The sequence below is a fragment of the Nicotiana sylvestris genome, chromosome 9 (genome assembly GCF_000393655.2).
Source record: "Nicotiana sylvestris chromosome 9, ASM39365v2, whole genome shotgun sequence".
NCBI classification, from domain to species: domain Eukaryota; kingdom Viridiplantae; phylum Streptophyta; class Magnoliopsida; order Solanales; family Solanaceae; genus Nicotiana; species Nicotiana sylvestris.
In genome coordinates this window covers 160,465,802-160,533,557 of record NC_091065.1, presented here as the reverse complement: position 1 = coordinate 160,533,557, position 67,756 = coordinate 160,465,802, and the positions used below count along the sequence as shown (strand labels likewise).

Sequence of the window (67,756 nt, the reverse complement as noted above, 5' to 3'; positions counted from 1 at the left end):
AAGCAAGGAAATGCTAGATAACCTATCTACTTACGTTCCATGTTCCACCTCTTAGGGAACGACATCCTTTCCATCGGGATCAAGTCCGAAGTCCTAACTCTGACAAAGCGACTCATCCACCCTTTGTTCCCAACTTCTTCGATACAAGCGAAAAGGGCCTTCGAAGCTAGGCAGTGGAGCTTAATCAGACCCCCACGGAAGATACGAGGGCTATACATCCTGATCAGGTGATCAAGGGCGAAGGGCATCCCCTCAATCATGTTCACATAGTACCTGATCATGTAGACAATGCGCCAGAACGAAGGGTGAATTTGGCTGAGGGTCACTTGATACTGTTGGCAGAAGTCGAGAATCACGGGATCAATCAGAGGCAAGGATGGCCCCACCGGCCCAAGGGTAAATGGGTAAGTATACACACTGAGAAAATTGGCTTTGTATGTCGTTATGTCCTCCTCCCAAGTAGGGATCTCCACAAACACCCGTCCCCCTAGCGGCAATCAGTCCTCACCTATTTGATGTCTGTTACTGAGCTAATATACTAAGACACAGGCTCACAATGCCCCGACTTCGAAGAAGGTCTCTCGACCTTGAAATCAGAAGTCGTTGCAAAAAATCTCGGAATGCATTCCTCAGCATAAGGAGGCATTGCCACTTTGCCCTTAAATGGAAGCGAAGAGGAGGAGGTCACGTTCTCCTGAAAAGCAGAGGCAAAAGTTTTCACCATTCTTAAAAGATTTCAGAAGGGGAAGAGAAGTTGCGTTTCGAAGAAAGAACAAAAGTAAAGGTAGAAGGAACTTTTTTGGGGGCTTGGTGGTGCAGTGAGTTGTAAAGAACTAGAAGAGAAGTATTTATAGAGGCCCACACGAACGTTGAAGGATGCCAAAGGATAGCCAACCGCCGTAATTAATGCGAAGGCTTTCAAGGGTTGTGTGTACGCCGTCTCTTGGCACCTTATGACTGTCGTCATTACGAAAGTACCAGAAGGGTAGGAATTGAAGGTCGTTTCTTATCACTTTCGCTCTAAGAAATGCGGGGACTATCTGTATACGGTAAAATCGGAGGGTCCAATTTTTCGTCGTTGTGGTGCCTCATAATCATATTTCGCAGGTTCGAGACTAAGGTCGAGGTTCACCCTCGAGAGCTATCGACGTTTGACCTTGGGGAGATGCAGACCAATGGCTATGACAGAAAAGTGGGGAGTTCCCAAGGTGCAAAACTAGAGCTGACAAAGTCTAGTGAGCTAAATTCAAACCCGAATCATGACATCAACTAGCTGTCCCATCTCCATATCTTTGTAATAAATGTATTTGAACTATGTTGTGATTTTCCCTCATATATAAAGGGGATCCTTGTCATTTTGCAGTAACCTGTTGCTCAATACTAAATACACAAGAACATTCTCTCTGCTTTCTAACATATTCTCGTGATCTCATTACTTCACTTATTGCTCGTATTTATTGTGTTCTACTTATTGTTCATCATTTGTTGCTTATTATTGGCCATAAAGAGTCGTCATTGATTTTATTATAATTTTTAGTCGTCCATCGACTACCTTCAGCAAGCACCAGACTCGATCCCGAGGCCTCGAATAAGCAAGCTCGAGGCCCCGATCAACAGCCATCCAGCTCAGTTAACATCTCGTTTTTAAGCTCTTTTCTTGATTGCAAGTACTTTACTTAGAATCTATTGACCTAATAAATAGCATAAAAACAGATCGCATATTTTTAGCACCACAAAATTAAATTTAATTGTTGTTACCATTTTCACGGTAAACAACCCTATTTTCTAAATCCCTGTTCCCCTCACCCAAGACCTTACCGGCGCGGTAGTACTAAACCAGGCATCAGTAGTCTTGCGCTGCTCTAGAACAACCCAAGCCCTCACCGGCACAAAGGGCAGGTCAGTGCACTAAGCTCTCGCTATGCGGGGGTTCCGTAAAAGGGCTAGACCACAAGGGTTTATCATATGTAGCTTTACCCTGCATTTTTGCAAGAGGTTGTTTCCATGGCTTGAACCCATGAACTGTTGCTGTTGTAACTCGTGAACTCACCGGCACAATAGTATCAAGAAAGCATCTACAAATGCGATAGTTATTAACACGAGGAATACCAGCTCACTTAGCTTCCGTTTGGCCATAAAATTTAGGAATTTTTTTAAACTTTATTTTCAAATATTTGTTTGTTTATAGATTTTAACCATATTTCAGCAGATTTTGAAACAAAATTTTCAAATCCCAAAAATAGCCCTAGAATAGTTTTTAAAATTTTACTCACAAAATTTCGAATTCTTTTCAAGTAAAATGCATGTACAACCACAATTTTAACTTTCAAAAATCATTTATCTGATCTTCTAAAACTTATTTTTTTTAAGTTCCAACCAAATCTATATCTCCACAGAAATATTTCTGTGATGACCCGATAGGTCATCTTATATTTGAGAACCTAATTCTGTATTTTGAAGCCTCAAATATCTCATTTTAGCCTTTCTCGATTTGTGTGCGCAGTCCATGTGTATTTCCGGAAAGTTTTTATGTTAAAAATTGACAAAATATAAAAATTTTGCCTTAAAATATATTTGAGTTGTCTTCGGTCAACATTTTGAGCAAATTGACCCGGACCTGTATTTTGATGGTCCCGGTGGGTCCGTATCGTAATTTGGGACTTGGGCGCGGAATCGAATTCGGAAGTCTCTAGTTTGAGTTATCGCATTTTGTTGAAAGTTGGAAGTTTAAAGGCTTAATGAATCTAAAGATTTGACCAATAGTTGACTTTATTGATATCAGATTTGGCTCCGAAATTCGGTATAGGTCCATTACTATATTTATGACTTGTCTGTCAAATTTGGTGAGAAACGAAGTTAGTTTGACGTGATTCGGACGCCCGGTTGTTAAAATAGAAGTTCATGAGTTTTCTTGAATTTTTTGTTTGGTTTGGTGTTCAATTAATAATTCTAGGTGTTATTTTGGCAATTTGATCGCGCGAGCAAGTTCGTATGATGTTGTTGGACTTGTGTGCATGTTTGGTTTGGAGTCCCGAGGGCTTAGGTGAGTTTCAGATAGGCTACAGAGTTAAACTAGACTTAGAAAAAATAGTTGGTGCAGCTGTTTCTGGTGGATGCCTCAGATCTCGCAATTGCGAGGTTTGGGTTCGCATTTGCGAAGTATTGCCAAGCCTACTGGGTTCGCATTTGCGAAGTGCACCTGGGGACTGTTTCTTCACATTTGCGATCATTTTGGTCGCATTTGCTGAGAGTTCACTGTTCGTAATTGCGATGAAAACAGAGATGGGAAGACTTCGCAATTGCAATTGATTCTTCGCATTTGCGGGGTTCGCAAGTTCATAAATGCGACATCTGCGACTAAACTAATAGCTGAAAAATGGGTGATTTTCTCTCATTCTTCAAATTTTCAAAACAACAAAACCCTAGAGGCGATTTTTCTAAGAACTCTTCTTCCCCAATCCATTGGTAAGTGATTCTAACATATTTTCTTTCAATCTTTCATTACATTTCATAAGATTTCAACCTAAAATCTGGTGTTTTCATGGTGGAAATTGGGGGTTTGGGTAAAATTAGGGATTTTTGTAAAATTGAGATTTACACCTCAAATTGAGGTCGGATTTCAAAATAAATTACATAACCGAGCTCGGAGGTAAATGGGTAATCAGGTTTTTGTTCGAATTTCGGATTGGGACCAAGCGGGACCGAGAGTTGACTTTTGTTGACTTTTTAAATAATGACCTAAATTGAATCTTTTGCAATCGTGGGTGGTTCCTAAGGCTTATTTTGAATCGTTTGGTTGGTAAATTGCTAGATTTTGTTAGTTCGGAGGCTTGTTTGAAAGGAAAAGTTGTGATTGAGCTTTGAGTTGATCTTTGGAGCGAGGTAACTGTTGAATCTAACCTTGACTTCAGGGAATTAAGAACTCTCAGACTATGTGCTATGCGAATCTCATGTATTGCGGCGTATATGCAAGGTGACGAGTGCTTATACGCCGCCAAGTTACTTGTTTTCCCTGATTTTCCACTTTTCCTTAATTTTCTCTTTCCATGTCTTAATTGTTACACACTCTAAATGTCTTGCATGCTTAATTGCTACCTGTTAATCCATTTTCCTTCTGTTAATAATGATAGATCCCTTCATATTTTCATGATTCGCTTCTACTTGCCTTAACTGACTTTCTTGCACTTTCTAATTGTCATTTACTGGACTTGATTTACTGTGTAGTATTACATATATGAATTCTCGTGTTGTACAAGGTTTCCTTTTTGGTTCAGTTTGGTATTTATTGATCGAAAAGGTTCTCGTGATTTGAATTATTGATTTGACTGTGCACATTGAGTATTTGGTACTGATGTGGTGGGATCGGGTTGCACGCCGCAACAGGTGAAATAAGAGTGGATTGATATGGTGAAATAAGGGTGAATTTGTACTGATACGGTGGGATCGGATTGCACGCCACAACAGGTGAAATAAGTATGGATTGATACGGTGAAATAAGGGTGAATTATGATACTGATATTGATATATGGTGGGATCGGATTGCACACCATAATATATATATATATATATATATATATATATATATATATATATATATATATAATTTATTGTTGTTGATATTGTTATGGTGAAATAAGGGAGGATTCTGTGTTGTACGGTGAGATCGGGTTGCGCGCTGTAACAACCTATCTGTTTCTATTTTCTTGAACTGTGTTGGTTTTCGGTATTTTCATTTGAAACTCTAAGGATTGGTAATTCTGAACAATGTTGGCTTATTTCTTGAGGTTGTAGTTATTATCTTCAGTAGACTGTTTTATTTTGTTCCGTATTTCCTTTTGTCTCTATTGTATTATGCGTACAGGTTGTAGTGTAGGTGACCTGCCTTAGTCTCGTCACTACTTCGTCGAGGTTAGGCTCGACACTTACAAAGTAAATGAGTCGGTTGTACTCATACTACACTCTGCACTTCTTGTGCAGATTTTGGAGTCGGTCCCAGTGACGGCTATTAGCGTGCTTGGATTGATCAGCTTTGCAGAGACTTGAGATTCAACTGCTCAGCACCTGCAACTCCTGGAGTCCCCATCCCTTTTATCTAGTTGTGTAATTTTCCTTCAGACAACTTTAAATTTATTTCAGACCCTTGTATGTACTATTCTAGTAGCTCGTGCACTTATGGCATTGGGTCCATGGATTTTAGCAGACGTTTGGCTATTTTAGCTTCCGTATTTTATTTTAGATTTCTGCAGTTATTTCAGTTCTTCTCTTTATTTAATGTAAACTGTTAAAAATAGATAAATTGTTCTAACGTTGACTTGGCTAGCAAGTGAAATGTTAGGCGTCATCACAGTCCCGACGATGGAAATTTCGGATCGTGACAATTTCATAAGCCGAAAAAGGTTTTAGTGAAATTAAGGAGGAGCATGGTGGAGGGTAGTATGAAGAAGACTCCTTAACAAATCCAAATTTAATTTATATACAAGTTAAATATAACTATAACACCATAAAGTTAAAATAATATATTTCCGTACAACTTTCATACAATGTTAATACAAAAATAATACAATAATCATCATTCAATATTGATACAAAAATATAATTACAACAGCATACAACTTACATATAATTACTTTCATATAAAAATGTTATAACTACAATAATACTACAACTTAAATATACATATGCCGTCATGAACCACTATATCTCATGTGTTCTTCTTCCTCTTCGAATTCCAATAGTAAAATTCAATTAAGACAACTTTAATCTTCACCAAACACTATCAACATCATTATCCATAGCTGCAGTGGACCAATATAATTGATAAATTATACATTAAATTATAATAAAGTTAAAACTTCTTTAGCAAAAGTAAATAAGCTTCTAATTAGTATAGCTTAAATAAATTGTTGTAATATCCGTAACAGACTATTGCATTAAATGGTATGGTAACGATTATTAACCGTTGCATTAAAGTATATGGTAACGATTGTTAACCATTGCGATTAAACCAGAATGCTCGTAGCAGTGGAGAGAGGGAAAACTGTTGCAATAGCCGACTCTATAGCAACGATTCCGAAAACAACAAAAATCTTTGCTCTAGCTCTATTGGCACCCCGGCTGCTGGAACGGTCGCTAAACCGTAGCTATATCTCTATGGCAACGGTTTACCTATCTGTTGCAATGTCTTTCCTTGGGTTGCCATTGGACCATTTTCCAGTAGTGAAATTCCTTTTAATTTTCTTGTGTAGACGTCAGGCTCTATATTGGCCCTTCATTCTGGCTTGCAAGTTGGACCTCTATTATGCTCCCTCTATACTAGTACATGGGTTAGAAATTCTTTTGGGCGAATTAGTTACTTGAAAATATGGTTTGGAAATAAATGTTGCAAAAGAAAATTTGTCCGGATACTTGCAACTCCTTAAAAATTTATATATATTTATTGTTTTATACCACTTGTCGTGACGTTGTTACTGTGGACTCGCATTTAAATCAACCGTACGCTCGGGGCGCACGGGAGGCCAGTATCCGTAGCGTACCACGACACCACCACGCCCATAAGTTATAAGAATTGTGTAATTGGAAGAAGATAAACATATTCTCCTAGAAACATTTACCGCCAATAAAAACACCATTTTGTGTTACTATATATGCAAGTTGATTTGCTTGTGTATTCAAAAACCAAGTCCATGGTTGGAAAATGGAAGTAGAGCTTTTGAGTGGCCGGTAGGGAGTAGCTAGGGAAGTTTTTCTAAAAATGTTTACTCTATTCTTCAACAAGTTGTAGGAATAAATTAAAAGGGAAGGAGATATGGGTAACCAAGTCTATGTTTTGTGCTTTCTTCCCCTTCCTTTTCCCCTTTCCAACCTTTGACGTAAAGCTTCTTTACTTGAGAATTGCTTGAGCATAAGAAAAAGCTAAAGTTCACAATCACCATCATCTTCTGTCAATCTTCCACATAAAATTTGGTACTCACTAATTCGACTAGCTTAAATTCATGTCGTCTAAAGAAGTGGAGCGCTTTTACCAAAAGAAAATTCATTTCAAAACTTAAAACTGAGAACTCATTCATCTCGCCTCATACCCAAAATAGATACATGCATCGAACTTAAGAATCACGTGTGCCATTAGGAAAACCAACGTGGCCACCTTCTATTCCAATCATCATTAATTCACGGGAGGAGTGGCAAAGGAGCGGGTCGGATCAGATGTGGTTCAGGTTGAAAATGAGTAACGAAAAAACGAATAAATTATCCGACTCGATCCATATTTAATACGAATAAAAAACGGGTTAACCGGCGGATAATATGAGTAATCATATTATCCATGACTTCTTGCGTATGATTACTTTTGGGAGAATCCTTAGTTTCCTAACTTGAGAAACCTCCAATTTGAGGTTGTACAAATATAAAAGTTAGACATATTAGTTATTCATTTTCTAAATGAATAATATAGTAGTAATTCTTATTCATATTTGATCCGTTTTTAAAAGGTTTATTATCCAACCCATTTTAAGCAGATAACACCTATGATTAACTAATATCTTCTCAGCCACCCCTAATTCACAGCAAGTCTTCTATTCCATGAGTTGTCTCTTTCCTTTTGTCTGTCCTTGCTGTCTCAATATTCTGAAGTCATGTCCGACATAATTAAAAGCATTTGTGCGGCGCAAAAAATCCTATTATAACCATTCTCATAATTAGAAAGAGATTCTTTAGTTGCCACCCGTGAGGCGAAATCTTTATCATTGGCATTCAACAGTAAGTTTGATACTTATTTGCTCATTACGGCCACAAAAAAGAACAAATTATATATACAAAACGTACCTTATTACCGTTGAGTGTCACGATTGGATGGATAAAATTCTTTCTATCTTAATTAGAAATTTCGGATACAAGTCTAAGAATAAAAAAATTCCTAAAAATGAGTATTTTCTCTTTAACGGATTTCATGCGGCGCAAATATAAATTAATCAGAGTTTAAATGTGAATACAAAATACCGAATGAGAAATCAGGGAAAAAAAGTCAAACATCTTATTACCGGAGATGGTTTTAGTTACCGAGCATGATAACTCTAATCTATATAATTAAAATATTATACTAATACTTTATATATTCCAATTTATACGGCGTTGTTTAATAGTTGATGCGTTAATTAAATAAATTTTCTTTTACCACAACTTTTTACATATATTTAATTATAAAAGTTGTCATTTCTAACACTTTGTATATAGTTTTTAATAACATGTTGACTATGGTTAAACAAGCTGAGTATATTAGGGTTAAGCTAAAGGAGTAGAGTTAGTTGTTAAAGAAGCTATTTAGGTGGTTAAATGTTAGTTAGGAAGGTTGTTTGTACTGTAGCTGTGTATATATACTCTGCATTCTCTTTGGAGTTAATACAAGATTTCATTTCCTCAGTTTCACAGAGTTGGTGGCTTCATTCTCTTCTCTCCTCTCTTTTTCACAATCATAACTACACAGTTGTGACTGAGCTATAACCGCCATTGCCATGGTGGTTAACATGGTATCAGAGCCTATGCTCTCGATCTAGATCGCTCGTCAGTTCACTAGCATTCGATTAGTCACTGCGCTTCTCTCTCGCAGTATTAAAGTGCCTGAAAGTGATTCAAAATAGAATCTAAGGTTTGAGATTTGAGCGAAGTTTAAAAATTGCTACTATTCTGTTATTGCAATGGCGATTAAGGATAATTCTTCACTATCTGAAGCTCACACACTCGTGCTACTGGTACGAGTACCTTCATTGTTGGAACCACGAGTTTTCCTATCATTGACCATAACCATCCACTAAACCTTCAACTAACCGATACTTCAGGTAGCTCCTTGATTTCTCTCCAATTGAATGGATCAGATAAATATGCATTGTGGAGTCTTGCTATGAGAGTTGGTTTACTAGGAAAAAGCAAATTAGGTTTTGTCGATGGTCGCTTTCCTATGTTTAGGTTTGAACCTGCTCTTCATGATCTCTGGAAGAAAGTGAATGTTGTGGTATTATCATGGATTATGAACTCTGTTAGGCCTGGTCTTCTGAGCAGTGTTCTATATGCATCTGATGCACACAAAGTGTGGGAAGACTTGAAGGAGAGGTTTGACAAGGTGAATAGATCCAGAGAGTATTTTACTTACATAGAGAAATTCACACCCTCACATAGGGTACCATGACTGTGACTGATTACTTCACTAAGCTGAAAGATTTGTAAAATGAATTTGATGCACTTATGTCATGCCCTGGCTGCCCCTGCTCAGAGTCTAAGAAGTATGCACAACACTTTGAATATCATAGACTTCTGCAGTTTTATGGGCCTGAATGACTCATACTCACAGGCTAGAAGTCAGATCATGATGATGACTCCTATTCCCAGCATCAATAAGGCATACTCAATGCTTGTTGATCATGTGAGTCAAAAGAATCTAGCCAATTTCACTCAGGCAGTGCAAGTTACTGAGAGTTTAGATAACATTGTACTCTACAGCAACAAAGTGACTAACAACACAGGGAGCCAATTTAAACTAGCTGGTAATTATTGGCAAAAGAAAAATCAAGTTTAATGTGAATATTGTCACTTCAAGGGACATACAAAGGAAAACTGCTACAAGTTGATTGGGTATCCATCGGATTTCAAGTCTAAAAGAAAAGGTGCTTGTTCTAGCATCTATTCAAATCATGTTAGTGGTACAACTTATCCAACAGTAGAAGGCTATACTGCAGTAAGCTGCTGTCAACAACAAGGTACTAATCAACAATGCAGAGGTGAGGTTGGTTTGTCTCAGCCCTTACAGACTAGAGGAGGTTACTCAGATTTCACTCAGCCTCAACCAACACCAGGCAAGATACATGTTCCTTCTTTACTCAGGAGCAATACCAACAGATTGTGCACTTGCTTAATAAAGGAACTGAGGATGGAGCCTTTAGCAAAGCTTCATCTGCAAGTATTCTGATATCCCTACTATCTGAGTATGTTAATCACAACTGGATAGTAGACACAGGTGCATCAATTCATATGACATCAAATCTATAGATGTTAAATAGCTATCAACAGATTCCTACACATAAAGAAGCAAATTTCACTTACCTACAGGAACCACTGTACTAGTGTCTCAAAAAGGGAATTCTACTGTACTTAAGGATCAGGATATTAGTAATGTGCTTTACATACATAACTTTAAGTATAATCTCATGTCTGTCTCTCAGCTCACCAAGGAATTGTAGTGATTAGTAGCTTTCTTTCATGATTTCTGTGTCTTTCAAGACCTCTATGGCTAGGTAATGGGGATTGGTAAGGAAGATCATGGACTCTATCTGCTGAAAAGGGAGGCTTCCTATGAAGGCTAATTCAAGCTCTATAGCTAATAATAAATGTGCACATATAGCTACTAGAACTAGTATCAGTACTACAACTCCTCATTTGTGGCATGAGTTTAGGTCATGCTCCTATTGATATAATAAAGAAACACAAGCCTCTTAGTTTCTTGAAGAATGTAACTCATTGTACTGTGTGTCCATTAGCAAAGAAATCAAAATTACTCTTTCAAGTGAGTAATACTAATTCTAAGTATGTTTTTGATCTATTGCATTATGATATATGGGGACCCTATAGATTTCCCACATATGATGGAAAGAAATACTTTGTGACTGTTGTAGATGACTACACTATGTACACATGGATGTTCCTCATTCATTCCAAGTCTGACACTATTGTGGTTTTGAGAGACTTCTTAACTAAAACACAAAATATGTTTTCCACTACCGTTAAGGTACTCATAATATATAATGGTAGTGAGTTCTACAGTAATGAATTTCAACAACTATTGCCGGGTCTTGGCATTGTCTATCAGACTTCCTGTGTCTATATCCCTCAACAGAATAAAGTAGTTGAAAGGAAGTACATAACCATTCTGGAGATGGCCAGGTCTATTAGATTTCAAGCTGTTGTTCTCCTGAACTTCTGGGGTGAATGCATAAGTATTGCTGTATACCTCATCAGTAGACCACCTTATAGAGTCATTTACAACAAGTCTCTTTCCTTGTCACATCTTAAGGTCTTTGGCTCTCTCTCTCTCTCTCTCTCTCTCTCTCTCTCTATGCAACCAGTCCTAAGAAGAATGACAAGTTTGCTACTAGAGCCATACCAACTGTAATGATGGGGGTATTCTTCCACTCAGAAGAGGTACAAACTATACTCACTACATACTAAGTCCTTCTTTGTTAGCAGGAATGTCATATTCCAGGAACAAATATTTCCCTTCAAACATATGAGGGATATATGCACTACTCTCTTTCTAGTTCTTGACTTGATGTCTTCTAGTGACAGTGTTCCCTATGATGTGATATCATATGGTTCTCCCTCTAGTTCACCACCTGAGGAGTCTTCCCAGTACCATATGTGGCACCACCTGAGGAGGCCAGTAGTCCTCATGAGGAGTCCTATATCACTAAGCCAATACCAACAAATGCAGGCGATGGGAGCACAACTGAGCACACATCTGAACCAACTAATGATCATCCTTTCAGAAGATCTGGCAGAATAAGAAGACCACCTCTTTAGTTACAAGATTATGTAACTAGTTCAAAAAATGCATCTTACCACAATCCCTTATCTTCTTATGTCATATACACCAACATGGCAACTTCACACTACAATGCTCTCACAATGTACTCTTCTACCACTGAACCTAAGCCATTTGCAAAAGCAGGCAAGGACCCAAAGTGGATAGAACAAAGTGCAAGTGGATTTTCAAGATCAAGTACAAGGCTTCAGGGGAGATAGAGAAATATAAAGCTAGACTGGTAGCTAAAGGCTACAGTCAGCAGGAAGGTCTTGACACACTTTCTCACCTGTAACTAAGATAGTCACAGTAAGATCCATTGTTGCTCGTGTTGCCTCTATGAGTTAGATAATCTATCAGATGTATGTCCATAATGCTTTTATGAATGGTGATCCATTAGAATAAGTCTACATGTATATTTCTCAAGTGTTTGATAGGGGGAGACTGTTAGTTTGTATGAGTCCACCAAACAGTAGAGTACATGGTCCTCTATGAGGTTCTGCTGAGAATGCTAGTAAAACTGTAAGTAAATGAGACACTGGATTTTTATGTGGAAATATCCCAACTCAAGGGGACAATAACCACGACCTACACCTGTAGGCTTTCAACTTCACTAACTTGTAAACACCTATTACAAGCCACTTTGTAATAACTCTATTACAAAGGATTCAACTCAGCTAACTTGTGGTACTCTCACCACAAGCCGCTTTGTCACTCTCTAGTTACAAAGACTTTAACTAACTTGTGATAATCTCACCACAAACCACTTTGTCACTCTCTAGTTATAAAGACTTTAACTTATGACTAAACCTAGTCACAACATAAACTCAGAGAGTTTACGGATTTTACAAGAGGGTTCCTAATCAATGCTTCTGGCTAAGCAGTTTAGAAGATATAATAAGAACAATTACAAAGTTAAAACTCAACTAAGGACAACAAAATACTAACTTAAGGAACTGGTCTGTAGTAGCGTTTAACTTTGTTCTTCAAGCTCGTGAGAATTAATTTCTCTATTTTGCAAAAAGGTTGAATGAGAAACAGAAATGTTCAAGTGATGTTTTGATATAAACTCATTGTTGATACACCTTGATGACATCACTTGAAATGATTTAAGCCATTTAGTTCGTCAAGGAATAAGTGGGCACTAGAAATAGTGCAGTGCAGGCAGAAACAGTGCTTCCAGCTGTGTCCAATTGACTTTGTACTGCTATAAGGGAAACACAAGGGTATTAGGTCCTTGTTTGGTTTCCTATCTCCTGAAGCTATAGTAGTTCACATTTAGCTGGAATCCGTTAATCTTGTAGTATAGTCCAAGTGTGTCAGGTTTCCTATCTGGTCCTTGACAGTAAGTTTGTTAGATCATCAAAACATAAGGCAAAGACATTTAAAACCTATCAATTTCCCCCTTTTTGATGATGATAAATTAACATTGATAATGTGGATTTAGAGCAAGGAGAACTAGATTAAGTAACAGGAGAACACAAGTTCCTCCTGACTTTATGCCTTCCTTATTTCTCATTATATCTACTACACCTATTTATTCCCCCTTTTGGCATCATTAAGAAGACACACACAGATAAACAACATAAAGAAGTCTAGTCGAGCTAACTCATGCCACATATGTGCACAAAACATGATAGAGAAGAGAAACATAGAATTTAAGCAATGAGATAATAAAAGAGGATAGATTTGATATAGATAGAAAATTTTATATGCCTTTGCTTAAAAAGCAAAGGCAACATTTGACTGTTAAGACGGGAGCAGTACTGTTTCATCCCAACCACATAAAAAAAAGAAAACAAAACGTCTGCCAAACAAAACAAAAAAAACTTAAAAGAACATTTTCAGAAACTGGTCACTGAAGGGGTACTTAGGGGGCACTAGGAGTAGAGGGCTTGGAAGCTGCAACAAGTGTTTGGAGAACGAGGTCTATTCGGGCATTGGCCGGCCTTTGCTCATTGAGCAGTTCTGCTTTCAGGTTCTCTACTTGCGCCCTGAGATCAGCATTCTCTTTTGTCAAACGAGCTACTTCATCATTTGACGCCAGAACCCCTTGGGCTTGCTAACCCTCCAGGATAGAATTTCTAGCCTTCAACCGACGAATCTGCTCAGTTGCACTATTCTGAGCATTAATGAGCTGTGAGACCGTTGATGTACTTCCTCCCCCCTTTTCTATGCACTCGCATTTTATCAATGTTGTCTGTGAGAAAGTCTGCTTCTTAGTCCCCACCTTGCCTTTCCCCAGTGGCACCTCAAAGAACTTAAACACTCGCGTAAGCAAAAACCCGTAGGGAAGGCCATGATTACCATCTTTGAAGGTGGCTACCTTTTGCATGTGTTCAATCATAATAGCAGGCAGGCTTACAAGAGTAAAGCTATCCAGTTGCTCCATCAAGAACATATCAGACTTAGAAGACACTGACCTCGTCTCAGCTCGAGGCAATAGAACTTTGTTTACCAATTCAAAAAGCAGCTGATAGACAGGGAGTAACGCCTTCTTATGGATCTGGTCCCCCTTTTGGTTTGCATTGTCTTTTACTACGGCATTTCTGAAGTTAAATTGACACACATCCTTTACACTGGGCACACCAACTGTAGGAACTTTAAGAATTTCTCCAAGCAACTTTACATCGAACACGATATCTACTCCATTCACCAAAGCACAGATGTGGTCGGTCTCAACGGGAAAGAGGCTAGCAAAGAAGTTTTGTACCTTATCCTCATATGCCTTAGGTGCATCTATTTGGAATAGATGCCTCCATCATTGAAACTCAACCATTTCAAGAATTTGTCGCATACCAGCCATCTCATAGATTGCTGGGTCAAACGTACGACCCAGCAGAACCTTTTGGTGCCTCAAGCGTTCTGAACCAAGGCTGACTTCACTTCTCATCCTCTTCACAGAACCAGGTTCCTGAACAATTTCAGACTTTCATTTGCCAGACTTCCCACCACTTGATTTCTCTTTTCCCTTGGTTTTGGCTAACACATTCTCATCAGACATCGAGAACTCACTGACAACATCCTTCAACTTGGAACTAGGGGTTGAAACTCTTTCTACTGAAGCAGGATGCATCTTATTCTGGGACCGTCTCACCAATGAACCAGGTTCCTCTAGTGTTTCGTCTTCCACTTCTACCACAAGGACTGCTTTAACACATACAGGCACATTATCTTTCACCAACCTCCTCCTATGTTTCTTACTACTTTTTCTGCTCTTTTGAAGGGCAGAGTCATAGGCCACCTTAGCTTGCAACCTGGTAGTGGGTCGCTTGGTGGAAGACTCAGGAGTGGACACCACCCTTCGCTTGACTATGAACGGATCAGGAGCTAGGTTGTCTAAATCCTCCTCATCACTGGACCTCATCTCAGGTGCCTGTATGTCCAAAGGCACAACAGCGAATAGAAGATCAGAACTATCCTGGGAATGAGAACCCTAACCTGGGTCCTTCGAAAAGGGGTCAGGTTCCTCATGTGAGGGCCCAGTAGTTTCTGATAGTGCAATGCCTTCAACAGTTACAATGGCCCCTTCATCCCCCATACCCTGTACCTCATTTTCTAAGAGATGCTCTCATGCAGTACACTATCAGTAGACACCACAAAGATGGTTACAATATTATTTTCCTCAATCGGCACTACTGCCACCACGGAATCTATAGCAATAATGGCGGAACCCTCAGTGACCTCAGGATTTTGACCTTGTTCTCCACTTGTTCTTTGATTAGTGGGAACCTCAGATGATGGAGAGGACGGATCAACAATTTTAGGGGTTTCTGAAATGGAGAGAGATGGAGAATCTGGGTGAGGTGTGATTTTAGCGGGAAGGGTAAAAGTGGTTAAAGAAGGCTCAGTAGGGGCGGAGGACTCCATAGGTTTTTCAGTAACAGGTATGATTGAGTCAGGGAGGTCGGAGTTTGTATCAGCCATTAGAAAGATGGAGTGATGGTTCTTTGGGAAGTTATAATGGAGGACTTATGGTTTGTGGGGAATAGAGGGGGGTTTTATTAAGAATGGATAATCATGAATAGAGAAATAGGGACCGGTTCTGAAATGGCGGTTGGGCGTAGAGAAGTGCAACGTTTCAGAGAGAGATGGAACGATTTGAAGTGAAGAGACGTGACAGTAGAGTCTGAAAAGTTGGACATGGCGGTTGTGTTTTGTACCTTTTTAAGACGTGTATTAAAGAATACACAGAACTACTAACCTTTGGTACAAGAACCAGGTTCTTGACCTGTTATTCAAAAGTATCAATCCTCTTTTATCATCCATGCACTGTATCTACCGCTTCTATACTCATCATGCGTGTTTACCTACAACGGTATTAAAGTGAGTTAGACATGGCCAGAAAACACTTTAACCAGTTTTTCTTGAAGGTGATTATCATAGCCAAATAATGAGGAATCAGGTTCTCAATTGGGCTTTAAAAGCCCTAACTTCGCTCTGTTTCTTTCAAAATGTTCCCTACTTAATGCCTTGGTGAAGATGTCTGCAATTTGGTCTTCTATGCTACAGAACTTCATACATATCAGCCCTTTCTCCACATTGTCCCTCATAAAGTGATGCCTCACATCAATATGCTTGGTCCTTTTGTGTTGAACTAGATTCTTGGCCATGTTGAATGCACTGGTGTTATCACATAGAAGGGGCACACTCTCAGTGAGTACCCCAAAGTCCTCCAATTGCTACTTGATCCATAAAAGTTATGCACAACAGGATTTTGCGGCTACATATTCTACTTCAGCTGTTGAAAGAGCCACTGAGTTTTCCTTCCTTATGCCCCAAGGGATGAGACATGAACCTAGGAAATGAGCCATTACAAAAGTGCTTTTCCTATCCAAAAGATAATCTGCATAGTCTTTGATGCTTCCATGTCAAACCTCTTCAAGAGCTCCATGATGTATTTTTGCTGACAAATGAATGTACCCTTGGGGGACTATTTTACTTGATGACCCAAGAAGAAGTTCAGTTCCCCCATCATACTCATTTCAAACTCACTTCCCATGAGTTTTGCTAATTCTTCATATAGAGAATCAGTTGTTGCCCCAAAAATGATATCATCAACATAGACCTGAACAATGAGCAGGTTCCTTCCCCGTTTCTTTAAGAACAGGATGTTGTCAATTTTCCCTCTTTTAAAGCCATTTTCCAAGAGGAACTTTGATAGCCTTTCATACTAAGCTCGAAGTGCCTGCTTCATCCCATACAATACTTTATCCAGTTTAAACACATATCAGGATGTTCATGACTTTCAAACCCTGGAGGTTGTTTCACATAGACTTCTTCCTTAAGAAATCCATTCAGAAATGCACTTTTGACATCCATTTGGAACAAGGTGAATTCCATATGAGATGCAAAAGCGATTAGAATTCTAATTGCTTCCATGCGAGCGACCGGAACAAATTTTTCATCATAGTCAATCCCTTCCTCCTGATTGTAGCCTTGAACCACTAGCCTGGCCTTGTTCCTTGTGGTATTCCCGTGTTCATCAAGTTTGTTCCTGAATACCCACCAGGTTCCTATAATGGTTCGATCTGAGGGTCTGGGTGCTAGGTGCCAGACATTGTTCCTTTCAAACTGATGTAACTCGTCTTGCATGGCTATAATCTCAGGAGGATGAGAGATTTTGTGTCTCCAATTAGACATCTGAGGTTCATTTAGAGAGAATATGGGTACATTTGACTGGTTTTCATGTGTTCTTCTCTCGGGTTCTAGTGGAGTACCCTGAACTGCATCAATCACTCTTTCTTCAGCTTTAGTGGTTGTAACTAAAGTACCTGGTTCCATTGAAGATGAGTCAGTATTGTCTTCATTCAGCTTTTTTACTTGGCTAATCATATCTGCCTTTCCATTTGTCATGTCAATGACTTCACCAGGGATTAGTAAGGGTTCTCCATCTCTATCTTTATTAGCACTCTTCTCACAAGATGGATAAGACTCATCAAAAATAATATGAACACTTTCCTCAACACATTAAGTCTGGTTATTATATATCTTGTATGTCTTTCTTTGAGAAGAGTAGCCCAGAAATATTCCTTCATCACTCTTGGCATCGAATTTACCAAGCTGATTCTTTCCATTATTGAGAACATATCATTTGCGCCCAAATGTTCTTACCAAGCTAATCCTTCTGAATTAGTTTGTTCAGAAGAGAAAAGCTTGCATGCCTCAGTCTTCTGTGCCACAGTTCAATATCATCATCAACAACTTTCAGACAACTCAGATCACCACTTTGTAAGGACTCGAAATCAGCAACATAGATGTTCTTGTAACTCTTGGCCACAAGTACCACTTCACCAGTTACCAGATCAGTAACTGTACATATCTTGGACAAGAATTCCACCTTGTTTCCTTTATCATAGATCTGAGTGACACTCAATAGACTGTACTTAAAGCCATTGACATAGTACATATTTTCAATAGAATGAGTGAGTGACTTCCCAACTTTTCCAACTCCAAGAATGTAACCCTTTTTCCCATTGCCAATGGATACACTCCCTTCTTGTAGGGCTTTTATTGAAAGAAAGTCCATGGTGTTCCCAGTCATGTGCTTTGAATACCCATCATCCATGAACCATTATTGACCGCTTCCTTTCATTGTTCTCTGCACAAGAAGATCAATAGTTAGTTTTAGGAACCCAAGAAAGTTTGGGTCCCTTGTAGTAGGTAAGAGGATGAATAAGAGCTCTCTTAGTCCATGCAGATAATGTGCGCTTATTGTGAGTGGAACCTGGTCCCTCTTTTGTAGTCACTTTTTCAGCAAACACTTTATTTTTCTGAACAGATTGAACCCTGGCCTGGCAATTTTATTTGAAGTGCTTATTGATCCCACAGTGGGTACAAATCCAGTTATCAGAAATAATGACGTACTTGCTGTGAGGTTTGTAAGGAGTTTTCTCCCTTTGGAACCTTATTCCCTACTGTTTCCACCATTATTAGTGTACATGGCAGTGATAGCTTCTGAGGACCAGGTCTACTTTAGGAACTTTTCAAGATCATTTTTACTCTTTCCAGATCAGTTTGGAGGTTCTTGTTTTTCTCAGTTTCAACACACATCCTAGTTCTCACAGCTTTCTACTCATTTTCAAGCCTAATGTGTTCCTCATTGGCTATCTCTTTTTCTTTTCCAGAATTTCCAGGTTTTGACTTAGTCCCTGGTCTCTTTATTGTTTCCCTTAGGTCTGCAATTACTGCCAAGAGATCATTTCTTTCTTCTTTGAAGTTTTCAATAGTTTCCTTATGGTCAATAACAACAGCCACTAAGTCATTTCTAGTTTGTTCAACTTCTCCTAGTTCTAAGGTCAAGGAATCCCTATCCTCCATAAGACTATGATAGGCATCAATCAATACACTAGCTAAAGACATGAGTTTCTTAGGAGAGTAGTATTTCAGATTTCTCTGAACATCCCTGAAATTTATCTCCTTGTTGTCATCATCTTCATCATCATCTAATTGGGCCATCGAAGCAAAAGATGAGTCATATTCATTTTCGTCGCCTTCAACTGCCGTCATGGAACTATCACCAGCATCAGTTTCATCTTCAGACTCACCAGAGGAATCTCCCCATACTGCAAGAGCCTGTTTCACCACATTGTCAGCAGATCTCTTTCTTTTGAAGTACTTGAAAGGAACCGGGTTCCTCTTAGCTGCTTTTTCAGGGTTGCTCTTGGTGGATTCTTGCTTCAAGAGAGGACAGTCTTTGATAAAGTGTCCAGGCTTTCCACACTTATGATAGAGATCATAGTTTTTTGGTTTGCTAGAGCTGCCCCTTTTTAGCATTTCTCCATTTCTTCTGACCATCTTCTGAAATCTTTTGGTTAAGTAAGCCATGCCACTTTCTTCCTCACTTGAGTCATTGCTATCAGCTTTGAGTACCAGGTTCTTTTTTTCTTTGGTTCTCTTCTTTCACTGTCTATCTTCCTCTTCATCTTGTAGGTCTTCAGATTTCCAACCAACTCTTCTATGGTCAGCTCCTGCAAGTCCTTTGATTCAGTAATAGCATTCACCTTACTTTCCAAAGGTCTAGGCAAAATACTGAGGATTTTCCTCACTAGCTTGTTTCTAGGAATAGTTTCACCAAGTCAGTGTAACTCATTTATGATGGAAGTGAATCTTGTGTGCATATCTTCAATAGATTTATCGTCCTTCATCCTGAAGAGTTCATACTCAGTAGTGAGCATATCGATCTTAGACTATTTTACTTGGGTGGTTCCCTCATGAGCTATTTGCAAAGCTTCCCATATCTCCTTAGCAATGTTGCAAGTGAAGATTCTATTATATTCTTCAGGTCCTATTCCACATACCAGAATCTTCTTGGCACGAAAATTCTTCTCCACAGCTTTCTTGTCTGCGTCGGTGTATTCTTTACTGGTTTTTGACATTGAAAATGGAAGTCCTTCCAGTACCTTTGTTGGAACATAAGCCCACCACATATGACATCCCATAACTCAAAATCCTCAGCCATGATAAAATCATGCATTCTTCTTTTCCACCACCTATAGTATTGTCCATTGAACCTGGGTGGTCAGTATGTAGATTGACCTTCTTCAAAATTTGGTGGAGCGGCCATAAGGATCCTTCCTAGGTGTTAGCCTAATAGGAGGAACCCGCTATGATACCAATTGTTAGTTTATATGAGTCCACCAAATAGTAGAGTACCTAGTCCTCTACGAGGTTATTCTGAGAATGCTAGTAAAACTATAAGTAAATAAGACACCGGATTTTTACGTGGAAAAATCCCAACTCAAGGGGATAAAAACCACGACCTACATCTGTAGACTTTCAACTTCACTAACTTGTAAACACCTATTTCAAGCCACTTTATTATAACTCTATTACAAAGGATTCAACTCAACTAACTTGTGGTATTCTCACCACAAGCCACTTTGTCACTCTCTAGTTACAAAGACTTTAACTTATGACTAAACCTAGTCACAACATAAACTCAGAGAGTTTACGAATTTTACAAGAGGGTTCCTAATAAATACATCTGGCTAAGAAGTTTAGGAGAATAATAAGAACAATCACAAAGTTACAACTCAACTAAGGACAATAAAATACTAACTTTAGGAACTGGTCCGTACTAGTGTTTAACTTTGTTCTTCAAGCTCGTGAGAATTAATTTCTCTGTTTTGCAAAAGGCTTGAATGAGAAATAGAAATGTTCAAGTGATGTTTTGATATAAACTCATTGTTGATACACCTTGATGACATCACTTAAAATGATGTAAACACTTTAGTTGGTCAAGGAATAAGTGGGCACAGGAAACAGTGCAGTGCAGGCAGAAACAGTGCAGGTAGTCATGTTGCTTCTAGTTGTGTCCAATTGACTTTGTACTGCTATGAGGGAACCACAAGGGTAGCTGGTGTCACACCTCCTTTTTACGTACCCGCGAGGGTGCAATGGGGTTTTTTCCAATTAAAGGACAATCGAAACGGGATTGGTTTATTTATTTCAGAGTCGCCACTTGGGAGTTTTAGGGTGTCCCAAGTCACCAATTTTAATCCCGAATCGAGGAAAAGAATGACTCTATATTACAGTCTGCGTACCAGAAATCCGGATAAGGAATTCTGTTAACCCGGGAGAAGGTGTTAGGCATTCCCGAGTTCCGTGGTTCTAGCACGGTCGCTCAACTGTTATATTTGGCTTATTTATCTGATTTTAAATACAATATGAACTTATGTGCAAATTTTATCTTTCAACCGCTTTTATCATTTACTGTTATTTTTATCAAGAATTGCAACGTTATAAAAATGTATCTCGAACCACGTTACAATCAATGTACCCGTGGTCGTCGACACACTTTGACTCCGTTGAGATTTGGATTTGGGTCACATCAATGTGCACCCGAGTTTAAGGAAATTAAATTATTAAAGGCGCGCCTAAAGCGACTAACGTATTTATTTTGGGTAGGACCGTGGAATTTTACTAAACGGTCCATCCCGAAGTCTAAACAATTTTTAAGGCAAATATTTACCGAGGGCCCCGCAAATTTGTATTTTATTGGGCGAGGCTCATCTCATTCTTATTTTTTTAAAATGAATTTGCAACGTCATGGACACGCATCTCGAACCACGTCACAATCAATGTACCCGTGATTAGAAACACATTTCGACTCCGTTGAGAATTGGATTTGGGTCACATAAATGTGCACCCGAGTTTAGGAAGGTAAGATTTATTAAGGCGCGTCTTAAAGAGTCTAACGTATTGTTATTTTAGGAGGAGGCCGTGAAGGTTCATTAAACGGCCAAATCCAAAGTCTAGTCAATGGTTATGTATTTTATTGAGGGCCCCGGCGGTTTGTGATTTATTTGGCGAGGCTCGTCTCATTTTTATTTTAAAAAGGATAAACCTATAGCGACTACATTTTTCTATTAAGTTTGTCTCTAAAATAAAAGAAAAATCTCCTAATTATTTACATGCTGAAAAACGCAACTTATTAGTTATTAAGTTACGGCTAATGTGAACGGAAAATTGCGATCGCGTTTGTACAAGGAAAAACTGCTTTCATTCCACATTTTATTATTTGCTAGAACATGAGATAAATACACAATAATATCAAAACAGATTAACTATTCTTCGATTAATGTAAACTAACATTATTAGATGAAGAAGTTATACATATGCGACATCATTGCTCATTTAATCAATCAACTACATTTTTACACCAAGAGAGGGAAATTAATATTCAAACACAAATCCAAACAAAAGAATTCAACAGGAACAGGAGCCTGATTAATATTTCATTTTTTGCTTCGAACCAAGAGTGTACAAATGTGTACCTGGAAACAGCAATACAAGAACAAAAGAAGTAGGAGTCAGCAGCAGTAATAACACAGCAACAACAGGTTCAGCAACACCGCGAAACCAGTAACAACCAGTAGAATGACCCAATAACAGATTGAAAACTCAGCAGTGCAAAAGTACAATCGTAGTCAAAGCAGAAGAGAGAAAAGATACGAGATGCAGCAGCTTCGGATTTTTGAATAACACTCGAAGAAAAGCAAATAGAATTGTTCGAGTGAAAGTTCAAATTGTCTTTCTCTTTTACTATCACAGACTCTCTCCAGTATAAAAGTATGTCAACTCTCAAGTGTAAAAGTCTCTCAACAATAATCTCACAATAATGTTCAACCTTTTTTCTTCTCTCTAAAAATCCTCTCAATGTTCAAGTTCCCCCTTTAATGTGTCAAATGACCATATATATATAGCAAGACCTTGTCTTGAATTCCCAACCCCCAAAATTATTCCCCCAATGGCATGTTTTGTCCCACTAATTAATGTTTTCTTTATTTTAAACTTTGTCCGTCATGCCTACATTAAATAACTAACACATTCCCAACCCATTACAATTTGTCCCCCATGCCTATATTAAAAAAGTACAAGATTCCTCCCCATTATAATTTGTCCCCCATGCCTATATATTAAAAAAAGTACAAGATTCCTTCCCATTATGTTTTGTCTTGTCCCCCATTACATTAAACAAGTACATCAAAAACCCCACCCCATTATATTTGTCTCCCATGCTTAACATAAAGAATCAAAATAATGTTCAATTACCAAACTACCCCTCCGACCTTATTGCAATTACAAATCTACCCCCGAATGCAATGCAATTTACCAAATCACCCCTCTGCTCTAAACAATCAATTAATCATAACTCAACCAAAATATAGTCAAGATGACCAATTTCTCAACAATCTTCAACAACAAATCATATGAACATGATGAACAACACAAACTCCAAATTAATGGAAATAAATCAACCATATCGGGAACCAATCCTGGTTAATTTAGATCATCAATGGATGAACAAAGATACAACAATACCAACAACAATATGCATGATTCAATTAAATCAACAAATCACAAACAAACATAAACTCACATTAAATCACTGGATTTAAACATGAACTTCAAACAAAGATGAACATGAATTAAATCTGTTTTTTAAGCAACAAACATGACGGATTCTAACGATTCAAACAACATTAACATTTTCTGGAAAATTCATAACAACATGAAACAAATTGAAGAAAACAATTAATTAACCTTTCATTTTGAATCTGAAAAATTAATTTAACAAACAACACATGAACATGAACTAAAAATTAATTCAAACGATAAACAAAACAAACATTTGCCGATTTTAGATTCGAAAATATCAAAACAAAATACGGACAAAATAAAATTCAAAATCTACCAACCGGATTGAAATGACGAACAACGAACAATTAACGACGAACTCGAACAATGATCGACGAACTCGTCCAAAACCCATCCATGTGTGCGAGGCGGAAGTGAAGAAGACGAAGTGAGGCAGCAGCTGAGCAATCAGTAGCCTTCTCCTTCATTGAAACGAAGCATCAGCATCAACTCCTGCTGGGTCCATGGCGGGACTGAGTTGCAGCGGCGAAACGGAGGAGCTGGAGACTGGTCGACGAGGGCAGCGACAGCATGATGGGTCTTGTTTGGTTCGAACTGGACGACGTGTAGCTGTTCGTTGAGGAGGACGACGAAGCTGCTGTAACGGCGGCAGCAGTGACGCGTCGGGGCAGTGGTCGACGAGCTGTCCGTCGACATGGCGGAGCTAGGTATTTCAAGGACTATGGTCATTTGGAGATGGAGCTGAAAGCAGAAGAAGCGAGGTGGAGGAGGGCAGTGTTGACGACGAGGGTGAGGGCATCCATGGACGTCGAGCTCGGACTCGAGCTTGACGTCGAACGACGAAGATGAAGTCGCGATGGATGGGGAAGGTGATGGATGGTGGACACAGGTGGTTTCCCGGGGGCTATGGTGTTTGGACGTGGGGGGTGACGACGAAGACGTAGAAAAATCCATGGGAGGAAGCCATGAACGGGGTTAAAGGTTTTTTGAGAGGAGAAAGAGCAAAATGGGTCTGGGGGGGCGGATGTTTTCTTTCTTAGTTTTAGGGTTTTATTTTTTTTTGTTTTTCCTTTTTTTGTTTTGTGTTATGACAAAAATGAAGAGTGGGTCTTGGGTTAATGGGTTAATGGGGCAGACCGGGTCGACCCGTGTGAAGTGGACTGGGTCGTGGACAATTGTTTGGGCCTGGGATTGAAAATTGAAGAAGTGGCCCAATCCGATTTTTATTTGTATTTTTGTTATTCTTTCTTCTTTTACTTTCTAAAACTAAATTATAAAAATAATTAAATTATTATTAAGAACTAAATTAAGTTATAAAAGCGCAAATTAACTACTAATAACAATTAACGCACAATTAAGTAATAATTAAGCATAAAATTGTTCATTTGGACATTAAATGCTAAAAATGCAAAAGATGCATATTTTTTGTAATTTTTGATTTTTTGTAAAACTAATTTAATTACTAACAATTATAGAATTAAATCCTACATGCAAATGCGACATATTTTTGTATTTTTTATTAATTTAGCAAATAAACAAACACAGACAAATACAAATAATAATCCAAAAATGTCACAAAACTACTCAAAATTGCACACCAAGGAAAATCATTTTATTTTGAATTTTCTGGGAGTAATTCTCATATAGGGCAAAAATCACGTGCTTACAGCTGCCCTCTTTGCCCGAAGACACGAAGGGTTTTTGCACAAAGATAAAGCGAGCGATTTTTGCCCGTCCGAGTACTCCGTGTGAAGCATTTTTTGAAAAAAGATTTTAACCGAACCTTTGCTTCAAAGGTTTCCTACATATCCCTGGCTAAAAGGGGAATCAGGTTAATGTATTCGGGAAGTTTTGGTAGCTGGGACTACCGTGGGACTGCAATGTTACTACTGTTGCATGCTGTTATCACTGCTTACCGATCTCCTTATTACACCGTGCTCAAAATAAAACAAGAAGCTAGGCTAGACTGAAATTTGTTCTTGTTGCCTTGCTTTCTTATCGACTTTTGTTTTCTCCGGTGCTTTTCTTCCTTGAACTTGGAATGATACTGGCCATTTGCTTTTCTGAATACCAGTTTTCATCATTTTGCTCGGTCCGCTGGGGACATGGCTTTCTTCATCAGACTTGTTATGTTGGGCATGATTTAATGTTCACCAGCTGCTTCTTTCAAGACGTCTCTTTTCTTCCTTTTGACTCATGCGCCTGAATTTGTGCTGGGATCTCTTGTAACCTTCTGTTTCCCGGTGCTGGGGATTTTATTGTTTCCTGTAGGGGATTCCTGCTGTAACCCTCTATTTTATTGTCCTCTGACTTGATCTTGAAACGTATGCCTCTGTTGTATGGGCGGGCTCCCAACTTCAACACTTGAAAATTAAAGACTGAAATGTATGCCTCTGTTATCTGGGCGGGCTCCCAACTTCAACGCTTGAAATATAAAGACTGAATGTATGCCTATGTTATTAAGGGCGGGCTCCCAACTTCAATGCTTGAAAATAAAGACTGGAATGTATGCCTCTGTTATCTGGGCGGGCTCCCAACTTCAACACTTGAAAGTAAAGACTGAAATGTATGCCTCTGTTATCTGGGCGGGCTCCCAACTTCAACACTTGAAAGTAAAAACTGAATGTATTCCTCTGTTATTATGGGCGGGCTCCCAACTTCAACACATGAAAATAAAGACTGAATGTATGCCTCTGTTATCTGGGCGGGCTCCCAACTTCAACTCTGGAAATGTAAAGACTGAAATGTATGCCTCTGTTATCTGGGCGGGCTCCCAACTTCAACTTTTAAAATAAACGCCATTCCTCTCTTCAGGCGGGCTCCTGATTTCAACAACAACTTAGGACTGGTAAAACTAAACTTAGGAGGAAATGTGTCTCCTATAGGTAAAATTAAACTTAGGAGGAAATGCGTCTCCTATGGGTAAAATTAAACTTAGGAGGAAATGCGTCTCATATGGGTAAAACTTAGGAAGTGCGTCTCCTATTGGCAAAACTAGACCTAGGAAGTGTATCTCCTATTGGTAAAGGCATGGAATGTATTCCCTTGTTATATAGGTGGGCGCCTGATGGTAAAGACATGAGATGTATTCCCTTGTTATACAGGTGGGTGCCTGAAATGAACAGACAGAAAAGTATTCCTTTCGTTATTCAGGTGGGCGCCTGTTTTTTTTTTAGAAAATTTTCGCGATGAGAAAATTTTCTGCCCCGGTTTGATGATCTTCTTTATGGCATGTTCTTCCGCCATCTGTAACATTTCTTTTCCCTGCTTCAAATCAAAGAAAGATTTTGTTAGTTTTAAAAGAAAAAAAACATGGTTGCTTTCCCTTTTTTTTTCTCTTTTTTTTTTTTTTTCTTTTTTTTTCGGCGTTCCATTACACTATCAGAACTTGCTGGGGATGATACTATTTATTGGGGATGATATTACTGTTGGGGATCATGTCCCTGCTGGTGAACACATTCCCGTTGGGGGTGGTTTTTCCTCTTCTTTCCTTGCTCCACATTGTCCGACCTTTTTTGGAATTTGGTCGATGATCGGCCAAGGATGCTCTTGCATCTCGACCCCTTTTTCACTATACCCCCTTGACATTTAGGCCAACTCATCATTCGGTCTTGCAACAAATGTCTTTTCCGTTTCATTGTATTATCTTTGGCATGTCCTGTTCGCCTTTTGCTTCGCAGCATTTTGGCAATTAGTAGTAAGCTCTGAAAAACAAAATCCTTCTAAAAACCAAACTACTGGAGAAAAACACTATAAACCCAAAATAAAAAGTGATGACTTTAAAAAGATGAAAGAAAAAGTCTTTCTGAACAAATGTTGGAGAAAGAAAAAATAAAGAACTTATCCGAATGGTACAATCAATCCCAATGATCATGTCATGCATTTCTGGATTAACCAACTCAGTCTATTCATATCGATCAATTTTTCTGACGGCCTTACTTTGCTGGGGATGTGCAGAAGCCCAACTTTCGCCGGATGCGGATCTTATCTTGCTAGCCCCCTTTATATCCTTGTCGCCTCATAGTGCCCTTCGAGGGGTTTTCACTGATGAGGCTCTCTCATTTCTCTCAATTCTCGTCGCCTTATGGTGCCTGTGAAGGTTTTCACCGATAAGACTCTTCTCATTTTATTTTCTAAGCTGGAGATTGGAGTGTTACCGACATGACTCTTTGCTGGGGATGTGCAGAAGCCCAACTTTCGCCGGATGCGGCCCATTTTTTGCCAATCTTATCTTGCTAGCCCCCTTTATATCCTTGTCGCCTCATAGTGCCCTTCGAGGGGTTTTCACTGATGAGACTCTCTCATTTCTCTCAATTCTCGTCGCCTTATGGTGCCAATATGACTCTTTGCTGGGGATTCTTTAGGTTATCAATTCGTTGCCGACTTTCTCTGCTTTTATTTGCTTAAACTTGGCTTTCCTCGGATTCTGATCGGGAGGTCTTTTTTGGACATCAACATGGGTTTTTTTTGTTTATGGCTAAAAGAAAAAGAGGGCATCAAAAAGGGTTCAAAATAATTCTGATGGGTAAAAACCATTACAACTCTTGGAATCGAACTTCTTTCCCAACATTACAAACATAACTTCTGCCCCAGTTTCTTGCTTGGGGATTCTTATTTTTTGGTTACACTATGACCGAGCCGTGAGGCGCCTACGTATCCTTCTTTGAGGAATCAGGTCAAACATAGTTCACAACTCCCTTTTTTTTTCCTTTTTTTTTCTTTTTTTTGTGACTTTTCTTTTGTTTTTATTATCATTATATTTTCTTCTCTTTTTTTCTTATTTTCATTACTGATTCCAAAAGAGGGGTATGAAATAATAAATAAGGCTCAAAAGGGGAAGCAAAGGTTAAAATGTTTGGATAGAATAAAAAATTGCCTCCGTCATTTCATTCTACGATAAATGCCAAGTATAAACAAACAAACAACAATTAATAGACATGTCGATGCATCTTCCCTCGACATCTGTCTGACATGAAGTGCAACTGGATAACATCTTGGTCACAATAGACGGTCACTGCCAATTCGGGACAAATTTGCCATTTTGTTTTGGCCTGATGTGGGAGGATCCGTTTCAACACTTGCTGTCCCTCTTTAAATTTCCTGATATCGTCTGCATCCCCTAAATTGATGTCTTATGCGTCATTTAAGTTGGGCTTGGATTTCTCTTCTAACTAGCTTAACTCTCTGTTTGTCTCTTTGAAGGCTTTATTATCATCGTATCCCGATTCGTCATCGTGATTGACCTTTTGTATAATCAGTTCAGAATCAGATTGATTTTTAGACTAAGTTGAAGATCCGTTATGCATGCCACGTCATTGGAATCAGTATAAAGAGCTTTGTTTAGAAAGAGAAAAGTAAGAAAACAGACTTAAAACAAAATAAGAAGAGAAAAGCTTTCGCTTTATAGAAATACGGGATAACAGAGTTTCACACTAAAACAAAACTGGATTACAACTCTGCAATAATCCAAACAAGAAAGAAAAATCAGAGCCCACTACCAAGACTCCCTTCGGATAGGACGAGGAGTAGCCATCCAATTGTTGACCGTCCAATTTTTCATTTATTTTCACCGGCATGGATCGTCATTAATGTTTGGCGGCTATGGAACCTGAACCTCGATCCTATTTGTGTTGATGAGTTCTTACACGACATTCTTCAACTTCCAACATATCTCGGTATCGTGTCCGGGAGCCCCCGAACAATATTCACAACTTGCTAAAGGGTCAAGATTTTCAGGAAGGGGATTTGGTAAATTGGGCTCAATAGGATTCAATAGGCCTAACTGCCTCAATTTGTGGAACACGGTAGTATAGGATTCTCCCAGCGGAGTATATTTCTGCTTCCTCTCATTCTTAAAAGCTTGATTCCCCCGGAAACCTGACCCTGGAGGATTTCTATAGGCCCTTGGAAGTGGATATATGTTTGGTGGAGGTGGGTATGTATTTTGGGGAGCCGGTGCACGCCATTGTGCGTGTGCTGGAGAGTGGGTATAGGTTTGTGCATGATGAACGGAAAAATGGGGATCTGGCAGTGAGTAATAATGTCGTGGAGGGCTATATAGAGTGCGGGGGTAATTTTGGTGGTAGGGTCGTGGTTGGCTATAGTAGGGTGACGGGCCTCTAGATCCGAACCAGGCTCCAGACTCAACGGTCGTGACATCTTCTTTCTTCTCCTTCCCCAGTACACCCTCAGTGCCGCTCTGGATGGCCTGAGTGGTTGCTTTGATTGCCGAATAGCTCAGGATTTTGTTGGACCTGAGTCCCTCTTCGATCATACCGCCCATTTTAACTACTTCATTGAAAGATTTACCAACTGTCGTCACTAGATGACCAAAGTAAGTTGGCTCCAAGGTTTGTAAGAAGTAGTCCACCATCTCTCCCTCTCTCATGGGAGGATCGACTCTGGCTGCTTGCTCTCTCCAGCGGAACCCGAACTCGCGAAAACTTTCCCCGGGCTTCTTCCCGGTCCTCAACAACGTGAGACGGTCAGGGACTATCTCGAGATTGTATTGGAAATGACCTGCAAAAGCCTGCGCCAGATCATCCCAAGTGTACCATCTGCTGGAATCCTGTTTGGTATACCATTCGAGTGCCGATCCGCTCAGACTTTGGCCAAAATAGGCTATCAGCAGTTCATCTTTACCGCCTGCCCCTCTCATTTTACTACAGAATCCCCGCAAATGTGCCATGGGATCACCGTGCCCTTCATATAAATCAAACTTAGGCATCTTGAACCCAGCCAGGAGTTGGACATCCGGGAAAGGGCATAGATCTTTGTAGGCCACGCTGACCTGGTTGCCCAATCCATGCAGGTTCCTGAAGGACTGCTCCAGGCTTTTGAATTTACTCAATACCTCATCTTGTTCTGGGGCTTTAACCGGCTTTTCAATTTCTGCCGGTGCCTCCAAATGTGGATTGTAGGCATGTGGTTCGGGGGCATGGAATGTAGGCTCAGGGGGATAGTATTGCGTATCGGGAGCCTAAAGCAATGGCTCGCTGTTTGATCTTTGCAGGGTGGCTGATGTGGGTCCCATATAAGTCGGAACATTTGGTATTGGGAGAGGTTGATGGGGCGGTGGAGCTTGGGAATCATGAGGGCTTCTTTCTTGATGATAACGGGGATTCGGATGGCTTGTTGAAGGGCCGGAGTGAGGGTATTCCGGCATGTGCCCCAGTGTCTCAGGGCTCTTTTGTGTTTTGGCTAGGGCTAGCTGCATTGCATTCATCTCTAGTCCCATCCTTTCAATCTTTTCCATCGCTTCTTTTAACAACTGGCTCATCGGCCTTTCTTCCTCATTACTATTCTCTGAAGTAGTCATGCTTGTTGCTACCGGTCCTTTGGATCTGGTTTGATAGGAGTGTGTTGCCAGAGTTCTTTAACAACTAACTTGTCTGGTTTCAGACAACAACAAGCTTTGTTAGCGTTAGAGTTTAACAGATTTGATCACAACACATAGAGGATGTAATGCTCCTAGGCAGTTAACCGTTTCTACATGCTTTGCTTCAAACAACATGCGTCATCCCGGCTTGCTCATTTGTCCCCTTTTAAAGCACTTTGGGAAACCCTGTATTTTATTTTATTTTGTATTTTCTTTTTCTCTTTTTTCTTTCTTTCTTTCTTTATTAAAAGCGGTCGAATCTTATGGAGATTGCCTACGTATCATGACCCCGCATGAATCAGACCTTGCGTAGTTCGGACCAATAAAAGCTAAACAATAATACACATTTTTCAATTTTAAAACAAACTAGGTTTCAAAGGTTTGAAGATGACCTGCAAACTTGAAAATCAAACAACCCACATATTCTAATCAAAAGATTTACAAACTCAAAAACAAAAGGCTGACCCCCTTTCTCTGTTTGACAAATGCAACCGAACGGTTATTTTTGCAAACGTGTGGCCCCTTCCAAATTCCACATGAATTCGAGGCCGAAGAGGATTATTTTATGACACTTTTACAAACTTGTCCGTTCTTTTACGAAAATAACCTTTCGACAACTGAAAGATACTCTAAGGCTATTTTGGCAAGAACGGTTTAAGACGCGGCCGAAGCTAGGTCGGCTTATTTTGACCAAAAATCCGAACGGTATTCACCTAACTGCTGACTCTTTGTTTTTTTTTCAAATTACAATGAAAACGTGGAGTTGCAAACACGGCCCTTCAGCGCCTCGAGGACGAAGATTTTTAAGGCTGTGCGGGTCAATTGGACCAAACTCCTAAACATGACCCAAAAGGTGGCTGTTTATGCAAAGTCAGCCTTCTGGCGTCCCTTTCGGGAACATTAGGCTATTTATGACAAAACAACATCACCTGACTTATTTATGACTCTTTTTATCGATTTTCAAATTAGAAAACTCAATACTGCAAACACGGCCTTTCAACGTCTCGGGGACGAAGATTTTTAAGGCTGTGTGGGTCAACTGGACCAAATCTTAAATATGACCCAAAAGTGGCTGTTTATGCAAAGTCAGCCTTCCGGCGTCCCTTTCGGGAACATTCGGCTATTTCTGACAAAACAGCATCACCCGACTTATTTATGACTCTTTTTATCGTTTTTCGAATTAGAAAAGTCAATATTGAAAACACGGCCTTTCAACGCCTCGGGGACGAAGATTTTTAAGGCTGTGTGGGTCAACTGGACCAAATCTTAAAAATGACCCAAAGGTGGCTGTTTATGCAAAGTCAGCCTTCCGGCGTCCCTTTCGGGAACATTCGGCTATGTCTTGATAAAACAACGTCACCCGACTTCTTTATGACAAAATTAAAATTTGACATATTATTATTTTATTATTATTTTTTTTGTTTTTGGCTATTTTAGCAAAAGGTGGGGTTGGACCCGATGAGGGTTGCCTACGTATCTCACATCCGGTGAGAATCAAACCCGCGTAGTTCGGGCTGATCATGAATAAGTAAATGAACTAACATTTTTTTTAATTGAAATTTGTGAAAGAACTGCTTCAAAAGAAGAAAGGAAGTATTTTTTTTGATTGATTTTCTTTTGAAAGAAAGACTTGTAAAAATTCCTTTTCTTTTGATTTGAACTTTGAGAATTTCAAAAGTAAAAGGAAGATATTTGTTTTTCTGAATTTTCATTTGTTTTTATTCTAAAGAAAAAAGAAAATATTTTTGGAATTTTACTTTTAATAAAAGAAATGCTTCTAAAAAGTATTTTTTGAATTTTGAATTTTCTTTTCAATTTGAAAGAAGAATCAAAATATTTTCGGATTTTTTTATTTTTTTTTATTTTTTAAAAAAAAGAAAGCATTTTTATTATTTGTGTTTTATCAACAATGGAAAATAAAGATATTTATATTATTTTTGCAAGACATATCTTTTTGGAATTTTACTTTGAATTTTCTTGGCAAGACAAATACCCTTTGCAGCAAATAAAGATATATATATCTTTCGGAAATAAAAAAACTTTTCGGATATATATATATATATATATATATATATATATTTGCGACAAATAATGAAAGACTCTTTTTCATTTTCATTTTCATGGCAAGACAAATTATTTTCCTTTTCTATTTTTTTGAAAAACAAGACAGAACAACGACTCTTTTTTTCTATTTTTCCTTTGCTTTTAATAAAACAAACTAATAAGACATTCTTATTTTCTCAAAATTTCGGCAGAGTTTTGACAGTATTGGGGTATTGGTTTTTTTCAAAAATAAACAATCAATTCCCTAACCGCTATTTTTCGATTTCACAATATTCATAATATTCAAACACCGGTCAGCGAGACAAAATAAATGCACGGAAAACAAATAGGATGCATCAGGATGGTCTTTTCATATCAGGTTGCTAGTCCTAGACGGACCCAACCCCTGTGTTGAGTCCCCTAAGTCAAATGCAACGTGATGCAAATAAGCGTTCCTACTAGGGATCCGGCATGAAGTCACGTTATTCTATGTTCAAAACCTGGGTCGGTGTTCTAGACAGTGTACCCGAGCGGACAACTCGAGTTGAGGAAGGAGCTCCTTTCCGGGAACCAAAAGGCCAGCCGGCTTAGAAACTTTCCGAGCCTCTTTTATTTAGGGTATGACACTAACAGAATAGGGAGTCTCAACCAGTGAGCACATCCCCGGAGGTAAGAAGAGAAAGGTTTCGGCACAATTTATATACAGTTCAGATAATATCAAAGCGGTAAAAGCAGCATTTAGCACATTAGGCTCAAAACATGTAAAAATCAGATAAAGCCAAATATAACAATTTATCTAAGCTCGAATTCTTAACCCTGAACCAGTGGTTCTGGGTTTTATCCCCAGCAGAGTCGCCAGAGCTGTCACACCTCCTTTTTCCGCACCCGCGAGGGTGCAAGGGAGTTTTTCCAATTAAAGGACAATCGAAACGGGATTGGTTTATTTATTTCAGAGTCGCCACTTGGGAGATTTAGGGTGTCCCAAGTCACCAATTTTAATCCCGAATCGAGGAAAAGAATGACTCTATATTACAGTCTGCGTACCAGAAATCCGGATAAGGAATTCTGTTAACCCGGGAGAAGGTGTTAGGCATTCCCGAGTTCCGTGGTTCTAGCACGGTCGCTCAACTGTTATATTTGGCTTATTTATCTGATTTTAAATACAATATGAACTTATGTGCAAATTTTATCTTTCAACCGCTTTTATCATTTACTGTTATTTTTATCAAGAATTGCAACGTTATAAAAATGTATCTCGAACCACGTTACAATCAATGTACCCGTGGTCGTCGACACACTTTGACTCCGTTGAGATTTGGATTTGGGTCACATCAATGTGCACCCGAGTTTAAGGAAATTAAATTATTAAAGGCGCGCCTAAAGCGACTAACGTATTTATTTTGGGTAGGACCGTGGAATTTTACTAAACGGTCCATCCCGAAGTCTAAACAATTTTTAAAGCAAATATTTACTGAGGGCCCCGCAATTTGTATTTTATTTGGCGAGGCTCATCTCATTCTTATTTTTTAAAATGAATTTGCAACGTCATGGACACGCATCTCGAACCACGTCACAATCAATGTACCCGTGATTAGAAACACATTTCGACTCCGTTGAGAATTGGATTTGGGTCACATAAATGTGCACCCGAGTTTAGGAAGGTAAGATTTATTAAGGCGCGTCTTAAAGAGTCTAACGTATTGTTATTTTAGGAGGAGGCCGTGAAGGTTCATTAAACGGCCAAATCCAAAGTCTAGTCAATGGTTATGTATTTTATTGAGGGCCCCGGCGGTTTGTGATTTATTTGGCGAGGCTCGTCTCATTTTTATTTTAAAAAGGATAAACCTATAGCGACTACATTTTTCTATTAAGTTTGTCTCTAAAATAAAAGAAAAATCTCCTAATTATTTACATGCTGAAAAACGCAACTTATTAGTTATTAAGTTACGGCTAATGTGAACGGAAAATTGCGATCGCGTTTGTACAAGGAAAAACTGCTTTCATTCCACATTTTATTATTTGCTAGAACATGAGATAAATACACAATAATATCAAAACAGATTAACTATTCTTCGATTAATGTAAACTAACATTATTAGATGAAGAAGTTATACATATGCGACATCATTGCTCATTTAATCAATCAACTACATTTTTACACCAAGAGAGGGAAATTACTATTCAAACACAAATCCAGACAAAAGAATTCAACAGGAACAGGATCCTGATTAATATTTCATTTTTTGCTTCGAACCAAGAGTGTACAAATGTGTACCTGGAAACAGCAATACAAGAACAAAAGAAGTAGGAGTCAGCAGCAGTAATAACACAGCAACAACAGGTTCAGCAACACCGCGAAACCAGTAACAACCAGTAGAATGACCCAGTAACAGATTGAAAACTCAGCAGTGCAAAAGTACAATCGCAGTCAAAGCAGAAGAGAGAAAAGATACGAGATGCAGCAGCTTCGGATTTTTGAATAACACTCGAAGAAAAGCAAACAGAATTGTTCGAGTGAAAGTTCAAATTGTCTTTCTCTTTTACTATCACAGACTCTCTCCAGTATAAAAGTATGTCAACTCTCAAGTGTAAAAGTCTCTCAACAATAATCTCTCAATAATGTTCAACCTTTTTTCTTCTCTCTAAAAATCCTCTCAATGTTCAAGTTCCCCCTTTAATGTGTCAAATGACCACATATATATAGCAAGACCTTGTCTTGAATTCCCAACCCCCAAAATTATTCCCCCAATGGCATGTTTTGTCTCACTAATTAATGTTTTCTTTATTTTAAACTTTGTCCCTCATGCCTACATTAAATAACTAACACATTCCCAACCCATTACAATTTGTCCCCTATGCCTATATTAAAAAAGTACAAGATTCCTCCCCATTATAATTTGTCCCCCATGCCTATATATTAAAAAAAGTACAAGATTCCTCCCCATTATGTTTTGTCTTGTCCCCCATTACATTAAACAAGTACATCAAAAACCCCACCCCATTATATTTGTCTCCCATGCTTAACATAAAGAATCAAAATAATGTTCAATTACCAAACTACCCCTCCGACCTTATTGCAATTACAAATCTACCCCCCGAATGCAATGCAATTTACCAAATTACCCCTCTGCTCTAAACAATCAATTAATCATAACTCAACCAAAATATAGTCAAGATGACCAATTTCTCAACAATCTTCAACAACAAATCATATGAACATGATGAACAACACAAACTCCAAATTAATGGAAATAAATCAACCATATCGGGAACCAATCCTGGTTAATTTAGATCATCAATGGATGAACAAAGATACAACAATACCAACAACAATATGCATGATTCAATTAAATCAACAAATCACAAACAAACATAAACTCACATTAAATCACTGGATTTAAACATGAACTTCAAACAAAGATGAACATGAATTAAATCTGTTTTTTAAGCAACAAACATGACGGATTCTAACGATTCAAACAACATTAACATTTTCTGGAAAATTCATAACAACATGAAACAAATTGAAGAAAACAATTAATTAACCTTTCATTTTGAATCTGAAAAATTAATTTAACAAACAACACATGAACATGAACTAAAAATTAATTCAAACGATAAACAAAACAAACATTTGCCGATTTTAGATTCGAAAATATCAAAACAAAATACGGACAAAATAAAATTCAAAATCTACCAACCGGATTGAAATGACGAACAACGAATAATTAACGACGAACTTGAACAATGATCGACGAACTCATCCAAAACCCATCTATGTGTGCGAGGCGGAAGTGAAGAAGACGAAGTGAGGCAGCAGCTGAGCAACCAGTAGCCTTCTCCTTCATTGAAACGAAGCATCAGCATCAACTCCTGCTGGGTCCATGGCGGGACTGAGTTGCAGCGGCGAAACGGAGGAGCTGGAGACTGGTCGACGAGGGCAGCGACAGCATGATGGGTTTTGTTTGGTTCGAACTGGACAACGAGGAGCTGTTTGTTGAGGAGGACGACGAAGCTGCTGTAACGGCGGCAGCAGCGACGCGTCGGGGCAGTGGTCGACGAGCTGTCCGTTGACATGGTGGAGCTGGGTATTTCAAGGACTATGGTCGTTTGGAGATGGAGCTGAAAGCAGAAGAAGCGAGGTGGAGGAGGGCAGTGTTGACGACGAGGGTGAGGGCAGCTATGGACGTCGATCTCGGACTCGAGCTTGACGTCGAACGACGAAGATGAAGTCGCGATGGATGGGGAAGGTGATGGATGGGGGACACAGGTGGTTTCCCGGGGGCTATGGTGTTTGGACGTGGGGGGTGACGACGAAGACGCAGACAAATCCATGGGAGGCAGCCATGAACGGGGTTAAAGGTTTTTTGAGAGGAGAAAGAGCAAAATGGGTCTGGGGGGGCGGATGTTTTCTTTCTTAGTTTTAGGGTTTTCCTTTTTTGTTTTTTCCTTTTTTTTGTTTTGTGTTATGACAAAAATAAAGAGAGTGGGTCTTGGGTTAATGGGTTAATGGGGCAGACCGGGTCGACCCGTGTGAAGTGGACTGGGTCGTGGACAATTGTTTGGGCCTAGGGTTGAAAATTGAAGAAGTGGCCCAATCCGATTTTTATTTGTATTTTTGTTATTCTTTCTTCTTTTACTTTCTAAAACTAAATTATAAAAATAATTAAATTATTATTAAGAACTAAATTAAGTTATAAAAGCGCAAATTAACTACTAATAACAATTAACGCACAATTAAGTAATAATTAAGCATAAAATTGTTCATTTGGACATTAAATGCTAAAAATGCAAAAGATGCATATTTTTTGTAATTTTTGATTTTTTGTAAAACTAATTTAATTACTAACAATTATAGAATTAAATCCTACATGCAAATGCAACATATTTTTGTATTTTTTTATTAATTTAGCAAATAAACAAACACAGACAAATACAAATAATAATCCAAAAATGTCACAAAACTACTCAAAATTGCACACCAAGGAAAATCATTTTATTTTGAATTTTCTGGGAGTAATTCTCATATAGGGCAAAAATCACGTGCTTACATCTGGTCCTTGTTTGGTTTCCTATCTCCTGAAGCTATAGCAGTTCACATTTAGCTGGAATCCGTTAATCTTGCAGTATAGTCCACGTGTGTCAGGTTCCCTATCTAGTCCTTGACAGTAAGTTTGTTAGATTATCAAAACATAAGGAAAAGATATTTAAAACTTATCAGGGACTATGAAGGTCTGTAAACTCCATAATTCATTATATGGCCTTAAACAGGCTCCTAGACAATGGAACAAAAAGCTGACAGAGGCCTTGGTCCAAATGGGATTTCAATAGAGTCACTATGACTATTCTATGTTCACCAAGAAGACTAATAGTGACATAACAATGGTGTTAGTCTATGTAGATGACTTACTAATTACAGGCAGTAGTCAGCATCTTCTAAAACAAATCAGAGATAAGTTGCAAACCAAATTCAAGATGAAAGACTTAGGAGAGTTAAAGTTGTTCCTTGGAATTGAGTTTGCAAGATCAAGTAAGGGTATTGTGATGTGTCAAAGGAAATATGCCGTAGAACTAATAACTGAAGGTATACTTGGAGGAACTAAGCCAGTTGGTACACCTTTAGAACTGAACCACAGGCTGACATCTTATGAGTATGATAAGCACACACAAAGCAACAACAAGGATTAAAATCTAAAGGATGTAGGCCCTTATCAGAGGCTTGTTGGTAGGCTATTGTATCTCACAATGACCATACTAGACCTGGTATTTACAGTTCATGTACTGAGTCAGTACATGCATAGCCCAAAGGTTTCTCATATGGAGGCTGCCTTAAGAGTGGTCAAGTACATAAAAGAAGCAACTGGACTAGGATTGCTTATGCCTGCAAAGAGCTCTAACCAATTGCTTACCTATTGTGACTCAGACTGGGGAGCTTGTCTTCAAACTAGAAGTTCTGTAACAGGTTATCTTGTGAAGTTTAAAGATGCATTATTCTCATGGAAGTAAAAGAAATAAGAAAAAGTATCAAGAAGTTTAGCTGAAGCTGAGTTTAGAAGTATGGCAACATGCACAACACAAATCACTTGGCTTATTGGTCTGTTGAGAGAGCTTAGATTTGATATTCATCTACCAGTACAATTGGGGTGTGCTAGCAAGGCTGCAATTCAGATTGCTGTCAATCCTATATTTTATGAGAGAACAAAACATATTGAGATATATTGTCATTTCATAAGGGAAAGAATATTCCAAGGTATGATACAAACGAGTCATGTCTCTACCAAGGAGCAAATTGCAGATATACTTACAAAGAGTCTTGCAAAAACACAACATGATCATTTGCTGCATAATCTGGAGGTGAAGAATTTGTATTCGACTGTCAGCTTGAGGGGGAGTATTGACTATGGTTAAGCAAGATGACTATACTAGAGTTAAGTTAAATGAGTAGAGTTAGTTGTTAAAGAAGTTAGTTAGGTGGTTAAATGTTAGTTAGGAAAGTTGTTTGTAGTGTAGCCGTGTATATATTGTTGATACCCAATTTTTTCCTATATATTTTTAATATGCATAAATACTTTCAAAATAGCATATATATATATATATATATATATATATATATATACATATATATATATATATGCACAAGGTTTTTATAGTTTTTCTATAGTTTTAAAGATTTTAAATTGATTTATTTCCTCCCTTTTTTACTCATAAAATCCCCAATAATTATCCCTCAAATTATTATTGTGGTAATTTAGTCATCTAAATTATATATTTATGCCAAAATATTGTTAAAATATTTTTAGTGCATCTTTATAATTGCATATTTATTTTTAAAGCTAATATGCATATAATTGCAATATTAGCCTTATTAATGTACAATTACGTTTTATATGCATAAAATGATCTTCTATATTTTTAAAATGTTAAATATCTATTTTAAATCATTTTAGTACATGAAATTATTTTTTTAAAAATCATCTATTATTTATTATAAATTATAAAGAGTTAAATTGGCTATTTAAAACTTAGCCAAATTGGATTTCAATTTTAGCCTAATTAAAACCCAATGCCCCAGCCCAATTTCGGATTAAATACCCGACCCAGGCCCTAATTACCCCTAACCAACCAAAAACCTATCAAATCCTAGCCGTTTTTTGAAAGATCAACGACCCTCGTTCAGTCTTTCCTTTTTAAACTCTAATCGACCCCTAACCCTAATCATTTTCCACATACCGCCGCCCTAAAATCCTCTCTACTCTTAGTACACCCTCAACCTAACCCTAGCCTTCCAACCGCCGACCTCCCATCTCCGGTCATCTCCGGTGACCTCTCATCGTCACCTATGCCTCCAATAGCTTCTCTCATTCCATGCCTGCCTTCTCTAAGTTCTTCAAGGGCCCAGGGCCATGTCGACTTGCATCTAGGGTTCGTCACCTTTCTGTTCTTGGCTACTCCAGTGTGATTTCAAGGCAAAATCATGCTGTATATGTTACGATCCTTGAGATACTAGACAGGTTCCTTCATCTCTATATGCGTTTCTTTTGAAATCCTAATTTCTTTCTATACCTCCTAGATCTGTACAGATCTAGGACAATTTGAGTTTGTTTCTTTAATACTTTACCTTGTCCTTGAGATTCTTTACAAGTGTCTTTGATTTCAAGTGTTTTTTACCTCCTTTTAAAACTAGGGTTTTCAGAATTTCTTTTTAAAAACCTTGTTTAATTGATTCTTTGTGTTTAAACTTCTATTTCTTGCATATTTTGACTGATTCTACGATTTTACTACATCTTCAACTCGTCTATGTTGAAAGCCCTAATTCTAGGGTTCTTCGTTTGGTTTTTGTGACTGACCGGTTCTCGTATGAGTTTTTGTGATTATCTATCCTCGAATATATTTTTACTGAATTTCTTAGCCTAATTTACATCAACTCTATGTGCTTGTGTTCATCTTGACTATTCAAGACTTGTCTCTTTCTATCAGTGTTGTTTAAGCTTCATGTTTGCTATGTCTGGTTATTCTTATCTTACTCTACTTATATGCTAAAATATTGACTCACGACTCTCTTTTTGATTGATTTTGAGTTCCCTGTTTCTTGGCTTGATTTGAAAACTTTCCTTTAGACCTTTGATTCTTCCTGTTTAAACTTGGCTTATTTGCTTATTCATGAGAACCTATGTTATTCTCCTTAAATTAGTAATTTCGAGTCCTTGATTCACTGATTTGCTATATGTTGATTCTCGATTATTTCCATATTCTGCAACCTTATTTGGGTTAACCGTGTTATTTGCTGATTCTTCACTAACTGTTTCCTTAATTGAACCCTCATGTATTTATCCCTAATTGTCTATTTTTTACCTAATGCCTTACTTGATTTCTTTTCTTAAACCTTTTCTACCCATTACCGTTGGTTAATTACCCCTTAATTAAAGGAGTACTTTCATTGATTTGATTCTGATTAGTACTTGATTCCATAATTATTGCTGAACTTTGATTTTTGCCTTATTTTCTGCCTATTTTCAAAGTATAAGTACCCTGTTTTTTATTAACACAACACACAAACACATTGGTTCAAAAAGCTATCTCTCACACTCAAAACTTTCTGCTCTCTCTTTGGTTACTTGCTATTATTCTGAGTTAGTCGGCTGCAAGCCAAGGCTAACTATTGTGCTTTATTATTCCTCACTTTATATTTACCATCTCTCTACTGGTATGTTCTGATTTTAATTCAAGTCTCAAAACCAATATGTTTCTTTTACTACTTCAGTTTATCATGTTTCTAATTTGTTTCAATCTATGGTTCTATTGTTCAACATGCAGTTGACATATTTACATTACTGTTTCATCTAGCATGTTAGTCTAACCTTCTTAGGGCTTTTCAGAACATGTTCCACCCCCTCCCCTAGTAGTCTGTCTCAACATGACTCTACCCTGCTTTGAATGTTTGTCTACTTGTTATCCAGTTTTGATCTGTCACTTTAAATGGCTGATTCTATGATTGTTTCTGAAACTCCTACTGTAGTGGTACCAATATCTATCCCTTAATCCCTTAAACCCCACAAGAACTGCTATTCTCCTAGTACTATGTGCTCTATGTGTCCCCAATTCCCCTTCCCCTGTATGAAGGACTGTCATTTGAGTATTGCTGAACTTGTTTGACTGACTTGCTGTTTGTTTAATTACACCAATATTTTCAAAAGCTGTTTACCCAAGAACTCTTTTCTTACAAAGTTATTTCAACTAAGTCTCTTTTTTACACTATTTTCCTACTGAAACCTTTTCAAACTATGTCAAGCACTCTCACTCTACTCCTAAGTCCCTAGGTTCTGCCCCCTTCAGTGTGTGTACTGCCTTGGGATCCTCTTAAGACCCCTCTGAACTCTAGCACACTGAGGCTGGCCCTTCCATACTACACTTACTCAATTTGGTTACAAAGTCTAGGTGTGAGCACTGCCCGGGATCCTTGAGATCCTTAGGGAACTCTGAAGTACCTAAACAATGATATTGTATATGAAATTGACATCTAAGGCTGTTGGGGGTTTGGGAAATCACTTGGGCCGGCTTTAGGCTCTTTATAGTGTAACTTCTTCTTTTTCTTTATCTATGTAATTCATTCATCTGGTTTGTAATAATTTGTAAACGAATATTAGAGTGATTAGTAAAAAAAAGGTGGGTAGTTATATATTTGTGGGGTAATATGGGTAGAAACCATGCCTATATGATCTCATATTTGCTATGTCTTCCCTACCATGTTAGAAGCCATGCTTATAGGATTACATATATTTGCTATGTTTGCCTTACCATACTAGAAATCATGCCTATAGGATTTACAATCAACTTCACAAATAGATATCATACTTAAGCATGTGACCAAGTTCAAGTTTCTGTTCCAATGGTTGTTTACATTTATTTACACTAGAAATCATGCCTATAAGTTTATAAACAACTAGATATCATGCTCATAGGGAACAACATCAGAAATTCTGCCTACAAATTTAAAAATCAATTTGGTTTAAATAAGTTAATCCACTTCATGATTAGTTTACTTTGAAGTTGGTCTAATCAATGCTTTGTTTTTCCTGAAATGAATTTTTTTCAAAACTGTTCTAATTTACTATTTGAAAGCATGCCTATAGGAATTTAAGATCAGAACTATCCTAGGAATGAGAACCCTAACCTGGGTCCTTCGAAGAGGGGTCAGGTTCCTCATGTGAGGGCCCAGTAGTTTCTGATAGTGCAATGCCTTCAACAGTTACAATGGCCCCTTCATCCCCCATACCTTGTACCTCATTTTCTAAGAGATGATCTCATGCAGTACACTATCAGTAGACACCACAAAGATGGTTACAATATTTTTTTCCTCAATCGGCAAAACTGCCACCACGGAATCTATATTAATAATGGCGGAACCCTCAGTGACCTCAGGATTTTGACCTTGTTCTCCACTTGTTCTTTGATTAGTGGGAACCTCAGATGATGGAGAGGACGGATCAACAATTTTAGGGGTTTCTGAAATGGAGAGAGATGGAGAATCTGGGTGAGGTGTGATTTTAGCGGGAAGGGTAAAAGTGGTTAAAGAAGGCTCAGTAGGGGCGGAGGACTCCATAGGTTTTTCAGTAACAGGTATGATTGAGTCAGGGAGGTCGGAGTTTGTATCAGCCATTGGAAAGATGGAGTGATGGTTCTTTGGGAAGTTATAATGGAGGACTTATGGTTTGTGGGGAATAGAGGGGGGTTTTATTAAGAATGGATAATCATGAATAGAGAAATAGGGACCGGTTCTGAAATGGCGGTTGGGTGTGGAGAAGTGCAACGTTTCAGAGAGAGATGGAACGATTTGAAGTGAAGAGACGTGACAGTAGAGTCTGAAATGTTGGACATGGCGGTTGTGTTTTGTACCTTTTTAAGACGTGTATTAAAGAATACACAGAACTACTAACCTTTGGTACAAGAACCAAGTTCTTGACCTGTTATTCAAAAGTATCAATCCTCTTTATCATCCATGCACTGTATCTACCGCTTCTATACTCATCATGCGTGTTTACCTACAACGGTATTAAAGTGAGTTAGACATGGCCAGAAAACACTTTAACCAGTTTTTCTTAAAGGTGATTATCATAGCCAAATAATAAGGAATCAGGTTCTCAATTGGGCTTTAAAAGCCCCAACTTCGCTCTGTTTCTTTCAAAATGTTCCCTACTTAATGCCTTGGTGAAGATGTCTGCAATTTGGTCTTCTATGCTACAGAACTTCATACATATCAGCCCTTTCTCCACATTGTCCCTCATAAAGTGATGCCTCACATCAATATGCTTGGTCCTTTTGTGTTGAACTAGATTCTTGGCCATGTTGAATGCACTGGTGTTATCACATAGAAGGGGCATACTCTCAGTGAGTACCCCAAAGTACTCCAATTGCTGCTTGATCCATAAAAGGTATGCACAACAGGATTTTGCGGCTACATATTCTACTTCAGCTATTGAAAGAGCCACTGAGTTTTCCTTCCTTGTGCCCCAAGAGATGAGACATGAACCTAGGAAATGAGCCATTACAGAAGTGCTTTTCCTATCCAAAAGATAATCTGCATAGTCTTTGATGCTTCCATGTCAAACCTCTTCAAGAGCTCCATGATGTATTTTTGCTGACAAATGAATGTACCCTTGGGGGACTATTTTACTTGATGACCCAAGAAGAAGTTCAGTTCCCCCATCATACTCATTTCAAACTCACTTCCCATGAGTTTTGCTAATTCTTCATATAGAGAATCAGTTGTTGCCCCAAAAATGATATCATCAACATAGACCTGAACAATGAGCAGGTTCCTTCCCCGTTTCTTTAGGAACAGGATGTTGTCAATTTTCCCTCTTTTAAAGCCATTTTCCAAGAGGAACTTTGATAGCCTTTCATACTAAGCTCGAAGTGCCTGCTTCATCCCATACAATACTTTATCCAGTTTAAACACATATCAGGATGTTCATGACTTTCAAACCCTGGAGGTTGTTTCACATAGACTTCTTCCTTAAGAAATCCATTCAGAAATGCACTTTTGACATCCATTTGGAACAAGGTGAATTCCATATGAGATGCAAAAGCGATTAGAATTCTAATTGCTTCCATGCGAGCGACCGGAACAAATTTTTCATCATAGTCAATCCCTTCCTCCTGATTGTAGCCTTGAACCACTAGCCCGGCCTTGTTCCTTGTGGTATTCCCATGTTCATCAAGTTTGTTCCTGAATACCCACCAGGTTCCTATAATGGTTCGATCTGAGGGTCTGGGTGCTAGGTGCCAGACATTGTTCCTTTCAAACTGATGTAACTCGTCTTGCATGGCTATAATCCAATCTGCATCTTTCAAGGCTTCCTTGATATTCTTGGGTTCTATTTGGGAGAGAAAGGCTGATAAGGCAAGTGAATTTCTGGCTTTTGACCTAGTTTGTACTCCGGAATCTAGAGGGGTAATTATGTTGTCAGGAGGATGAGAGATTTTGTGTCTCCAATTAGACATCTGAGGTTCATTTAGAGAGAATATGGGTACATTTGACTGGTTTTCATGTGTTCTTCTCTCGGGTTCTAGTGGAGTACCCTGAACTGCATCAATCACTCTTTCTTCAGCTTTAGTGGTTGTAACTAAAGTACCTGGTTCCATTGAAGATGAGTCAGTATTGTCTTCATTCAGCTTTTTTACTTGGCTAATCATATCTGCCTTTCCATTTGTCATGTCAATGACTTCACCAGGGATTAGTAAGGGTTCTCCATCTCTATCTTTATTAGCACTCTTCTCACAAGATGGATAAGACTCATCAAAAATAATATGAACACTTTCCTCAACACATTAAGTCTGGTTATTATATATCTTGTATGTCTTTCTTTGAGAAGAGTAGCCCAGAAATATTCCTTCATCACTCTTGTCATCGAATTTACCAAGCTGATTCTTTCCATTATTGAGAACATATCATTTGCGCCCAAATGTTCTTACCAAGCTAATCCTTCTGAATTAGTTTGTTCAGAAGAGAAAAGCTTGCATGCCTCAGTCTTCTGTGCCACAGTTCAACATCATCATCAACAACTTTCAGACAACTCAGATCACCATTTTGTAAGGACTCGAAATCAGCAACATAGATGTTCTTGTAACTCTTGGCCACAAGTACCACTTCACCAGTTACCAGATCAGTAACTGTACATATCTTGGACAAGAATTCCACCTTGTTTCCTTTATCATAGATCTGAGTGACACTCAATAGACTGTACTTAAAGCCATTGACATAGTACACATTTTCAATAGAATGAGTGAGTGACTTCCCAACTTTTCCAACTCCAAGAATGTAACCCTTTTTCCCATTTCCAATGGATACACTCCCTTCTTGCAGGGCTTTTATTGAAAGAAAGTCCATGGTGTTCCCAATCATGTGCTTTGAATACCCATCATCCATGAACCATTATTGACCGCTTCCTTTCATTGTTCTCTGCACAAGAAGATCAATAGTTAGTTTTAGGAACCCAAGCAAGTTTGGGTCCCTTGTAGTAGGTAAGAGGTTGAATAAGAGCTCTCTTAGTCCATGCAGATAATGTGCGCTTATTGTGAGTGGAACCTGGTCCCTCTATTGTAGTCACTTTTTCAGCAAACACTTTATTTTTCTGAACAGATTGAACCCTGGCCTGACAATTTTATTTGAAGTGCTTATTGATCCCACAGTGGGTACAAATCCAGTTATCAGAAATAATGACGTACTTGCTGTGAGGTTTGTAAGGAGTTTTCTCCCTTTGGAACCTTATTCCCTACTGTTTCCACCATTATTAGTGTACATGGCAGTGATAGCTTCTGAGGACCAGGTCCACTTTAGGAACTTTTCAAGATCATTTTTACTCTTTCCAGATCAGTTTGGAGGTTCTTGTTTTTCTCAGTTTCAACACACATCCTAGTTCTCACAGCTTTCAACTCATTTTCAAGCCTTATGTGTTCCTTATTGGCTATCTCTTTTTCTTTTCCAGAATTTCTAGGTTTTGACTTAGTCCCTGGTCTCTTTATTGTTTCCCTTAGGTCTGCAATTACTGCCAAGAGATCATTTCTTTCTTCTTTGAAATTTTCAATAGTTTCCTTATGGTCAATAACAACATCCACTAAGTCATTTCTAGTTTGTTCAACTTCTCCTAGTTCTAAGGTCAAGGAATCCCTATCCTCCATAAGACTATGATAGGCATCAATCAATACACTAGCTAAAGACATGAGTTTCTTAGGAGAGTAGTATTTCAGATTTCTCTGAACATCCTTGAAATTTATCTCCTTGTTGTCATCATCTTCATCATCATCTAATTGGGCCATCAAAGCAAAAGATGAGTCATATTCATTTTCGTCGCCTTCAACTGCCGTCATGGAACTATCACCAGCATCAGTTTCATCTTCAGACTCACCAGAGGAATCTCCCCATGCTGCAAGAGCCTGTTTCACCACATTGTCAGCAGATCTCTTTCTTTTGAAGTACTTGAAAGGAACCGGGTTCCTCTTAGCTGCTTTTTCAGGGTTGCTCTTGGTGGATTCTTGCTTCAAGAGAGGGCAGTCTTTGATAAAGTGTCCAGACTTTCCACACTTATGATAGAGATCATAGTTTTTTGGTTTGCTAGAGCTGCCCCTTTTTAGCATTTCTCCATTTCTTATGACCATCTTCTGAAATCTTTTGGTTAAGTAAGCCATGCCACTTTCTTCCTCACTTGAGTCATTGCTATCAGCTTTGAGTACCAGGTTCTTTTTTTCTTTGGTTCTCTTCTTTCACTGTCTATCTTCCTCTTCATCTTGTAGGTCTTCAGATTTCCAACCAACTCTTCTATGGTCAGCTCCTGCAAGTCCTTTGATTCAGTAATAGCATTCACCTTACTTTCCAAAGGTCTAGGCAAAATACTGAGGATTTTCCTCACTAGCTTGTTTCTAGGAATAGTTTCACCAAGTCAGTGTAACTCATTTATGATGGAAGTGAATCTTGTGTGCATATCTTCAATAGATTTATCGTCCTTCATCCTGAAGAGTTCATACTCAGTAGTGAGCATATCAATCTTAGACTATTTTACTTGGGTGGTTCCCTCATGAGCTATTTGCAAAGCTTCCCATATCTCCTTAGCAATGTCGCAAGCGAAGATTCTATTATATTCTTCAGGTCCTATTCCACATACCAGAATCTTCTTGGCACGAAAATTCTTCTCCACACCTTTCTTGTCTGCGTCGGTGTATTCTTTACTGGTTTTTGACATTGAAAATGGAAGTCCTTCCAGTACCTTTGTTGGAACATAAGGACCACCACATATGACATCCCATAACTCAAAATCCTCAGCCATGATAAAATCATGCATTCTTCTTTTCCACCACCCATAGTATTGTCCATTGAACCTGGGTGGTCAGTATGTAGATTGACCTTCTTCAAAATTTGGTGGAGCAGCCATAAGGATCCTTCCTAGGTGTTAGCCTAATAGGAGGAACCCGCTGTGATACCAATTGTTAGTTTATATGAGTCCACCAAATAGTAGAGTACCTAGTCCTCTATGAGGTTATTCTTAGAATGCTAGTAAAACTATAAGTAAATAAGACACCGGATTTTTACGTGGAAAAATCCCAACTCAAGGGGATAAAAACCACGACCTACATCTGTAGACTTTCAACTTCACTAATTTGTAAACACCTATTTCAAGCCACTTTATTATAACTCTATTACAAAGGATTCAACTCAACTAACTTGTGGTATTCTCACCACAAGCCACTTTGTCACTCTCTAGTTACAAAGACTTTAACTTATGACTAAACCTAGTCACAACATAAACTCAGAGAGTTTACGAATTTTACAAGAGGGTTCCTAATAAATACATCTGGCTAAGCAGTTTAGGAGAATAATAAGAACAATCACAAAGTTACAACTCAACTAAGGACAATAAAATACTAACTTTAGGAACTGGTCCGTACTAGTGTTTAACTTTGTTCTTCAAGCTCGTGAGAATTAATTTCTCTGTTTTGCAAAAGGCTTGAATGAGAAATAGAAATGTTCAAGAGATGTTTTGATATAAACTCATTGTTGATACACCTTGATGACATCACTTAAAATGATGTAAACACTTAAGTTGGTCAAGGAATAAGTGGGCACAGGAAACGGTGCAGTGCAGGCAGAAACAGTGCAGGTAGTCATGTTGCTTCTAGCTGTGTCCAATTGACTTTGTACTGCTATGAGGGAACCACAAGGGTATCTGGTCCTTGTTTGGTTTCCTATCTCCTGAAGCTATAGCAGTTCACATTTAGCTGGAATCCGTTAATCTTGCAGTATAGTCCAAGTGTGTCAGGTTCCCTATCTAGTCCTTGACAGTAAGTTTGTTAGATCATCAAAACATAAGGAAAAGATATTTAAAACTTATCAGGGACTATGAAGGTCTGTAAACTCCATAATTCATTATATGGCCTTAAACATGCTCCTAGACAATGGAACAAAAAGCTGACAGAGGCCTTGGTCCAAATGGGATTTCAATAGAGTCACTATGACTATTCTATGTTCACCAAGAAGACTAATAGTGACATAACAGTGGTGTTAGTCTATGTAGATGACTTACTAATTACAGGCAGTAGTCAGCATCTTCTAAAACAAACCAGAGATAAGTTGCAAACCAAATTCAAGATGAAAGACTTAGGAGAGTTAAAGTTCTTCCTTGGAATTGAGTTTGCAAGATCAAGTAAGGGTATTGTGATGTGTCAAAGGAAATATGCCATAGAACTAATAACTGAAGGTAGACTTGGAGGAACTAAGCCAGTTGGTACACCTTTAGAACTGAACCACAGGCTGACATCTTATGAGTATGATAAGCACACACAAAGCAACAACAAGGATTAAAATCTAAAGGATGTAGGCCCTTATCAGAGGCTTGTTGGTAGGCTATTGTATCTCACAATGACCATACTAGACCTGGTATTTACAGTTCATGTACTGAGTCAGTACATGCATAGCCCAAAGGTTTCTCATATGGAGGCTGCCTTAAGAGTGGTCAAGTACATAAAAGAAGCAACTGGACTAGGATTGCTTATGCCTGCAAAGAGCTCTAACCAATTGCTTACCTATTGTGACTCAGACTGGGGAGCTTGTCTTCAAACTAGAAGTTCTGTAACAGGTTATCTTGTGAAGTTTAAAGATGCATTATTCTCATGGAAGTAAAAGAAATAAGAAACAGTATCAAGAAGTTTAGCTGAAGCTGAGTTTAGAAGTATGGCAACATGCACAACACAAATCACTTGGCTTATTGGTCTGTTGAGAGAGCTTAGAGTTGATATTCATCTACCAGTACAATTGGGGTGTGCTAGCAAGGCTGCAATTCAGATTGCTGTCAATCCTATATTTTATGAGAGAACAAAACATATTGAGATATATTGTCATTTCATAAGGGAAAGAATATTCCAAGGTATGATACAAACGAGTCATGTCTCTACCAAGGAGCAAATTGCAGATATACTTACAAAGAGTCTTGCAAAAACACAACATGATCATTTGCTGCATAATCTGGAGGTGAAGAATTTGTATTCGACTGTCAGCTTGAGGGGGAGTATTGACTATGGTTAAGCAAGCTGACTATACTAGAGTTAAGTTAAATGAGTAGAGTTAGTTGTTAAAGAAGTTAGTTAGGTGGTTAAATGTTAGTTAGGAAAGTTGTTTGTAGTGTAGCCGTGTATATATTGTTGATACCCAATTTTTTCCTATATATTTTTAATATGCATAAATACTTTCAAAATAGCATATATATATATATATATATATATATATATATATATATATATATATATATATATATACATATATATATGCACAAGGTTTTTATAGTTTTTCTATAGTTTTAAAGATTTTAAATTGATTTATTTCCTCCCTTTTTTACTCATAAAATCCCCAATAATTATTCCTCAAATTATTATTGTGGTAATTTAGTCATCTAAATTCTATATTTATGCCAAAATATTGTTAAAATATTTTTAGTGCATCTTTATAATTGCATATTTATTTTTAAAGCTAATATGCATATAATTGCAATATTAGCCTTATTAATGTACAATTACGTTTTATATGCATAAAATGATCTTCTATATTTTTAAAATATTAAATATCTATTTTAAATCATTTTAGTACATGAAATTATTTTTTTAAAAATCATCTATTATTTATTATAAATTATAAAGAGTTAAATTGGCTATTTAAAACTTAGCCAAATTGGATTTCAATTTTAGCCTAATTAAAACCCAATGCCCCAGCCCAATTTCGGATTAAATACCCGACCCAGGCCCTAATTACCCCTAACCAACCAAAAACCTATCAAATCCTAGCCGTTTTTTGAAAGATCAACGACCCTCGTTTAGTCTTTCCTTTTTAAACTCTAATCGACCCCTAACCCTAATCATTTTCCACATACCGCCGCCCTAAAATCCTCTCTACTCTTAGTACACCCTCAACCTAACCCTAGCCTTCCAACCGCCGACTTCCCATCTCCGGTCATCTCCGGTGACCTCTCATCGTCACCTATGCCTCCAATAGCTTCTCTCATTCCATGCCTGCCTTCTCTAAGTTCTTCAAGGGCCCAGGGCCATGTCGACTTGCATCTAGGGTTCGTCACCTTTCTGTTCTTGGCTACTCCAGTGTGATTTCAAGGCAAAATCATGCTGTATATGTTACGATCCTTGAGATACTAGACAGGTTCCTTCATCTCTATATGAGTTTCTTTTGAAATCCTAATTTCTTTCTATACCTCCTAGATCTGTACAGATCTAGGACAATTTGAGTTTGTTTCTTTAATACTTTACCTTGTCCTTGAGATTCTTTACAAGTGTCTTTGATTTCAAGTGTTTTTTACCTCCTTTTAAAACTAGGGTTTTCAGAATTTCTTTTTAAAAACCTTGTTTAATTGATTCTTTGTGCTTAAACTTCTATTTCTTGCATATTTTGACTGATTCTACGATTTTACTACATCTTCAACTCGTCTATGTTGAAAGCCCTAATTCTAGGGTTCTTCGTTTGGTTTTTGTGACTGACCGGTTCTCGTATGAGTTTTTGTGATTATCTATCCTCGAATATATTTTTACTGAATTTCTTAGCCTAATTTACATCAACTCTATGTGCTTGTGTTCATCTTGACTATTCAAGACTTGTCTCTTTCTATCAGTGTTGTTTAACCTTCATGTTTGCTATGTCTGGTTATTCTTATCTTACTCTACTTATATGCTAAAATATTGACTCACGACTCTCTTTTTGAATGATTTTGAGTTCCCTGTTTCTTGGCTTGATTTGAAAACTTTCCTTTAGACCTTTGATTCTTCCTGTTTAAACTTGGCTTATTTGCTTATTCATGAGAACCTATGTTATTCTCCTTAAATTAGTAATTTCGAGTCCTTGATTCACTGATTTGCTATATGTTGATTCTCGATTATTTCCATATTCTGCAACCTTATTTGGGTTAACCGTGTTATTTGCTGATTCTTCACTAACTGTTTCCTTAATTGAACCCTCATGTATTTATCCCTAATTGTCTATTTTTTACCTAATGCCTTACTTGATTTCTTTTCTTAAACCTTTTCTACCCATTACCGTTGGTTAATTACCCCTTAATTAAAGGAGTACTTTCATTGATTTGATTCTGATTAGTACTTGATTCCATAATTATTGCTGAACTTTGATTTTTGCCTTATTTTCTGCCTATTTTCAAAGTATAAGTACCCTGTTTTTTATTAACACAATACACAAACACATTGGTTCAAAAAGCTATCTCTCACACTCAAAACTTTCTGCTCTCTCTTTGGTTACTTGCTATTATTCTGAGTTAGCCGGCTGCAAGCCAAGGCTAACTATTGTGCTTTATTATTCCTCACTTTATATTTACCATCTCTCTACTGGTATGTTCTGATTTTAATTCAAGTCTCAAAACCAATATGTTTCTTTTACTACTTCAGTTTATCATGTTTCTAATTTGTTTCAATCTATGGTTCTATTGTTCAACATGCAGTTGACATATTTACATTACTGTTTCATCTAGCATGTCAGTCTAACCTTCTTAGGGCTTTTCAGAACATGTTCCACCCCCTCCCCTAGTAGTCTGTCTCAACATGACTCTACCCTGCTTTGAATGTTTGTCTACTTGTTATCCAGTTTTGATCTGTCACTTAAATGGCTGATTCTATGATTGTTTCTGAAACTCCTACTGTAGTGGTACCAATATCTATCCCTTAATCCCTTAAACCCCACAAGAACTGCTATTCTCCTAGTACTATGTGCTCTATGTGTCCCCAATTCCCCTTCCCCTGTATGAAGGACTGTCATTTGAGTATTGCTGAACTTGTTTGACTGACTTGTTGTTTGTTTAATTACACCACTATTTTCAAAAGCTGTTTACCCAAGAACTCTTTTCTTACAAAGTTATTTCAACTAAGTCTCTTTTTTACACTATTTTCCTACTGAAACCTTTTCAAACTATGTCAAGCACTCTCACTCTACTCCTAAGTCCCTAGGTTCTGCCCCCTTCAGTGTGTGTACTGCCTTGGGATCCTCTTGAGACCCCTCTGAACTCTAGCACACTGAGGCTGGCCCTTCCATACTGCACTTACTCAATTTGGTTACAAAGTCTAGGTGTGAGCACTGCCCGGGATCCTTGAGATCCTTAGGGAACTCTGAAGTACCTAAACAATGATATTGTATATGAAATTGACATCTAAGGCTGTTGGGGGTTTGGGAAATCACTTGGGCCGGCTTTAGGCTCTTTATAGTGTAACTTCTTCTTTTTCTTTATCTATGTAATTCATTCATCTGGTTTGTAATAATTTGTAAACGAATATTAGAGTGATTAGTAAAAAAAAGGTGGGTAGTTATATATTTGTGGGGTAATATGGGTAGAAACCATGCCTATAGGATCTCATATTTGCTATGTCTTCCCTCCCATGTTAGAAGCCATGCTTATAGGATTACATATATTTGCTATGTTTGCCTTACCATACTAGAAATCATGCCTATAGGATTTACAATCAACTTCACAAATAGATATCATACTTAAGCATGTGACCAAGTTCAAGTTTCTGTTCCAATGGTTGTTTACATTTATTTACACTAGAAATCATGCCTATAAGTTTATAAACAACTAGATATCATGCTCATAGGGAACAACATCAGAAATTCTGCCTACAAATTTAAAAATCAGTTTGGTTTAAATAAGTTAATCCACTTCATGATTAGTTTACTTCGAAGTTGGTCTAATCAATCCTTTGTTTTTCCTGAAATGAATTTTTTTCAAAACTGTTCTAATTTACTATTTGAAAGCATGCCTATAGGAATTTAAGAGTCTGTTTCAAAAATCTGCCCACTGTTTTATTATATCAAACATAGTTATCATGCTTTTAGGACATCACTATTCAGTGTGTAGGCAAGCCTATATGGCGTTTTCAAATTCTACAACCCTGAAGCTGTATTTATACTACTTGAAGTTGTTCAGATTTAATAGGTTAAAATCAGTAGGCAAAACTGATTAGGGCCTTACTGTCAAGTTTATAAAAACAAGGGTGCATGTTTCTGTGCATTGACATCCATTTAGACGTCTAGTTTAGGCCTTTTCTCTAAACAAAAAAACTGATCTTGTTTATGTTTGAGACTTGCTGCCTATGTGTATTACTTGTGGAGGTAAACCTGGGCCTTTTAATTGTCTCTTTCTCCTTTTTAAGCACCTTAGGGGTTGTTTAGAACTGCCTAACTTAGAGGTCTTAAAATACCTCCAGGGCCACAAGGAAGGGACAAGTAGTGCACACATAGACATTGTCAATGTTACTAGAATACTTTAGGCTATGACCACGGGGTGGGAAGGGTAGATATGGGATATGATGACTACGCGCTAATATCACGTGTAGCCCCTTATTGAGGAGTGTTTACCGGACATTGTGTGGGGTGATCCTGTAAGCTAACAAACCTAGGACCTCTCCTTTCCCAAATCCCCTCTGTTTAAAGCTTTGCTTTGTATGTATACAACTTGTTCAAATATTTTGTCTATTATCTGAGTCATACAATATCCAACCTACTCTTATGTGTTTAAAAACTATTTATTTGTTAATGGACTAATCCATAAGTTATGTTCAGTCGGGACCCACCGTTGTGGACCGCGAGGGGTGCCTAACACCTTCCCCTCAAGGTTATTTTGAGCCCTTACCCTAAATCTCTAGTAATGCAAACCAATCCAAGAGTTAATCGCTCTAGGTGCCCTAACGTACCATAATCCGTTAGGTGGTGACTCTTCAAATACCCAAATTCCAAAAGGGAAATGAGTTATTACCCCCATGAACGTCGGAACTCGGACTTTCTCTGCGAGGAAAAAAGGGGGGGCGACATATATACTATGTATTCTCTTTGAAGTTAATACAAGATTTGATTTCCTAAGTTTCACAGAGTTGGTAGCTTTATTCTCTTCTCTCCTCTCTTCATCGCAATCATAACTTTACAGCTGTGACTGAGCTGTAACCGTCATTGCCATGGCGTTTAACATAACATACCATATTTTATTTTACAAAAGCTTAAAAATTAAAATAGAAACTTTAAATATTCGATCCTCGTGTTAGTTCTGAATTCTTATATTTTAAAAAAGTAGAGAAAGTAACATGTACAAAGTAAACTTGTGCATTGAGTGGATTAGGCTGTTTTTACTTCTCAGGCAACATCACTCATTTTATTTTATAGGTTTTCTAAAATTTTCTCACCTAAAGTGAGTTCCATTGATAGAAATAGCAAAGTTATCCATCAAAGAAAGACGATGAGAAAAAAAGGAAAAAATTGTTGGCCCGACAGAAAAGAAAGGGAATAAGTAAAAATGGACTATAAAAAGAGAGATACAGGGAAGGGGGGACTAAAGGCTAATTACACATAAACAATTTTATTGGAAAAAATATGTTCATATTTTATACTCGGATAATAAAGCGACACGTCGACCTAGAGACAAATAGTAAGTGAGACAGATGGAAATCAAGTCTGGGGGCAGCAATATCAATAACCCCCAAATGGGATGTTGCTCATAAATACCTGCCACCTGTTAGTATTAAATGAAGAATATTCTACAATATTAAATACATAGTCCATTATAGAGAAGTTGGCACCCATGGTCTGCTGTTACACACTCTTCAATGGCTCTCATAATTGTAATTTAAGAGAGTCTTGATCCTAGGATCTTTTTCCCTAGGTGCATCTATAAGTAGTGAGTTCAGCCATTGTATGGGACACGAATTTTCTAACAAATTTATGCTAAATACTATTCAAAGCTCAATAACATTTTTTCTCGCTTATTGATATTGCTATCGCTACCGTCAGAAGCTCTGCTCCAGGAACCAATCTATCTGCTATCTTATTTCGATTTCACCGCTAAGTCTTAAATTCTTACTTAATTTATTTATCATTTTGGATTCAAATCGATTCGCTTGTCTATAAATCACATATAAATTTAACTATACCATTTTACGGTAAATAGTTTGGCGCCCACCGCGGGGCTTAGACAATTACGTAATTGGTTGATCCTTGTATCTATTATTAACCTATTTAAATTCCTTGTTTCTTAATGAAAAATCACAAAAAATGGCAGATAACGATGTCAACGTCACACACAATGTTGAGGCCCAATGAAATCAGCCTTAACATGGAGAATCGATCAGTGATACCCGCAATGAGGAGGATGAGGTCAAGTCGATCCATGGGGGGCAATATCCACGACATATTTGGGAGACAACTCTCGATGATGCGGAAGACGAGTATGTCGCAGAAACAATGAGAATTTTGAGACAACAGTAAAAGGCTATTATGGGCCATCTCTCGCGATAGGATCAGGTCATGGTAGAAGTGAGGCAGACACTTTTCGGTGCTTTCAACAATGAAAATGGATAAGACCTAGTTCCTCCCAGTGTTCCCCCAAACCAAATAATACGGAGGGTTGATAACAACATTCCAAGGGGCGAGGTCGACTTCGACAAGGTCAGGGGAACAGTAGCGGATTTGGTAAGAACAATGAAAATGATCCCTTTAAAAACTTTTGCGGTTTATAAGGTAAATAAACGCTCGAATAGACCAAATCTTGGGTGCACCACCAGTATTGAAAGGATCGGATTCAAAGAAATACACCAGTTGTCGTTCAAACCAAGCGCGACATCGGAGTTGATTCTGAAGCGGTACAAGATGCCAGATGTGACAAAATATGATAGGACTTCGAATCCTCAGGAGCATATCACCACATATACAATGACGGTGAAGGGAAATGATTTAGCTTCTCACGAAATTGAGTCAGTCTTATTAAAGAAATTTGGGGAGACCCTCACAAAAGGGGCCCTGACATGGCATTCTCTTTTATTCGAGCACTCAATAGATTTCGTCGAGATGCTCGTGGATTCTTTCATCAAGGACCACACCGAGGCCAGGAAGGTACATGCCCAAAAGGACGACATATTCAGGATTATGCAAGGAGAGTCCGAATTGTTGTGGGAGTTTGTGATCAAATTTCAGAAGAAGAGAATGTTGCTACCGGTTGTGTCGGACGAATGGCCAGCGGAGGCATTTACTAAAGAACGGAATCCGAGGAGTTCTAATGCTTCCCAAAAATTGAAAGAAAGTATTCTCGAGTTCCAGGCAGTAATATGGGTAGATGTCCATAACCTCTACGAGTCAAAGAGAAGAATTGAGGATGACTAGCTCGGTTTCCCGGCATCAACCAAGGGTCGGGACCGAGAAATAATAAGGATAAGTTGAAGGATGATTTCAACATAGACCGACGGTCTTCCAGAGGTCGGTTTATTCCCTATAAAAGGGCCGAAGGATGCAGCAGAGGTTCCTGTCGATGGATAGATTCTCTATGATAGAAGAGCTGATCGCGGACAGAATAACAGATCATTGCAAGACAAAGAGATATTGGGCTCTCAGGACTGCACCTATCCCATCCTGTCCGAATACAATTTAACATTCAGTGTAGTGGAATTGTTTCAACAATGAGAAATATTAAAAAAGCTTGGTTCCCGAGGCCGATAAGATCTGACCCCAGTCAGAGGGATCCCAATCTATGGTGCAAGTATCATGGGACTAACGGCCATTGGACTGGGGACTACCAGCATCTACACGATGAGGTGGCAACATTATTGAAAAACGAACATCTTAGAGAATTCTTAAGTGACCGGGTTAAGAGCGACTATGGTTGCAACAAGGATAATAGGGAACCTTCGAAAGCAGGAGGAAATCATCCTTGTCTAATGATTAACATGATTCTTGGAGGGAACGAGATTAATGGCGTAACCTTTTCACCAGTGAAAAAGATGAAGGTATCAGTGATCCACAGTAAGAGACTCTGGGAAGTCGCTGAGGACGAAATTACCTTCTCAGAGGAAGACACAGATAGACTCCTACTACTGCACAACGATGCATAGGTAATTTTCTTAAAGTTTTAGATTTTAAAATTAAACGTATTTTTGTGGACCCAGAAAGTTCAACCAATATTATCCAATGGAGAGTGCTTGAATAAGCCAAGCTACCTGAAGTATCATTCCAGCCACAAAGCTCTTCGAATTAGATTTAGTGAGCATGACATCTCGAAGGGAGATTCTGCTGCCTACGAATGCCAGAGTGTAATAAAAACGACCCTTATTGAAGTAGTGGACGACGATATGGGCTTCAATACTATTCTTGGGAGACCATGGTTGCATGAGATGAAGGATGTGTCGTTAACATACCATCAACTTCTGAAATTCTCAACTTTGGAGGGGATTAAACAAATAAGAGAAGACCAACTGGCAGCAAGGGAGATGAACGTGATCTCAGTTTCCAGTAGCAAAGGGAAGGAGCATGCGACATAGCAATTATAGGAATCGACGCCTGCTCCCGAGCCAAACGAAGGCAACAAGGGAAGGGAGTTGTCTAACTCTTATCAGGTACCAAGATATTTCCAGGTACCAGAAGAAACGGACGTGACAAAGTCCACAGTGGAAGAACTCGAGCAAGTCGCATTATTTGATAAATTCTTGGACAGGAAGCTCCACTTGGGAACATGACTAAACCCCGAGCTCAGGTCAAGATTTATTGAATTTCTTAAATTTAACATTGACTGTTTTGTGTGTTCGCATGTGTAAATGACATGTATTCCTCCAAAAGTGGCCATGCACAAGTTAAGCTTGGACCCTAACATCCCTCCGATAAGGCAGAAGAAACGCCCTATTACCGAGGTCAGAAACATATTTGTCAAAGAAGAGGTAACTCGATTTCTTAATATCATTTCAATCTGGGAGGTAAAATACCCTGGTTGGTTAGCTAACGTGGTAGTAGTATAGAAAAGAATCACAAATTCTGCATGTCCGTGGATTATAAGGATCTGAATGAGGCATGCCCAAAAGACTCGTTCCCACTGCCAAAATGTTTGAGAAACAAATAGGGAAAACCATGGAAGTTTATACAGATGATATGTTGGTTGAGTCTTTGAACGTAGATGATTATTTTAAACACATGCAAGAAACTTGTAACATCCTAAGGAAGCACAACAAGAAGCTTAATCTCGAAAAGTGTTCATTCTGAATCAGCTCTTGTAAATTCTTATGGTTCCTGGTGTCGCCAAAAGGGATCGAAGTCAATCTCGATAAAATTAAAGCTATCGAGGACATTCTTGACCAGCTCTCAAACGTGAAGGAGGTTCAAAGGCCAATAGGAATACTGGCCGCATTAAGCAGATTTATTTTCTGATCTTCGAAAAAATGTCATCACTTCTTTTCACTACTCAAAAAGAAGAGCAACTTCGAATGGTCTCCGAAATGCCAGCAGGCTCTGAACGATTTGAAAAGGTATTTATCGATCCCTGTATTATTATCGAAACTAGAAGAAGGCGAACAAATGATGATTACTTAGCGGTCTCGGGGACAGCGGTAAGTGTCGTTTTAGTCCGTGAGGAAGAAGGCACACAATCTCCTATTTATTATGTTAGTGAAATTTTAATAGGAGTGGAAGTTTGCTACCCACACCTCCAAAAACTGGCCTTAGCTCTAGTAGTCACCGCTCGAAAGCTTAGGCCTTATTTCCAATGTTACCCGATAGACGTGGTGACAACCTTTCCTAGTGGAATATCCTTCACAAACCTAAGCTTTTAAGGCGATTGGCCAAGTGGGCAGTTGAAATGAGTGAATTTGACATAGAATATAAACCCATGACTGTAATCAAGTCACAAGTTTTGGCTAACTTTGTGGCCATTTCATACCTAGACTGTTGCCTTTGGCTACCAAAGAAGCAGTAATGGTGTCGGAATCGACATCGGTAGTCTGGACCTTGTTCACGGATGGAGCTTCCAACATTATAGGGTCCAGACTTGGTATAGTAATAATTATGCCATCGAAAGAAAATCTTGAGGCAGTCCATAAGAACTATTCCCTTGACTAACTATGAAGCAGAGTATGAGGCCTTAATTGCAGGACTTGAGCTGGCCCGGGGACTGGACTCCGAGGTCATAGAGATCAAATGTAATTCCCAAATGGTAGTAAATTAGTTCTACAAAAGCTTCGAATCCAAAGAGGAATGCATGCAATAATATGTAGTGAAAGTCCAGGATTTGCTCGCACGGTTCATGGAATGGTCAATTACCCACATCCCGAAGGAAGGAAACGCGAAAGAAGACACGCTAGCCAATCTGGGCTTGTCCACGAAAATGAAGGGATTGGACTCCGATACAGTCATACAACTTAAGCGTTCGGTATTGGATGTGGACTGCTATTATGAAGTAAACGCGACCAATTTTGTTTGGGACTGGAGGGATGTCATATCAATGTTGAGTGCAACACTCAATTTTGATAATAGGCTATTTGTTAAATTCAAACTTTATTTCTTTCATTTCGTTGGATATCATGACATTGTATTTTGTCTTTTAAAAAAAATAATAATTAAATACTGATGTTTTAGACTTCAATACCATACAAGAGGGGGGGATGATTTCTGTGGTACCCAATTTTCGCTTAACTTAATTATAGAAGGACCTAGTTCTTCTATGTGTTCCAACTACTACTGTTGCAGAATAATAAGTACAGAAAATAAAGAACACAGAGATTTTACGTGGAAAACACCTAGCTCAAAAGGTCAAAAAATTATGACCTACCTTCCAGTAGGATTTTACCAAACTCTCCACTAAAATCACTGAGCCAAAAACTGCATTTAAAAAACTCTTTTGTAAACCTAGGATTAACTATAATCCCGTTATGGCACACAGCCTCACTGTTGCGACAACTTCAAGTTAACTCTAACTTGAAAACTCTAAGTACCTAATACAATTACTTCTAAATAAGCTGAAAGGTACAATGTTGTACGGGCGAAATCAGAGGACTTGATTTCTCCTCTCTGTCAAGTCATTTCGCAAGAACACCTCGAGACCCCGAGGACGGGAAGCCACGACCGTGTTCCCAACCTCGGGGCTCGTTGAGGCCTGACTTAGAGAAGACGGAGATCGAGGCCAGGATAGATGGGAAGCTCCCAAAGCACACGGCTAAGTCTGCCAGGGTCGGCCTATCTAGAGCCTATGCTGAGGCGTAGCGCCAAGCCATCCCATCTCCATACTTTGTAATTAATGCCCACGTACTTGTAGTCGAGTTCCCCTCCTATATAAAGGGGACTAACACTACCTTGTAAGGGGCTGATGTCGCTCCATTTCTCCACAAGTGAAATAATATCTCTCTCTCTCTTTTCTTTCTAACTTGCTCGTTCTCACTGGCCTGAGGTGACCTTAATATCCATCGCTCTCTTACTTGTTCTTCATGGTATTGCTTAGTATTGGCCTTAAAGAGCCCTGTTTAATTATATCCTCAACTGTTATCCCATTCCCGACGATCCCCGGTACCTCGAGCTCGACCCCGACATCGACCAGTCCTATACGCAGGTAGTGTGCCCCTTGGTTTGATTACTATCTTGTTTTAGCTTGCATTTCATCGCTAAACTTCACATTCTTAGCATCAAATGCTCTACCAACTAGCTCAAGAATAGATCACGTATTTTTAGAATCCCATTTACAAATTTGATTGTTGGTACAATTTTATTGGTTAACAGTTTGGCGCCCACCACGGGGCTAAAAATAATAGTGATTATTTTCTTGCTGGTTCCCGTCACACCTCCTTTTTCCTACCACCGGAAGGGGTATAAGGGAGTTTTTTTAATTTAAATGACAATTAAAAGGGGATTATTTTATTTAAAATTCAGAGTCGCCACTTGGGATAATTTAAGGTGTCCCAAGTCACCGGTTTAAAATCCCAAATCGAGGAAATTTGACTTTTATTTACGATCTGCGAACACAGAAATCCGGGTAAGGAATCTTGTTAACTCGGGAGAAGGTGTTAGGCATTCCCGAGTTCCGTAGTTCTAGCACGGTTGCTTTGATCATACTTGGCTTATTAAATTGTTTGACTACTCATTTAAAACCTATGTGCATTCACCTCTTTTAATTAAAAAATTATCCTAAAACGAGTCACGCGTACGTGTACTCATTTTGTTTGGCGCGTCAAAAATCATGTCATGTGTACGTGTCCACAATTCCTAACACTTAGTTATTTAAGAAAAGTTTGGCCAATGTTGCGCGAACACACACCTTAGTTTATTTTGGAAAAGATCGTAATTATATCACGTGAAAGAAAACAGTAAAGGACAATGACCGGCTAAGAATTTTCAATCCCAATATTATTCACTGACCAAAACGAGAGAAGAAAAAGCTAACAGAAAATTCTGTGACTAATTTTGGCTATAGATATCAAAAGTCTATATTCATTTTTTAAGACCAATTAATCGAAAACTCTAGTATGTCAGAACTAATGAAAATTTTTTAAAGAAAAATTAAAAGAATTAAGGAAGAAACTCACCTTATGTTTTCATATTGTCCAGCAACGAAAAGAAGAAAAGGAAAAAATCATCTAAAGAGCCAATTGAAAATTTTTGTTTAGCCGTCCAAATGGCAAATCAGCTCAACATATATATTCATTGTAACAGTTCTATATATGATCAAATATACGCTCACTCGAGCATTAGCAGAATTTAATATACGAATTTGAAGAACAAACCAACAGTCAAAATAAGACAAACTAAATAAAACGACATTGTTAAACCCCCAACGATAACTTCTTTTAATGGCTCATCAAGCTCGATTCACAACAGAAATTAAGGGATGAAAAAGATGAACCTGCTTTAATATATGAGAAATCTGAAAGTACAGGGCTTCAAATCTAATTGATAAAAACAACAACGTAATCGAGTAGGAACCGTGAACCCAAATCAGAAACACAGACCATACCTCGAACGGAAACTTCGACTACGTAGCAGCCAAACTGTTTCTCTGCCTTCCTTCCCAATTTTTATCCCCAAAATTTGTTCCCCCAATCTCTGTCCGTGTGTTCGTGTTTTGTGGAGGATGGAAAGGCTGGTGGCGATGGTGAGAGAATGAGGGGGAAGACAATGGAAAATGAGGAGGGTTGCTGAGTCTGTTCAACGGCTGAAGAAGATGAAGCTAGGGGTGTTCTTTTTTTGTTCAGAAAAAAAAACCATGGAAGACTGCTTGAAGAAGATGATCGATAGGGGGGTCCGATTTTTGTTTTTGCAGCTGATAGCTAAGTCTCGGTGTCTAGGTCTAGGTCTTGTTTGTTTTATAGGGGTTTTAGGTTAGGGGGTATGGGCCTAGGAATTATGGGCTTGGGAATTGGACCAAAGACTAAAGAATGGACTACAAAATTAAAATGGGATAAACTAAACCAAAACTAACTCTTCCTTCTAAATATACAATTTATAATATAAGAATATAAAACTAATCCTAATTAATTGAACTAAACTCTATTAAAACATGAAACTATTTTTTATGTTTTCAAGATTATATAAAAATAAAAATAAGGTGCTATTTTGTATATTTTTATTTAAATTTATGAAAGATACGTAAACTAAAATATTTTTGTAATTTTTATTTTTTTGTGACGAAATAAAGTAAAAGAGTCAAAATTAGTTGAAATAAAGATATTAGGCCTAAACTAAATATTTACGTGCTAAAGTATGAAAAATCTTGGGGAGGGTCAAAAATCACATGTCTACAGTTCCATTGCACAAACTCACATTATCTTTCACACTCTTTCTTGTCCAAAGATCTCCTTGTTTCAGGTCAAAATGTCTGGCTCGGTAAACAGAGTCGAGAACGACTACCTCAAAAATCACGGCGGAAATGGTGTGGCTATTCCAGTGGTTGACACGATGCCGCAGAACCCCGATAACGCATCTGGGCCGATTCCAGAGGACGCGAGTTCGCGAGGCACGCAGCAGGTCAACGAAGCCTCGCACATCGATGGGAGCATTCAACATATTGACCAACAGGAAGCCCAACAAACCCCAGCTCGCAAAACACAGGAAGTTAGTCTTCACGATATTTTTGAAATGTTGCAGGCACAGCAGTTGGCTATCGCTCAATTATAGAGCCATCCGAAGACTCCCAGCACAGTAACGCCGGAAACAACTCCCCACGCCGAACGAGTACCCAAAAGATCAAGCAACAAATCAATAACAGACCTCTGCATATCCCATGAAATTACTAAATTGTTCCGCCGATGGAACTTTCGCTGGCACTTTATATCTCACTTTACATCATACTATCTTTGGTATGTTTTGGCCACACTGTGCTTTACAATTTTTGAGGTTGGTAGTGAGCTTTAAAATCCTTTCTTATTTGCTTGACCAAGACTGATGTTGAAACATCTTAGAGAAATAAAACCCAAAAGAAATGGAATGCAATGACTCTGAGAGTTAAGGATAAAGAAAATCCAAAACTGGATGACTTGCTAACAAGGAAAAAGGAAAGAGACTTATCTGAGTGGAACAGCTGGTACCAATGATCATGACATGCATTTCGGATTAATCGGTCCAGTCTGTCAAATCAATCAACTTTCAGTTGCCATATTTTATTTCCCCGGAATTTCCATAACCTGATTTCTTCACCAAAACTTTGACCTTGTTCGGCCTGCGGTACCCTGAAGGGTTTTTACCAACAAGCCTCTCTCATTTGTTCATTTCTCAACTCACTTTCGCTTTACGGTTCCCGTGAGGGTTTTCACCAATAAGACTCTCATTTTTTATTTCTTCCAGCACCCGTCGCCTTACGGTGCCGTGAGGGTTTTCACCAATAAGACTCTCTCATTTTCAACATTTTTCTGCTTGGACCAGAGTGTTGCCCCTGATATGAATTACCTCTCCTTGATTGACTTGGCATTTCTCGAAGACTAATCGGAAGGTCTTTCTTTGGACCGTAATGTGAGCTTTTGGATAGGGTTAGAAAGAAAGGGTATCAAAGGTTCAAAACAATTCAAATGGGTTCAAAATTACAACTTTTGAAATTAGATTTCTTGTAACAACCACAACTTCTGCCTCAGTTTCTTTGCTTGGGGACTTTTGGGATTTTATTTTGATGAGACTGAACCGTGAGGCTGCCTACGTATCCTTAAAAGGAATCAGGTCAAACGTAGTTCATGACATAGAAGTTGCTTTGTTGTTGTGATTTTTCCTTCTTTTTTTTCTTCTTTTCCTTTTCTTCTTCTTTTTCTTTTTGTCGTTTTTTCTTCTTTTCTCTTTTTCTTTTCTTTTTTTTCATTCTTTTCTTTCTCTTTTTGCTTTCTTTTTCTCTTCTTGTTGTTTTGTTATCTTCTTTTCTTCTTTTTTTTCTCTTTTTTTTCTTTTTTTTTCCATTTTTTTCTTCTTTTTCTTTCTCTTTTCATTCTTTTCCTTTCTCTCTTTTCCATTATTTATCTTTCACGCTTGCGTTTCTGGTCTTTTCTACTGAATCCAAAAGAGGGGTATGAAAGAAAATAAACAAGGCTCAAAGGGATAACAAAGGATAAAGTATTTAGATAGCAGAACAAAATGCCTTCGTCATTCCAATCTTCAAAATATGCCAAGTACAAACAAACACAATTTAACCAAAGGAAATCATACATAATATCTCTTGACTACGTCTGAATTGATAGCCATTTCTACGCACTTGCCTTCTATATCTGTTAAATACAGAGCTCCATTGGATAACACTCTCGTTACGATGAACGGTCCCTGCCAATTTGGGGCAAACTTGCCTTTTGCCTCAGCCTGATGTGGAAGGATATATTTCAACACTTGCTGACCCACTTCAAACTTCTGTGGACGCACCTTCTTGTTATATTCTCTTACCATCCTCTGTTGATACAACTGACCATGACACACCACTGCCAATCTTTTCTCATCGATCAAACTCAATTGCTCTAGGAAGATTTTGACCCATTCATCATCGTCAATTCCGGCCTCAGTGACAATCCGAAGGGACAAGATTTCAACTTCCGTGAGTATTACTACTTCAGTGCCATACACCAGCGAATAAGGCGTCGCCCCTATTGAAGTATGAACAGTAGTGCGATAACCCAACAATGCAAAAGGCAACTTTTCATGCTACTGTCTAGAACCCTCCACCATTTTCTGAAGTATCTTCTTTATATTCTTGTTGGCTGCCTCGACTGCTCCATTCTCCTTGGGGCGATATGGGGTGGAATTGCGATGCATGATCTTAAGCTGTTGACATACCTCTTTCATCAAATGACTGTTGAGTTTAGCACCATTATCTGTGATGATTACCTTCGGGATCCCGAATCGGCAAATGATATTTGAGCGCACAAAATGGACCACTGCTTTCTTGGTCACGGACTTGAAAGTTTTAGCTTCAACCCACTTGGTTAAATAATCCATGGCCACCAAAATGGTGCCCATTGGATGTTGCTGGTTCAATTGGTCCAATGACATCCATGCCCCACGCAACAAAAGGCCATGGTGCAGACATTGTGTGCAATTCAAATGGTGGAGAATGAATCAAATCTCCGTACACTTGGCACTGATGACACTTGCGCACGAAACTGATACAATCTCGCTCCATAGTGAGCCAATAATAACTTGCTCGGAGGATCTTCTTTGCCAACACTTACCCACTTATATGAGGTCCACAGACTCCAGAATATACTTCGTTCATGATAGTCGTGGCCTTTCTAGCATCTATGCATCTCAACAGTCCAAGATCCGGAGTACTTTTGTAAAAACCCCTCCGCTGAAGAAAAATGTGCTTGCCAACCGCCGAATTGTTCTCTTTTGATCACCTGTGGCTTGTATCAGATACACCCTCATCCTGATATATTCCTTGACATCGTGAAACCAAGGCTCACCATCAAGTTCTTCCTCTACCACATTACAGTAAGCATGCTGATCATGGACCTGAATATGCAAAGGGTCCACATAAGCCTTATATGGATGATGTAACATTGATGCTAAGGTAGCCAAAGCATCAGCAACCTCATTATGGATTCTTGGAATATGCCTGAACTTTACTGATCGAAACCGTTAACAAAGATCATGCAAACATTGTCGGTACGGTATGAGTTTCAAATCCCGTGTTTCCCATTCCCCTTGATACTGGTGTACCAGGAGGTCTGAGTATCCCAAGACCAAGACTTCTTGGACACCCATGTTTGCAGCCAACCTCAAACCCAAAATGCACACTTTGTACTCAGCCACGTTGTTAGTACAATAGAAGCGAAGTTGAGCCGTAACAGGGTAGTGATGCCCTGTTTCAGAAATAAGTACGACACTTATCCCGATGCCTTTCATGTTAGCAGCTCCATCAAAGAAAGGTTTCCAACCTGGCTCTCCAACTGGTTCCAACTAATCAATATGCATTACCTCTTCATCAGGGAAGTAAGTCTTCAAAGGCTCATATTCTTCATCCACTGGGTTCTCAGCCAAATGATCGGCCAATTCTTGGGCTTTCATTGCAGTCCTAGTCACATAGACGATGTCAAATTCTGTGAGCAAGATCTGCCACTTTGTAAGCCTCCCTGTAGGCATAGGTTTCTAAAAG

The 67,756-nt window shown here is 38.5% G+C and overlaps 3 protein-coding genes across 3 annotated transcripts; all 3 read left to right on the top strand.

Moving 5' to 3' along the window:
- Nucleotides 1-8,893: 8,893 nt before the first annotated feature.
- LOC138878506 (uncharacterized) lies at nt 8,894-11,858 on the top strand. The gene is made up of 8 exons (XM_070158189.1): nt 8,894-9,112; nt 9,341-9,478; nt 9,587-9,772; nt 9,886-10,003; nt 10,524-10,771; nt 10,880-11,056; nt 11,246-11,391; nt 11,711-11,858. The coding sequence occupies exons 1-8, from the start codon at nt 8,894-8,896 to the stop codon at nt 11,856-11,858; spliced, it is 1,380 nt and encodes a 459-aa protein (XP_070014290.1).
- Nucleotides 11,859-38,249: 26,391 nt separating this feature from the next.
- Nucleotides 38,250-38,873, top strand: LOC138878504 (uncharacterized mitochondrial protein AtMg00810-like). Its single transcript, XM_070158188.1, has 2 exons — nt 38,250-38,451; nt 38,641-38,873. Exons 1-2 carry the CDS (start codon nt 38,250-38,252, stop codon nt 38,871-38,873), a joined length of 435 nt encoding a protein of 144 aa, XP_070014289.1.
- An 18,975-nt stretch (nt 38,874-57,848) lies between these two features.
- Nucleotides 57,849-58,706, top strand: LOC138878503 (uncharacterized). The gene is made up of 2 exons (XM_070158187.1): nt 57,849-58,175; nt 58,335-58,706. The coding sequence occupies exons 1-2, from the start codon at nt 57,849-57,851 to the stop codon at nt 58,704-58,706; spliced, it is 699 nt and encodes a 232-aa protein (XP_070014288.1).
- The last annotated feature ends 9,050 nt before the right edge of the window (nt 58,707-67,756 follow it).

What these genes read in the sequence shown, in the direction of transcription:
- LOC138878503 (XM_070158187.1), top strand. Translation starts at nt 57,849, where the DNA reads ATGAGAAATATTAAAAAAGCTTGGTTCCCGAGGCCGATAAGATCTGAC. An exon ending in CACCAGTGAAAAAGATGAAG is followed by an intron (nt 58,176 to 58,334) that starts GTATCAGTGATC and finishes TTGTGGACCCAG; the next exon opens with AAAGTTCAACCAATATTATC.
- LOC138878506 (XM_070158189.1), top strand. Translation starts at nt 8,894, where the DNA reads ATGAGAGTTGGTTTACTAGGAAAAAGCAAATTAGGTTTTGTCGATGGT. An exon ending in CTGAGAGTTTAGATAACATT is followed by an intron (nt 9,479 to 9,586) that starts GTACTCTACAGC and finishes TGTCACTTCAAG; the next exon opens with GGACATACAAAGGAAAACTG. An exon ending in CCACCTGAGGAGTCTTCCCA is followed by an intron (nt 11,392 to 11,710) that starts GTACCATATGTG and finishes TTGCAAAAGCAG; the next exon opens with GCAAGGACCCAAAGTGGATA.
- LOC138878504 (XM_070158188.1), top strand. Translation starts at nt 38,250, where the DNA reads ATGGTGTTAGTCTATGTAGATGACTTACTAATTACAGGCAGTAGTCAG. An exon ending in CGTAGAACTAATAACTGAAG is followed by an intron (nt 38,452 to 38,640) that starts GTATACTTGGAG and finishes TGGTATTTACAG; the next exon opens with TTCATGTACTGAGTCAGTAC.